This window comes from Callionymus lyra, chromosome 17 (assembly GCF_982586985.1).
Source record: "Callionymus lyra chromosome 17, fCalLyr1.hap1.1, whole genome shotgun sequence".
Taxonomy (NCBI): domain Eukaryota; kingdom Metazoa; phylum Chordata; class Actinopteri; order Syngnathiformes; family Callionymidae; genus Callionymus; species Callionymus lyra.
In genome coordinates this window covers 18970154-19042242 of record NC_141834.1, presented here as the reverse complement: position 1 = coordinate 19042242, position 72089 = coordinate 18970154, and the positions used below count along the sequence as shown (strand labels likewise).

The 72089-nt window shown below is 35.4% G+C and overlaps 3 protein-coding genes across 4 annotated transcripts in view; all 3 read left to right on the top strand.

Moving 5' to 3' along the window:
* Positions 1-14407, top strand: part of limd1a (LIM domains containing 1a) — a 23760-nt gene extending 9353 nt beyond the window's left edge. The window contains exons 2-8 of the mRNA XM_087812551.1: positions 338-439; positions 8503-8570; positions 9198-9260; positions 11076-11206; positions 12565-12616; positions 13527-13595; positions 13656-14407. Of these exons, the coding sequence (XP_087668677.1) occupies positions 338-439; positions 8503-8570; positions 9198-9260; positions 11076-11206; positions 12565-12616; positions 13527-13595; positions 13656-13763 (593 nt within the window). The 3' untranslated portion in view covers positions 13764-14407. The remainder of the gene's footprint in view (positions 1-337; positions 440-8502; positions 8571-9197; positions 9261-11075; positions 11207-12564; positions 12617-13526; positions 13596-13655) is intronic.
* A 2361-nt stretch (positions 14408-16768) lies between these two features.
* Positions 16769-38638, top strand: deptor (DEP domain containing MTOR-interacting protein). 2 transcript variants are annotated; one of them, XM_087813213.1, is made up of 10 exons: positions 16769-17011; positions 17081-17170; positions 20600-20778; positions 22269-22392; positions 28644-28822; positions 30240-30422; positions 31724-31861; positions 33430-33500; positions 33836-33940; positions 37824-38638. In XM_087813213.1, exons 1-10 carry the CDS (start codon positions 16998-17000, stop codon positions 37950-37952), a joined length of 1212 nt encoding a protein of 403 aa, XP_087669339.1. In that variant the 5' UTR covers positions 16769-16997; the 3' UTR covers positions 37953-38638. The 2 variants fall into 2 exon arrangements, with proteins under 2 accessions (XP_087669339.1, XP_087669338.1); XM_087813212.1 differs by having other exon boundaries at positions 17078-17170.
* A 17449-nt stretch (positions 38639-56087) lies between these two features.
* The window catches only part of col14a1a (collagen, type XIV, alpha 1a), a 151207-nt gene continuing 135205 nt past the window's right edge, over positions 56088-72089 (top strand). The window contains exons 1-2 of the mRNA XM_087812431.1: positions 56088-56161; positions 60289-60383. Coding sequence (XP_087668557.1) covers positions 60311-60383 — 73 coding nt within the window. The 5' untranslated portion in view covers positions 56088-56161; positions 60289-60310. The remainder of the gene's footprint in view (positions 56162-60288; positions 60384-72089) is intronic.

Genomic DNA, 72089 nt, shown 5'->3' with positions numbered 1-72089 from the left:
ATATGAACATATATAAACATGTTATAGTAAAATAGAGTCACCGGTGCTTCTACGTCGTCACATGATCATATGCTTGTCGCCTGATTGGCTGAAAGTTTGATCAAGTAGCTCTATTGCTATTGTCTGGTGACAACATTATACCAACATTTTATATTGAATTTAAAAGGGCTTCGAATAAAATAATTATTTTAAATATTGTAATTATAATATTAAACTCGAATGTAAAAAAACAACCTTGAAGTCCTCTAGAAATGATTGAATTTTATTTTTCAAAGAAATGTATTAAATTCTCAAATAAACATTTATAAATGTTGCTAATTCTCTTCCTCTGGTCCAGGCATGTGCGTGAAGTGCAACAAAGCCGTGTTCGGAGCCAGTCAAGCCTGTCAAGCCATGGGAAGCTTGTACCACGACAGCTGCTTCACCTGCAGCGCCTGCAGTAAGTTTCACTGTGTTGTGATCAATGTTACTACATATTTATTACACAGTAAATTACTTTAGTATTTTTATAAATACATAAAGACTTTTTTTTTAAAGCATTTCTATTATTTATTTCATAATTAAAAGCTTTAAAATATTTGTATAAATAAATACATAAATACTTTTTTTTTTAAACATTTTTTATTATTTATTTCATAATTAAAAACTTTGAAATATTTGTATAAATAAATACATGAATAATTACTTCTTCTTTTTTTTCAAACACTTTTATAACTTTTTTCACAATAAAATAACTTAAATATTTGTATGAATAATACATGAATAATTACTTCTTTTTTTTATTAAACATGTTTATAATTTATTTCACGATAAATAACTTAAATATTTGTTTAAATAAATACATAAAGAATTACTTTATTTATTTATTTTTTAAAACGTTTATAATTTATTTTACAATAAATAACTTTAAAATATTTGTATGAATAAATACATAAAGAATTACTTTATTTATTTTTTTAAACACGTCTATAATTTATTTTACAATAAATGACCTAAATATTTGTATAAATAAATACATAAAGAATAATTTCCTTTTTTAAACGTTTATCACTTATTTCCCAATAAATGACTTTAAAGTATTTATATAAATAAATAGATAAAGAATTACTTACTTAAAAAAAAAACAGGTCTATAATTAATTTTTTACAATAGATACGTTTTTAATATTTATATAAATAAATACATAAAGAATATAGATATCTTTTTTAAACACATTTATAATGTATTTCATAATAAAGAACTATACAAAAAAATAATCAGTCAATCAAATAAAACATTATTTATTAAAGTTAAGCCATATTTTATTTTCATATTGTTATTGAGAACAATTAAATGTAAATCGTTGAGGTTTCATCTGATAATGTTGAACTAAAAGAATATACAGCATATGTATTTTTTATACTCATTCTTTCTAGTTATTTATTTTTATTTGTATAAAATAGTACTTTTACAAAGTAGAGGCGTAACCCCTGCAACAAAAAAATTATATAAATATAATTTTTTTAATGGAAAGAAAATGACATAATAACAGAAATGATATATAATTACGTAAAGAAAGGTTTGTAGGATAAAGAGAAAAAAACGTTTCTTCTCTCATATCATTGGTTTTAAGTAGTTTTTTTAATGATGGGATTTGAGCCCAAATGCCAGCGAAGCTGTTTTATGAATGAAGTCATAACTTCCTGTTCAGTTTTCCTGCAGCTAAACACTCAATTACTTGAAGATTACTGTCCTTTATTTCTGGTGTTTGGTTTCTGGGCGTGTCGTTCACTGATGCTCACACGACCAGAGCGTTTGAGGAGCCGCTGTAGTTACAAAGAAGTCATTGTATAGAAGAATCTGTTCATACAATAATATCACGACACAGGATCAAAGACATGATATATCGTGTTACTGTAGTGACAAGTTTATATGTGTAGTATTGTCCAGTACTTGACTCTGGTGTTGTGATACTGTAGTAACAATGATATATGTGTAGTATTGCCCAGTACTTGACTCTGGTGTTATGATACTGTAGTAACAATGATATATGTGTAGTATTGCCCAGTACTTGACTCTGGTGTTGTGATAGTGTAGTAACAAGTATATATGTGTAGTATTGTCCAGTACTTGACTCTGGTGTTATGATACTGTAGTAACAAGTATATATGTGTAGTATTGTCCAGTACTTGACTCTGGTGTTGTGATAGTGTAGTAACAAGTATATATGTGTAGTATTGTCCAGTACTTGACTCTGGTGTTGTGATACTGTAGTATCAATGATATATGTGTAGTATTGCCCAGTACTTGACTCTGGTGTTGTGATAGTGTAGTAACAATGATATATGTGTAGTATTGTCCATTACTTGACTCTGGTGTTATGATACTGTAGTAACAAGGATATATGTGTAGTATTGCCCAGTACTTGACTCTGGTGTTGTGATACTGTAGTAACAAGTATATATGTGTAGTATTGTCCAGTACTTGACTCTGGTGTTGTGATAGTGTAGTAACAAGGATATATGTGTAGTATTGTCCAGTACTTGACTCTGGTGTTGTGATATTGTAGTAACAAGTATATATGTGTAGTATTGTCCAGTACTTGACTCTGGTGTTGTGATACTTTAGTAACAAGTATATATGTGTAGTATTGTCCAGTTCTTGACTCTGGTGTTGTGATAGTGTAGTAACAAGGATATATGTGTAGTATTGTCCAGTACTTGACTCTGGTGTTGTTATAGTGTAGTAACAAGTATATATGTGTAGTATTGTTCAGTACTTGACTCTGGTGTTGTGATACTTTAGTAACAAGTATATATGTGTAGTATTGTCCAGTTCTTGACTCTGGTGTTGTGATAGTGTAGTAACAAGTATATATGTGTAGTATTGTCCAGTACTTGACTCTGGTGTTGTAGTATTTACAGACCACATGACTCTTGACGAAGTCGTAACTGCTTTCATTTGTTTTCAAACCAAAATATGTCCAAACATCAACTTTAAAAGCTGCTGGAGTCACTGTATCCTCTCGTCCTCAGTCATTGCCGGGACCTCGCGCGGTTTTCCTTTAGGAGCGGAAGTTTAATTGCAACACAAAAATGAACAAGCATTGCGACTATTTGCATGCTCTTTGGAAATGTAATATCTAATCATTTTACGAAGTCGTAACTGCTTTCAATTGTTTTCAAACCAAAATATGTCCAATCATCAGCTTTAAAAGCTGCTGGAATCACTGTATCCTCTCGTCCTCAGTCATCCCAGGGGCCAAATCTTGTTATGTGGACTGCAACAGTTTTTCTGTACTAGTCTAAAACTTCCAAACACTAGATTATAGAAGTCTGAATTGTATGGTATTTGGTGGTACTATACTTATCATGATACAGGAGGCAACGATACGCTATATCGTGATACTGTGGAATCAAGTACATGTTTTTAGTAGGGTAGTCACTATACCAACATTTTCATCTCGATAATGATACTTGAGAATATAATAGTGGAAAAAAGAATGTTGTGCGAATAGAAACAGTTTTGAAAAATGAGTATTATATCCTTTTTGGAGTTTCTATAGTTTTGACACCCCTAACTTGTAGTAGTGTCTGAGTGTGAGTACATGACTCTGGTTTAAATATCAAAATATGTCCAAACACTGTCACTGTATCCTCTTGTCCTCAGTCATTTCATTGTTCCTTTGGTCCAAAAATGAACAAATGCTGTGAACATTTGCAATTAAATTTTTTTTATACACAGTATATTGAAATAAATACTACACAAGAAATATGATTAAAGTAAAGTATAATTTCAAATTAAGAAGAAAAAAATCAGTTCACTGCTGTTGAATATCAATTTGTTCTCATGGAAACAATATTGCAATATTTTCTGGATATTTTCTTCCTCTGATCTTCGGTGCAGATCAAAGCCGTCGAGGATTGTTGGCGTTTACTCGCCACATACTTGTCATGTCCATGTGAAGGTCCTGGGATCGTTCCTGTTGAGCGACCTCAGGAGAAGCATCTGATCCGGACAGGAATGCATGCTGGGAGGAGGGGGGGGGGCGGCTGGACGGTGGTACAGCTGGTGGACAGGACGGCTATTGATGCTCCGTCACACACTATACACACTATATCCCACACTATACACACTATATACGTCAAACACACATGACACGCTCGGATGGTGCCGTGACCTCAAGTCACGTCACGGGTTTGAATCTCACTTTGTTTTGAGAGAAAATGGTGACGAACCTTAACTAAAGTGATTGAAATAATTAAATATGTTAGTCTTTAACTAGTGCTGAGGGTCTTTAACACTCATTCAACTAACAAATAACAACAATATTCACAAAATACCACTGTTAAAACACATAATCAATCTACTTTAAAAAACACCAAAATATGTCTTATGGTAAAATATCGAATTTAAAGGGAAAATTAATAAACCCAGATATTTTAATTATTGAATTGTTCTCTTTTAATTTAATTCAATAATTTATATATTGGAAGGTTACATTTGGTTTTATTCAATAATTGCATTTTTTGAAAATGAATATTTTTCAATTTTGAATTTAATTATTTCATGGCTCTTTACATTTCAATTTATTTTTTAATTTAAATGTTTTAAAAAAGTTGAAAGTTGTAATATTTTTTTTATTGTAATGTTTTTGTATTATATAATTTTTTGGAATAATTGATTTCAATCACGTTTATTTGTTTTTGCTTTTTAATAATTTAATAATAATGATAATAAAAAAAAACTTTTCAAAATGATTGTCTATTTTTTATAAGCATAGAGTTTGACCTTTTTTCCAATAATTCATTAATTTTTCAAAATTAAATATTTTTCACTTTATTATTCAAGTACCACAAGAGACGACAGTTCAATCTAGTAGCTCAGTACTTTGGTACTGTCTGCTGGCAGTATTACACCAACATTTTTACATCGAATTTAAACAAATATGAATGAAAAAATTAAGAGAAAACGTCAGAATAAAAACATCAAACTCTACGTGTAAAAAAAAAAGGAAAAAATTTGGATTTTCCAATTAAATTACAAAAAAACATCAAACTTTTTATAAAGAAATTCTTAATTTAAGGTATTTAAAAAAAAACTTGTGCAGGTGAAGAGCAGTTAATTATTTATTATCGGAGCAAATGTTGAACTAACAAGTCGAACCATGTGCTGGTTCTACTCCAGTGGTTCTGGTTCTGCTGCAGACGTGTTGTTGGTCACATGAGTGTAAAGACTTGATGTGACAAACCTTGGAAGGATTAACGATAATTGAATTGTTCGTGTCAGAGACAGATTGTCAATAAAGAGTCAGAGCTTATGTTTATTATTGTCCATTATCTCGGCGTGCGGCGGAAACGAAAAAAGGGAAATTCCGTCCATCGTGGCGGAGTCAGGAAAACCACTTCCTGGTGTGTTTGTTCAAGAGTGAATATGAAAGGATCAGCACCGGCTACAGATGTGGATCGGCTCAGATTCTTCAGATTCCTGGACTCTAAAGCATCTAAATGAGAATCTATTCTAAAAAGAGAACCTCTGACCCGCACGAGTCGACCCGCGTTCCAGATGCAGCTGCAGCTTTTTGCTTCAATTTTTTGCCGTCAAAACATCAGATGCGTCCGAAGGTTCTGAAGAAACCACAGCCGGGCTGCGATTGGTTCCGAGCGCGGAGGTATGCTGGACATCTGGCGGCTGGATCTCAGGGCCTCGGCCCAATGTTCCAGGTGCGGCTCGGAAATGTGTTCTCGCCCCCAGACACTGGAGTCGGGAGGATTTTACAAAGTATAAAAATATCTGTAGCAGGAGCAGGAAATCACTGCGGCTCCGGTTACGTGATGAGGTGAACCGGGCCTTAATGGATCCTGGTCTGGAGCCTGGCGGGAGCTCAGACCCTATTTTTGTACAAGAAGAATTCCTCAAAGGCTTGGATTTCAAATGTGTTTTTGAGGTGTATTTTTAAAGAAGTAATATTTGTAGAGCGCTTTTTTAGACCAGGGTCACAAAGCACTCAAACAATTAGAAAGTAAGAACCAGAAGTTGATCCTGAAAGAAACATCAGCCAGTGAAGAGTTTTAAGGATGAGAGAAATGTGAGTTTAAAGATAAGAAAATTAAAAGATGGATGGATGGATAGATGGAAAGATGGATGGATGAATGGATGATATATAGAAAGATATACGGATAGATGGATAGATGGATGGATGGATGAATGGATGATATATAGAAAGATATACGGATAGATGGATAGATAGATGGATAGATGGATAGATGGATAGATGGATAGATGGATGGATGGATGGATGGATAGATGGATGGATGGATAGATGGATGGATGGACGGATGGACGGATGGACGGATGGACGGATGGACGGATGGACGGATGGACGGATGGATGGATGGATGGATGATATATAGAAAAATAGATGGATAGAAAGATAGATGGATAGATGGATGGATGGATGAATGGATTGATAATAATAATAATAATAATCTCTATTTATATAGCGCCTTTCTAGACCAGGGTCACAAAGCGCTTTGACAGCCATTCACACATACTGATGGGAGTAGGCTGCACCACACGGCGCCAAATCTGCCCTCAGGAGCAATCAGGGTGAAGTGTCTTGCTCAGGGACACAACGACACAAGCTTGTCTGGAGCTGGGATTGAACCTGCAACCTTTTGGACTGCAGGCAACCACTCTACCATCTGAGCTATGTCGCCCCAATGGATGGATGGATGGATGGATGGATGGATGGATGGATGGATGATAAATGGATAAATGGATGGATGGAAAGATGGATGGATGATGGATAGATGGACAAATGGATGGATGGATGGATGGATGGATGGATGGATGGATGGATGGATGGATGGATGGATGGAAAGATAGATGATATATAGAAAAATAGATGGATAGAAAGATAGATGGATATATGGATAGATGGATGGATGGATGAATGGATTGATGGATGGATGGATGGATGGATGGATGGATGGATGGATGGATGGATGGATGGATGGATGGAAAGATAGATGGATGGATAGATTTTTATACATGTTTACAAAGAAGCATCGGCATCAATCAATAAAATCCCATAATGCACTACAACAGTTGTCGTGGCTAAAATATGATATAAATACATTTGAATCTTACATTCTGGGGTGAGAAACATGATTTTTTAACTCACTGTTAAATCAAACACTTGTCACTGGTTCAGCACGAGCAGGAGACGAGTGTATATTTCAAGAGTCCGTCATGAAGCGTCAACACAAGTTTCTCCGGTGAAGCTGCTCCTTCTACGAGCACCAGAGTAAACGAGGGATGAAGCTCGGAAGATAAAGACGACTACTGTTCTCTCTCTCCACCCACGACCCCCCCACGACCCCCCACTCCACCTCCCTCGCTGAGAAAATGCGAGGAATGTTCCCTCTTCCTGTGGGACCTGAGCGAGGATGGCTACCGACAGCCGAGGATTCTGGGGGAAGAACCGCGTCTGTGTTGTCGTGGATTCATGGAAGCTTGCGGTCAGAAGAAGAACGAGGAGGTGTGAAGGGACGGGTCATTCTGGACGAGTCCAAACACTAGCTTTTTTACTCATGGTTAATCCAGATGTTGCTTCTTTGAATCAATTCAGGGTCTCATGCTGGGGTTGTTGGTAGAGATGTGAGAAAATATCCATGGATGACTGAGGACGAGAGGATACAGTGACTCCAGCAGCTTTTAAAGCTGATGTTTGGACATATTTTGGTTTAAAAACAAATGAAAGCAGTTACGACTTTGTCAAGAGTCATGTAGTCTGTAAATACTACAACACCAGAGTCAAGTACTGGACAATACTACACATATATACTTGTTACTACACTATCACAACACCAGAGTCAAGTACTGGACAATACTACACATATATACTTGTTATTACACTATCACAACACCAGAGTCAAGTACTGGACAATACTACACATATATACTTGTTACTACACTATCACAACACCAGAGTCAAGTACTGGACAATACTACACATATATACTTGTTACTACAGTATCACTATATATTGTATCGTTGTGTATATTGTATAATGATATTTACACCAAAGTCATAGGTCAAGTCAAGTCAAGGATATAATGCAAATTTTTCAAAAATGTCATTGTTGCAGTATTAACATTTTTTTTTTCATTATACATAGTTAACGTGTGGTTCTGTTAACTATTAACTTCTGTTTTTTTTTTCTTGTTTATTAAATTATTTATTTTACATTTATGGGGTTTTATCCTTGTGGTATAAAAATGTATATGGAGTATGGAATATTTATCTGAAGAACTAGTATCGAGTTGAAAATTTCAGTATCGTGACGACCGTGATACAAACATATCCTTGTTACTACAGTGTAACGATATATTGTGTTGTCAAGTACTGGACTCTTGACAACACACACCTCTAGTTGTAAAGAATTACGTTGTATTCCCAAAGTGTGTGTCTACGAAAATTTCACTCTTAACACGAAGTTTCACAATTTGTGTCCTGAAGGTCGGAAGCTCAGAGGAAAAGCTTTCTACTACGTCGGAGGGAAGGTGTTCTGTGAAGAAGACTTCCTGGTGAGTCTTCCATTTCATTTCTTAAAGCAGGAATATCTCTAGCTCCACCGGTGTCAGGGAAGTGTAACTGCAATGTCGTGAAACCTCTTTTGCGCCATTGCCAGATCGACTGCGATATTATCTCTTTATATCTGTTTTATTTGTATATTCAAATACTTTTTTAAGCACGTTAAATACAACGATCAATTACAAATTAAAATGGTGACAGCGTTTCTTAGACGCGTTTGAGCAAAGCATTCAGGGAACAGTGTTAGAAATCCTTCAAAAGATCCATGGATCCAGATGGTGGTTCCTCATCAATTCAGATAAACTTTTACAATCAACTAGAATTTTTTTTTAATAGTTTTTTTGTGGTAGATTCCAGTGCAAAGTGTAGACGACGAACATGTGGTAGAGAAAGTTGAAGATGTGAAGGTCAGGAGGTCACATTTCGGGCCAATAACATTTAAGGGAGTTGACCTTGTGACCTTTTGACCAGGTTTACAGCATTTAATCCAAAGTTTTCATCAAAACACCCGAGAATTTCATAAAGATTCAAGACTTTTTTAGAAACTCCAGCAGGAACAAGATTGTCAGTGTGACATCATCAAGTGATAAACATCATGACCTTCTCTCTGTATCCTCTAGTACTCAGGTTTCCAGCAGTCTGCAGATAAATGCAACGCGTGTGGACACTTGATCATGGACATGGTGAGTTTATGTTGGTTTCCTCACAGGAAGTTGTGTTTTGGTGACACAACGTTTTTACCGTTTGTTTGAAACTTTAATGTGAACATTTTAAACGTTGGATGTTTATTTATTTTTAACGCTCATAGTATCTCAATATTGAAAGATTCAATTTGACGACTGGATTGAATTCAAGTTTGAAAATTTGTGTTTTATTTAAACTAACAGTTTATATAGTTTTTAGTAATTTATATTTTTAATTCCAATAAATCTAAAAATAAATTCAACATTTTTATCATTTTGTTTGAAATTCAATACGTAAATATTTTTTATAATAATGCCACTGTTTTTTTATTGAATTTAAAAGGCTAAAAATTCATTCAAAATATAGAATTTACCAAACGATTGGAATTACAATATCAAACTCTATGTTTAACAAAAATTCAATTTACCTTAATTAAGTAATTGATTCAATCAAGACAAATTCAACATTTCAATGTAGACACTTTTAAAATTAAATTAATTAAAAAAAAAGGAATTCTTTAAAAAATGTACAATATCAAATCAGATTTAAATTCACTTTTTATTACTATAAGTAATTTCAGTTTATTTTCTAATTTATTTAAAGGTTTTGCTACCAAGAGTGTGTTTTTTAAAGAATCTTTTGATACGATACGTATCACGATACAGGGTCAACGATACAATATAAAGTGACCCTGTAGTAACAAGTATATATGTGTAGTATTGTCCAGTACTTGACTCTGGTGTTGTGATAGTGTAGTAACAAGTATATATGTGTAGTATTGTCCAGTACTTGACTCTGCTGTTGTGATAGTGTAGTAACAAGTATATATGTGTATTATTGTCAAGTACTTGACTCTGGTTTGTGATACTGTAGTAACAAGTATATATGTGTAGTATTGTCAAGTACTTGACTCTGGTGTTGTGATAGTTTAGTAACAAGTATATATGTGTAGTATTGTCCAGTACTTGACTCTGCTGTTGTGATACTGTAGTAACAAGTATATATGTGTATTATTGTCAAGTACTTGACTCTGGTTTGTGATACTGTAGTAACAAGTATATATGTGTAGTATTGTCAAGTACTTGACTCTGGTGTTGTGATAGTGTAGTAACAAGTATATATGCGTAGTATTGTCCAGTACTTGACTCTGCTGTTGTGATACTGTAGTAACAAGTATATATGTGTATTATTGTCAAGTACTTGACTCTGGTTTGTGATACTGTAGTAACAAGTATATATGTGTAGTATTGTCCAGTACTTGACTCTGGTGTTGTGATAGTGTAGTAACAAGTATATATGTGTAGTATTGTCCAGTACTTGACTCTGGTGTTGTGATAGTGTAGTAACAAGTATATATGTGTAGTATTGTCCAGTACTTGACTCTACCTTTGTGATAGTGTAGTAACAAGTATATATGTGTAGTAAAGTCGAGTACTTGACTCTGGTGTTGTAGTATTTACAGACCACATGACTCTTGACAAAGTCGTAACTGATTTCATTTGTTTTTAAACCAAAATATGTCCAAACATCAGCTTTAAAAGCTGCTGGAGTCACTGTATCCTCTCGTCCTCAGTCATTGTCAGAATCCCTAGGCAAGAATGTGTCTATACGTATTACGATACGAGGACAACTGTGAAGCATTGTAGGAACAAGGATATATTTGTAGTATTCACTGTTGTAGTCACTGTATCCTCTCGTCCTCAGTCACCGCCTGGATCTAGCTGGATTTGAAATATAAATCATGAAAGAAATATAAATATCATGCTTCTGCTCTGGTTCTTGACGTGGTTCTTGTTCCTCCTCCACACCTCCAGATCCTGCAGGCTCTCGGGAAGTCCTACCACCCCGGCTGCTTCCGCTGCGTCGTCTGCAACGAGAGTCTGGACGGCGTTCCCTTCACCGTGGACACCGAGAACAAGATCTACTGCGTCAAAGACTATCACAGGCCAGTCGCACACGCATGTGTTTCTGCACACGTGCAGACACTTGAGATGAAGGGAGGTCAGAAGTGAAGGGAGGTCAGAGGTCGACGCCCTCACGGAGGAGTGAGGAGTGAATATGATCCAGTGAACACACATTGAGGACATTTTTATCATCGCTGCCCCTACTGGTGACTTTTATATCACACCCCGAGTCAATCAAACTCATCTTTGTTCTTTTATTAGTCAATTAAAAATATACTTTTTGAATAAAAAATAGTTATTTTAATAAAAAATATCCAGATGTTGATATAATCCTAAATATATTTTTAATTTAAAAACGGTAACTTCAAATGAAAATTGTTTTAATTAAAGAAAAGTTGATTCAATAAAAAATAATATTAATTTAAAAAAGTTATTAAAATGGAAAATATTTTCAATTAAAAATTTGTTTGAAAAATTGAAACGTCTTCAATTCAAGACAAAATCTATCCAAAAGTTTATATAATCGAAATGTATTTTCTTCTAAAAAGGGTTTGATGGTTGATGATAAAAACAACTTTTTTTAAATGGAAAAATGCTTTTTTTAACCAAAGAAAACTTAAATAAAAAATATATTTTCTATTAAAAACTTGCTTCAATTAGACAAAAAGTTCATAAAATACAAAAAATATGTTTTAATCAAAAAGGTTTCTTCAAGAAAAAAACAAACCATACAAAGATTTATACAATTAAAAGTTTTTTATAAAGTAAAAGTTGCTTCAATCAAATAGAAAATCGATGCAATCAAATAAAAACTAAAATAAATAAAAAAAGAAACATTTTCTATATAAAAAAAATCATTAAAATCGTTTATGTTTAATTAAAGAAAAGACACTTCTATAAAAACGCTATTTTAAGAAAAATATATATATATTTTTAATTTTCAAGCAACTTTTCTTTTGATACATTTATTCAACTTTTTTCTGATTTAAGTTATTGTTAGTTATTGAATAATAAAGAATCAAATCCACATCAAACGTCGACACCAGGAGCTCGTGATCGTTTCACTCTCGTCTCAAACATGTCGACAAGACTTTAGTGCAGCAGCTGAACTCACAGCAACAACATCTCAGCGTCTGCAGACGTTCATACAGACCAGGTGTCCACCATGTGTGTGTGTGTGTGTGTGTGTGTGTGTGTGTGTGTGTGTGTTTTGACATAATGGAGCTCAGTTTGAGAGTATTTATCTAAGGCTGGTTTCAAATGAGGGAGAAATCAAAGAGTGTCAAATGTCTAAATGTGAGTCACCGCGTGTGGAATGTGTGTTTAGTGCTGATGCTACACTCTGATTGTGAGACCACGGTGTGTGTTTGTGTGTATTCATGGTTGTGTATCTTTACAGGGTTTTGGCCCCAAAGTGTGCAGCGTGTAGTCAACCCATCCTGCCCTCGGAGGTGAGACACATTTGTACTTTAAATTAAAACTATTAATGCTGTTTAATTTCAAATGAAAACATTTATAATAAATTACATCATAAAGAAATTACTTGATTGCATTATTTAAAATATTACTAAATTAAAATACTTAGACATTACTTGGTTAAATTGTTAATAAATTATTAAATTATATTATTAAGGAACTACTTAAATAAATTGTTTAAAAAAAAGATAGAAATAAATAATAGAAAGTTTTTTTAATCAGTCTTTTTTATTACCAAAATATGACTTAATAAATAAATTGTTAGAGAATCAATTGAATAAAAGCTAAATTAAATTATTTAAAAATATTTCTAATAACTTTTTCAGACATTATTTAATTAGATTTTATAAAAGAATAATAAATTCAAATATTGCGAAATGACTGGAATAAATTGTTTTAAACCTGCTAAATCAAATAATTATTTAATTACTTATAGATGACTGAAATAAATCCTTTATTTGTTTGAAAGAAATCGTTATAAAATTGCCCAAATACAACTTAATTAAATGGTTAAATAATGAATTGTTAATTAAAGAAATTCTACATTAATAAGACAATTAGTTAATTAATTTATAAGACATTATTTATTTATGTTGTTTAAAATATAACTCAATTAAAAATTTGAAAAAAATGATCTATATACATTGTTTTAGATTGAGATTAATTGAATTGAATTAAGTAACTTAATTGATGAAACAAATGATTAAATTAAATTATAATAATCATTATTTTTTATGAAAAAAAAACAAATATATAATATATACTTAAATACTGAATTAAATTCTTAAGAAAATCACTTTGAGATTTGTGAAAAATGTAAAGTGAATTATAAATAAAACATATTATTATTATTATAATCATATATGTATTGATATATATTTGCAGGGCTCTGACGAGACCGTGCGTGTCGTGTCGATGGACAAAGACTATCACGTGGACTGTTATCACTGCGAGGTGAGTCCAACATAAAGCTGTTCCTCCGTCAGAAACCATCAACTCCTGGTGTTTCCTCAGGACTGTCAGATGGAGCTGAACGACGAGGAGGGTCACCGGTGTTACCCCCTCAAGGGGCGCCTGCTCTGCCACTCCTGCCACCTCAAGCACCTCGAGCCCAGCTTCTAACCAGGGCGCCCCCTGCTGGAGCTCCGGTGGAAGACATGAAACAATTCTTGTTGTAAAGGATTGATGGACGTGATGCTCATGAAGAAAAGATGGATGAACGAGTGCAGACCAGCTTCTCCTCCTGCTGCAGATTAATTCTTAAATTATCATTTCACTTCTTTTTTTAAGTTTCTAGAAACGCGTCACTCGGAGGTTACACGTATTTTTCCGTCTTGATATTTATAAAAAGAAGAATATGTCACTTATAGTCCGACCTCACGTGATACAGTAATTTATTTTTTCACCTGCTTGTCTGGGATTCGACTGCGTTTCCCTATTTATTTGAAACGATCATCATGAGGTGAATCTTCATCACGACGTGCCTTCGAACGAGAAGCTTCTTCATTTACTCCGACCAACACGACTGTGGCACTTATTGTATCCGCCTGAGAGTTTTATATTTCTTAGCTTTGACTTTACTTTCTCTCATTTATGTCTTCTTCTTCTTTACTTCTCAAGTTACGCTGCCACGAGAGTGTTCCTGTCCCGAGTGTAATAATTTAACTTTCTTCTCCTTTAATAAAAAGAAAAGATTCAATTTCATTATTTGTATCAACATTAAAATCTTCAGTCATGACCTAAAATTCCTATATTATCTACCTTTAATAATGCTAATGCTAATGCTAATGCTAATGCTAGTTTGAGTCTGAGTAGAACGAGAGACATTATTACCTTTTTTTCTCATTCATTAGAAAAATAAATTCCCTTTTGTAGAAATACTTCCTTTTAATGGTCTCCTTACTTTTTAAGTATTTAAGTGGGTAAGTAATAGTTATTTGTAAAGATCTTTCTAGACCAGGGTCATGAAGTGCTTTAACAATCAAAAACAATACACAGTTAAAATATATACTTTAAAAGATCAATAAGACAAACACAGGAGTCTCAGAAAATCACAAATAAAAGTGTCTTCAGATGTTTCTTGAAGGAGTCAGTAGATCATCAAACACAGATGTTTCTTGAAGGAGTCAGTAGATCATCAAACACAGATGTTTCTTGAAGGAGTCAGTAGATCATCAAACACAGATGTTTCTTGAAGGAGTCAGTAGATCATCAAACACAGATGTTTCTTGAAGGAGTCAGTAGATCATCAAACACTGATGTTTCTTGAAGGAGTCAGTAGATCATCAAACACAGATGTTTCTTGAAGGAGTCAGTAGATCATCAAACACAGATGTTTCTTGAAGGAGTCAGTAGATCATCAAACACAGATGTTTCTTGAAGGAGTCAGTAGATCATCAAACACAGATGTTTCTTGAAGGAGTCAGTAGATCATCAAACACTGATGTTTCTTGAAGGAGTCAGTAGATCATCAAACACAGATATGGTTCCAAAGCTTAGGAGCAACAGTCTGGAAGGATTTCTCTCCTCTGGTCCTGAAGTTCAGGAACCATCAGTAGATTCTGATCCACAGACCTCAGAGCCCGAGCTGGGGTGTAAGTCTGGATCAGATCACTGATGGAAGGTCTGACCATGAATATATCTGAAAGTAAGAACCAGAATTTTAAAGTTGATCCTGAAAGAAACTGGCAGCCAGTGAAGAGTTTTAAGGATCACAGAAATGTGAGTTCTTCTACTAGAGCTGCTCAGAATTCTTGCTGCAGAGTTTTGTATGAACTGCAGGCGAGACACATCCTTCTTGTTTAGACATGAAAATAAATTGTTACAATAGTCTAAACGACACAAACACATGGATTATAAACTCCAGATCGTGTTGTGTCATAATTTTCCTGAGTTTAGAGATTTTTCTCAGTTGAAATGACAACAATCTAAACTGGTTTCCTTTCAAACATAATAACTTACATTCTTTTTTTTTAAATTAAATATTAAGAACAAACATTTTTCATTCATTTAAGTTATTTTTAGGAGTTTATAAAAAATCATTAAACATTCTTTACATTATATTAGGACATCCAGAACACACATTAAAAACAATAACGAAAACAACAATAATACAAATAAAAATAATAATGATGATGATAAAACAATAACGAAGGAGAAAAAAACACAATTATTAACGAAATAATAATGATAAACATATGAACAGCATTGGTACAAGACACTAAATACGTGTTTAAACACACTACAATAGTTCAGAAATGTTTATGTTTAAAACACAAATTATAAACGTTTAATATTTTTTATTAAATATGTGACAAATATTTACTTCAAATTGATTTATGTAGAAACCGTTTAATCTATTTGAAAAAAGAAAGATATATATTTATATACATTTTCTTCTTTTTTTTCTGGCGCGAAGCCGCAGTTACGTATGACGTAATTCTTCTGCAATACCATAAACCACCAGCAGAGGTCCGCATCCGACACCGTACCCAACATTACGGCGCGTCTATGATTTTAAAACATCGAGTGAAATATTCGCGACATGTTTCTTATCGTTAACTGCAAGATCTCAAGTTGAATCTCGCGATAAAACGCTTCGACACGAGATGTTTAATTGTTATATTTACTTTCCTCACAGCAGCCAATCAGCGGCCAGCGTACTTCATGTGCTCGGCTGGAGGTGTTGGATTTGTTCACGGTCACGTCCGAGCTGCGGCGACATTTATTTATATATTTGTTTTGACGATTGTAAATATTAGTATTCAAGTGTTATAAAGGTTTCTAATAAATGTTTCGATTCATATTTAACGAATTGTAAATCATACTTGCCCTATTTATCTTCGTGTATTATGTTTTTATATTTATTTTTTATTATAATATATTTTAAATATTTCGTTAAATGCATGTTTTAATATAACTTGAATTATTAATAAAAAAGATCGAAAGAAATAAAAGCAGGTTGTCGCTGCAGAACGTAAATAATAAAGACATCATCAGCGATGGTTGTATAACTTTTTCCAATTCCCACCACCGGGACGACTCGGTGATCAAATCGCGCCCGCTCGCCTCGGCCCTCTAAACCCCGCCCATGCAGTTGACTCCCCTGTGACGTCACGCGAGTCCTCCCAATGCGGAGGCAGAGTCGAGGGGTGCTGGCTGCGCCGTGGAGGAAAACGTGCGCGCACCGACACGGACACACACACTCGCTCCCGGTCCGTGAACGCAGCACAACAGACGCTTCATGCTCGCGGATCTTCTGGAGGAAATAAAGAGCGACTTCAGCATTTGTCCCTCGCGGGACCATGTAGTAGTTTCGTCCGCGGCGCCGTCACTCAAGAGTCAAACTCCGCATCCATGGGAGTCAAAGGGTGAGTTTGTTGCTTCACGTCCTCCATGTTCGTCACTGACGGGTCTTTATACTGACGGGTCTCCAGCAGAGACATGGACGGGATCGGGAACACCATGAAGAAGAAGGCGGCGGAGCTGGAGCGCCTGGCGGAGGTTCTGGTCACTGGCGAGCAGCTGAGGTACAACTCTTCCTTCCTTCCTCCTACCTTCCTCCCTGCTTCCTCCTTCCTTCCTCCCCCCCTCATCCCTCCATCCTTCCTACTTCCTTCCTTCCTCCCTGCTTCCTCCCTCCTTCCTCACTGCTTCCTCCCTCATGCCTCCTTGCTTCCTCCCTTCCTTCCTCCTTCCTTCCTCCTTGCTTCCTCACTGCTTCCTCCCTCATGCCTCCTTCATCCCTCCTTCATTCTTCCTTCATTCTTCCTACTGACCACACATCAGATCCATCATTTATTTACGGGGCATCACTGCAGATCCAGGTCATGTACCTGATCCCAGATCAGAGTAACTTGTCCCAGAACTTCAACCTCTGCTGCTATTATTATTATTATTATTAAAACATATTATAATAGAAATAAACACATTTTTTGTTGATGATTTATTCTTTAAAAAAAGGGGAAAATAAATGAAGAAACTGTTTATTTATTAGTTAGTTTATTTATTTTTGTATATTATTCTATTTTTTTTTATTTCTTATATAATCCTGTGGGTCGTAAATACTAAAACATGAATTCGTTTTTTAATAAAGTCAGATCGAATAATTGTAATAAATAATAAATATAATAATAATACTAATATATATATATGCATTTTTAAACAGTTGGAAATGTATATACAAAATAATTTATAATTATTAAATGTATACAGCAATTAAATTAGTACACTACATATACAGTAAATACGGTATATAATAATATAGTATTTATGTTTATATAGTGATGTACATATATTGCTATCTGCTTAGAATATGCATATATATTTTACTATACCACGTTATATTGTTTAATATTATATGTATTTTGTACATACTATACATATTTATATGTCTATACAAAAAAAAGAACAAGAACAAATTTTCATAAAAAGAAAGTACAAGACGACACAATCTAAGTCTAAAGATAAAGAACATGGATCAAGACAAATAACTAAGACAAAGGATACAAAGATTAACATGGACTAGAATGTCATCATACTTTATATAGTACACACACACACACACACACATATATATATATATATATATATATATATATATATATATATATTAGTATACAGTAGATATATATGTTATTTTTTTCTACAAGTAATTATATTTGATTTATTTATAAAGATACCTGTTTAATATATGCATTTATATGATACTATATCATGTTATATTGTTATTTATTTGTATATATTTAAGTACTTGTATATTTAAATATGTAGGTGAAGCACCAGAGTTTTGCTGCTGCTGCTCACACTGGCTTCAACCAGCTGAGCCTGATTTACACTCGCGCTCCGGGAACTCACCAGTGAACGACTGCTACACACCGTCTACACACTCTTGTGTGTGTGTGTGTGAGTGTGTGTTCCGGTGTCCCTGGCACAGCTGAGCGTTCCAGCTGGAACTGTGGTCGTCTCTGAACGTTTGTGTACCGAACTCTCCATGTGTGCGAGAGACGACTCCACGTGTTGTCGTCACTGACCTCGCGCCGGTTGTGTACTTGTTCAACTTTAACCTTTGACCTTGTGTGGCGTTGATGTTGACATTCGTGTTGAAATGGAGTCAAAAACCATGAAAATTACGATGCTCGAGAAAACCCTTGTGTTGTCTCATTGTCAAGGTGACCCGAAGGCTGGAAAACAAATGTGTTTGTGGTATCCCTTGTGTTGTCGGGTCACCTTGACAATCAGCTAACACAAGGGTTAAAGCTATTTCATTATTATTTCGATTTATTTAACAACTTAACAATGGAAGTAAATTGTGACATCAAAAGAAAAATCATTGAATTTAATTTGAATTTTTGAATAATTTAATACAATCATTTATTTGTAAAAAGGTTGAATTTTTTATTTTAGAATTATCTTATACAATATTGTTTTTACTAAAAAAATTGATATTAATTAAATTCAATAATTTTTAATTTTTTTAAATAATTGTATTAAAAAGATATTATTAAAAATATTTAATTTTCTTAACATAAAGTGAAATATTATTTTATTCAAATAATTAAATTATATTTTTTAAGCCTTTTAAATTCAATATAAAGTTAGTATAAAAGTGTCACCAGACAGTACAAAAGAAAACCGAGCTACTTGATTGCGCGCTGCTACGTCATCACATGATTATCTGCGTGTCGCGTGATTGGCTGAAAGTTTCACTAGTTAATAGCAGCACATTAAATAAAATAAAAACTAAAATAAAACTTGTGATATTGTTACCAGATATTTAATTACTTGTTAGTGATTACTTATTATTACTTTTATATTATTTAAAACTTTTTTTTTTCCTTTTGTATCTTTAAACTGCCAAAAAAAGGTTATTAACATTATCAACCTTTTTAATTATAAAATATTTGTCCTTATTTGAGGCTACGCAGAATAAATGTTACTTCTACAGGATCCTGGTGTTTATTCACGCCTGGAGGTTTTGTTTACAAACAAACATGGTGTGATTTAAGGCCTGATAAGATAACAGATCAGCGTGAGAAGCTGATTCTTCTGCTGACACTTGTGTTTCTGCTGCTCGACACTCAAGACAAACCCAAACAAAAGCTTTGCTGGTTCCGTCCTCTGTGTCGGACCCGTGTCGGGCCCGTCAAAGCTGATCCAGACTGAACAGAACAGACCCGTTCAGGCCCGTGTCCCCACACTGGGTTCAGAACGAGGTCAACTGTGATGATGGGTCTCCAGAACCTTTGGCTCGTCTTAAAGTGACAGTACAGACTTCAGTAGATCTTTCTGAAGCTTTTAATAAATCACATTCAACATACATAATGTATATTATAAATCGTTTCTTTTTTTTTAATGATTAATTACTAGTTCAACTATTTAAGTCTTACTAAAGTTTGTATCTTATTTTTTCTGACTTTTTTCAGGTTCCTTTTATGTCATATTTTTATTTATTTCAAAAATAATGTGGAATAAGTAAATAAATAAGAAAGTAATTTATATTTGATCATTTAACTTCTTAAAAATGTTTTTCTTGCTTTCTTTAAGTTCCTTTCATTTAATGTTATGTTATGTTAAGTTATATATAACAAAAATAGTTTTATCTTATTTAAAATGTGATAATTACTCTTTTTTATTCAGCAAAAAAAAGAACTCTCCTGCTACTTATTTATTTTATCTTTGAGTTTCTTTAATGTCATATTTTTAAATATCAATGTTTATAATAATATATAACAACAAAGTTTTTCCTTGTATAAAATGAACTTGATCTTTTGTATTGGATTTTTTTCTCCAGTTACTTTCTCTTTTTACTGGCATTTCTTCTGTCTTGACTTCTCCTCACGATAAAAAACAATATATGAATATAATATCAAACATATAATATCAAATATATTTGTTATATATGTGTTGATACAGTCCGGTGTGTTTGTCTCTCATCTGCGCTCTGATTGGCTGCTCAGGCTGCGGCTGCACGAGGCGAAGGTCATCAAGGATCGCCGGCATCACCTCCGCACGTACCCCAACTGCTTCGTGGGTAAAGAGCTGATCGACTGGTTGATGGAACACAAGGAGGCCACGGACCGAGACACGGCCGTCAAGATCATGCAGAAGCTTCTGGAGCAGAGCATCATCCATCACGGTGAGTCAGCTCGGATCCTCATTCTTTAGTATCATGTTTATTCATGTATCATGTTTTTATTATTATTAATATTACTACTCTGAATGTCTCATTTCTTATCCATTATTATTATTATCATTTTTATTGTTATTGTTATTATAATTATTATTATTATTACTCTGAATGTCTCATTTCTTATCCATTATTATTATTATCATTTTTATTGTTGTTATTATTATTATTATTATTACTATTATTATTATTATTATTATTATTATTACTCTGAATGTCTCATTTCTTATCCATTATTATTATTATTATTATTGTTGTTATTAGTATTATTATTATTATTATTACTCTGAATGTCTCATATCTTACCTATTATTATTATTATTATTATTATTATTACTCTGAATGTCTCATTTCTTATCCATTATTATTATTATCATTATTATTATTATTATTGTTATTATTAGTATTATTATTATTATTATTACTCTGAATGTCTCATATCTTACCTATTATTATTATTATTATTACTCTGAATGTCTCATTTCTTATCCATTATTATTATTTTCATTATTATTATTATTATTATTATTGTTATTATTAGTATTATTATTAGTATTATTATTATTACTCTGAATGTCTCATATCTTATCCATTGTTGTTATTATTATTATTATCGTTATTATTATTATTACTCTGAATGTCTCATTTCTTATCCATTATTATTATTTTCATTATTATTATTATTATTATTGTTATTATTAGTATTATTATTAGTATTATTATTATTACTCTGAATGTCTCATATCTTATCCATTGTTGTTATTATTATTATTATCGTTATTATTATTATTACTCTGAATGTCTCATTTCTTATCCATTATTATTATTATTGTTATTTTTATTATTATTATTTTTATTACTCTGAATGTCTCATTTCTTATCCATTATTATTGTTATTATTAGTATTATTATTAGTAGTATTATTAGTATTATTACTCTGAATGTCGAATTTCTTATCCATTATTATTATTATCATTATTATTATTATTACTCTGAATGTCTCATATCTTGTCCATTGTTATTATTGTTATTATTATTATTACTCTGAATGTCTCATTTCTTATCCATTATTATTATTATAATTATTATTATTATTATTATTGTTATGATAGTTATCGATATTGTTATTATTGTTATTGTTATTGTTATTGTTATTATTATTATTACTAAGAAAAAGTATTTTATTTTATAAATATTAAAACATGTAATGCAATTATCCAAAAACCTTTCACAATTAATACAAATAAATAATTAAATGCTTAAAAAAACAACAACATTTCAATAAAATAAAAGTTTCAACATAACTCTTATTTTGACGATCCATCCAGACAGGAAGTCGATGCATAAATCTGTTAGCTGTGATGCTACATAACAAAAATGCTACTTCCCGGCAGTATCTTCCACAAATGTAAACGTTTCCTGCTCGACTGTGTTTCTAGTGTGTGACGAACATCGGGAATTCAAAGACTTGAAGTTGTTTTACCGCTTCCGGAAGGACGACGGAACGTTCCCTCTGGACAGCGAAGCCAAGGTCTTCATGCGAGGCCAGAGGCTCTACGAGAAGTGAGTCAACAACAACACGTGTTTACTTTCCCGAGAGAACGTTTGCTGCTCGGATCTCAAGAGTCTTGTTGAAGATAACATGTTGTTCTTCCTCCTCCGAGTCTATCGAGTCTTTATTCTACGTTAAAACATGGAGTTTTGTCACATGATCAACTTCTAAAACTATTGAAACTGTTGCAAATATATATATATATATTTATATTTCTGCCATGAAGTTAAATCTAAATATTCTACCTATTTATGTATTTTTGAACTTTTCGCCTGAAGAAGACAAACGTGTTCAACTGTGTCTTATAAATAATTACCTCTGCCAAGGAGACCATGTGATCGTTTGTGTGTCTTTGTGTTTGCGTAATGACTCAAAAACAGATAATTTCAGTTGCTAAGCTAAGCTAACGAGAGAAACAAAGGAAGAGTTGGTGATGAAGACGAGTCGTGGATCTGATTCAATCTCAGGTCCTTTGATGCTAATTTGAATAGATTTTCATGACAAAAGACCATAAAAACTCAGAGATTGTTGTATTTCTAAATGTTTTTTCACAGGCCGAAGCAAAATGTCTACTATCTCGTGAGTTTTTCCTTCATTTTTTTTTACTTATTGCAAGTCTTTCTGTACTTGTCAATATCCATAATCTCTGTTTCTCTTTTCAACTCTGGCATCGTTATTGGTCGCCATAGCAACGTGGACATGAATCTAATTTGATTTTGAGACGACTGTCTGGCGAACTCAGCGGCAGGAAGTGATCACAACACCCACCTTACTTATGGTGCCAACAAAACACCCAACTCCCATGATGCCTATAAAGTGACGACTTGTTAGTCGCCACAGTACTAGGTTGCCACAATGTTGTCACGTCAAAAGTCGTCGACAGCTGTGATTGGTTGGCTGGGCGGCAAAGCATTTCGCGAGCCGTTCAGGTCACCGTTACTGAGAGTGTCGTTGAGAGGAATGACGCCTCAGATGCAGCGTTACAACTGAACGTGTAGAGAGTTTTCCTGATCGTAAACGTGTGATAAACAGTATTTCAAATGCTAAAAAAAGTAGTTGAAGGTTTGAGCTGTGTGTGTGAGAATGTATGAAGTCGTCGACGCTCAGGTGTGTGTGTTGTTAATGATTCACGACACCTCGACACGCCCTGAGGGCTTCATGACTGAGCACTTCACCGTCAACTGTGTCAACAAATACACTAGTGACTCACTTTGTCACACTTTTAAAAACTCAACACTCGTCCGTCCATCACCTGTCAATCAAAGAATTCTGCACTCATTTGAGTCTTCTTTATGAAGAATAAAAATCCTTCTGACGCACTCTCGGTGTGTATTTTTGTAGCTCGTGTGACACACACACATGCATGCTGACACACTGGTGTAAACATCATATTTCTGGACACACACACACACACACACACACACACACACACAGAGAGAACGCTTGCATAAGAGAGTGGGAGAAGAAAGAGAAGACATCTGTCATGGTTTATATAATCACCCTGAACATCCAGCTGGTGCTCGTCGACCAGAAGAAATAATACTTTCGTCATCGCAACAGTCTTTTCACCGTCGTTTAGTTATAATATACTGAACGTTTATCATCCGGCTTCCTGTCTCGTCGTCATGGCAACGGATCCTTCTTCGCATTATTATATAAATGACACTTTAACAGCTATACATCGGTATATTTAGAACAATATTTTTACATTTTTATTTTGCTATATTTACACTGAATAAATCCTATATATTTATCAAATGATGTGTTTAATTGCATTTTAATAATTATAATCTCTATAAATTCTATTACAAGTTATTATTATAATTTCTTGATGTTAATATTTGACATAATCTTGTCATTTTCATTATGTTTTCTTGTTGCATTTTCACTAAAATATCTCACATTTAGTTTATTATAATTCTACATAAAATGATACATTATAATTAATATTTTCTCACAATGTATGTATTTTTTTCTTTTTTTTTTATATTCTATAATATAATTGGCATTGATACATACTTTTTTGTTGAGTTTTTTTGTAAGTATCCACCTTATCAGCCTCACATTTCTTTCTATATTATTCAAAAGAGAAGTTTGCTTTATTTACTTTTATGTCAACCTGGATGTTATGACTGACTTTAAACATGATTTTTCTTTGATAAAAATCGACATCTCTGTTGCTAGTTTGATCCAGAAAGTGTTAAACTACACATGGACTGTAACGTTAATTCAAAGAAGTGTTTTCTTATTTGGCTTGTGTTGTATTAACTGTATTTGTTATTAAGATTGGAAGCTCTTCTGAATGACTCTCTTGCGAGTCAGAGTTTCCTGTTTTCTCTCAGTGTTTTCTGAGAGTTCCAGGGTTAAATCCACTGGCATTAAGGGCGTGGTCGGTTCTATTCTAGGGCGGGTCGGCCTCAATTTATGCTGAGCCTGACGCACGCGACATAATACATGTTGATATATTTGTATTTTATGAACCACAATAAAGTAATATCCACCGAAGGAGGGTCAACAATAAAAAACAACAACACAACGACTCCTTTAACAAGTCCTTGACATATCGAAGAGACTAATATAATAACTTTATTCTGGATACATCTCAGCAAAAATAGTCTAAGTCGTTTGACTTTTAACGGTTTCTGACGAATGAGTTTGTGTTATAAAAATGAAACGTCTCATTAACAAGTTCCGTCATGTTCAAACTGTGATAATCTCCACAAACAATCAGATAATCCCTCAGTTTGAGTGTTTGTTTAAGGTTTTCAATGACGAGCAACTGAACTCCATTCATAGTTCCTGAACAAATATCTTTCTTTTAAACATTTTTATTCATTACTTAACCATTTCAAGTCTTAGTTTGAGAACGGTTTGTGCTGAAAATGGACATTTGTGTTGAATTTAAAACATCACCGTCTAAAGTCGTATTTACTGTTGACACGTTTAAACTTGTATCTTACTTGGAAAAGAGATTTTAAGTAGAAATTCTTCATGTTTTTGAATTGTATCTTTGTTGTTGATTCACTTCAGAGAAGTTGCTAAGCTAAACTAAGATAAGCTAAGCTAAACTAATGAGAGAAACAAAAGAAAGGGTTGGTGATTAACTGAGTCAATCTCAGGTCCTTTGATGCTAATTTGAAGAAATTTTCATGACAAAAGACCATCAAAAATCCGTTTCTCCTCTCGTTCCAACTCACTTTAATGGAAGCTTTGGTGAGAGAACGTTGTTAACGTTGAACTGTCTTGTTAGCATGTGAAACTGTGACTCGTCAAACATAGTTTCCTTCGACAAATGCTCCGTGAACTGGTTGCCGGTTGGATCTGTTCTTACAACACTGCGGCTGCTTTGATGGATGAAATAATTCCACAGTAAATATTTGCTCAGAACACTTTGTCTTTTTCCACCGTCGACAAACGGAACACGTGTTCCTGTTGACCTTATACACGCGACGAGGATTCGGCCTCGATGCTGCTTGTGCCTGGCCTTTCCAGGGTGTCCCTAACCTTTCGCCCTGAATGCCATGACCTCTGCCAAGGAGGTCGGGCAGTCGCTGAGTCCATCTTTTAACAAAATAAATATAATAATAATAATAATAATCTATCTATCTATCTTCTGTAGTTCCATCTGGATCCGGTAAAATTTTGAAGGTTTCTTCATTCACTTGTTTGGCTTCTCAACGTAATACAACATGTGTTAAATGTGATTTTAATAATGATACATTTCTACATTTTCTTTCATAGTTAAAAATTTACATTTAGACTTGATTATATAATTTATTGTTAAATATAATTTCCACATGTTATTTGTGTGTGTTTTTTTGTTATTTGTATTGCATATTTATTTATTTCAATTATAATAATAGTAATTACTATAAAAATGTTAATGAATAGTTGTTAACATGTATTTTATTTTCAACACACATGTACTGTAGTTAGTTATTACAACATTATCGGGGAATTTTCATCCTTTTTTACTTAACTTTTTTGTGAGTATCAGCTTCACTTTCACCTCCAAAGTTTAAAGCACGTAGAGAGAAATCATTTTTGGCTGCAAAGTTACACCTTATTTTAATATTTATTTATTTTACTGTTTAACTTGAAGATCATGCAGGACTTTTAGAACATTTTCTCTGATAAAATCCACATGACGGTCACATTTTTGCTGAACTTTCGAGGAAAACATTCAACTTTGATTTAATCATCTTATTATATAATCTATTTATCGTGATCACTTAAGTACTTTATGCTTAAAGAATAAATCCACGTTGATAAACCTTTAAAAAAGTGTGTCTGGCTACAGTTTTTGTCTGAACTTGCTTCATGAAACTGTGAAGAGCCGGTTACTCTGTCATCAGCCGGAGCCATTTACATGTAAATGATTTAATCCTGTGTCAATACTGCGAGTGTGTTGAAAGAAGAACAAACACTTTTGCATGTGTATACCTGCCATGAGTATACTTGAGTAGAAACCATCCCAGTCACATACTCTATGAGTGACTTAATGTCACCTTTCTATTGAAGTTAAAGGCACACATTCACACTTTAAACTCTTTAATTGTTGTGTGTATTTTGTTGTATATGTTTATTTTACAAGTAAGTAAGTAAGAACCAGAATTTTAAAGTTGATCCTGAAAGAAACTGGAAGCCAGTGAAGAGTTTTAAGGATCGGAGAAATGTGAGTTCTTCTACTAGAGCGGGTTAGAATTCTGGCTGCAGAGTTCTGAATCAAGTATCTACTGTTAATAACACATACAATATCTAGTATTAATGCGTACTCACTGACTATCCCTGCTGTGATTAATGTGATCAGATATGTGTAGTAGTGAAAAAATAACACGTTTGAATTAAATTTATTATAGGGTTGGTTTATTTAAAACATAATAGTGTTAATAAATTTAACATATTTTTCAGACACTTCTGAAGGTTTTGTTAAGAGTATTTTAGTTTATTTATTACACACGAGTTATCATCACTGCTGTCGATCTAACTATACGCTTAATAAAGTTTTATTTTAATTTGGATATCAATGAAATATGGTGTGAAATACATGGAATGATGTGTGAAGTAAACATTTTAGCAGCTTCACATATTAGAGAAATTCTATTTATTTGTTTATTTTTATTAAAAACAAACATTTTACATCAACACAGTGATGGACAGTGGTTGTGGGCGTGGCCAGAGCAGTTCACCTCGTTACCTGTGACAACAATTGACCCTGAAGTGTTGTTTTCGGGGCGTAACTTGAATTAATCCAATCATTGGCGTCATTTAGACGAAAAAACGACTGTTTTCAAGTCGTTACCTGGACATGAGTCGAGGTTTGTCTGCGGAAGGACAAGAAAGGATAAGAAAACGTTGGTAAGAAGTTTCTGCTCGTTGAAAAAAAAAATCGCGATTTATTTAACTTTAATTCCGAGTTAGTTTCGTCTCTTCTGTTACCTCCATCTTGTCGAGGATGCTTTTATTAATTTAAAATCAAGTGAGTTATATAAATATATTTTATAAGTTGCGACGTTATTTCACGTGGCGTCTACGTACGATTAGCTAATAAAGTGCGTAAAGTTACGCAAATGGCGGAAGTCGGTGCGCAAACAATAACAATCGCTGTAAACCATTTTTAAATTGTTTTGCTCGAGATTTATCCTTTTGAGTCTCATCGAATCTTGTTATTAGTTGAATTATTTGCAAGCAGGATAGCAAGAGTAGCGTTTTTTAAAAAGAAGCATAAATAACGTTTGAACAACGAATTATAGAAAACATTAAAACCCTCTTTATTCATTACATTTATTTGAGCAACGTGTATTTTAAAAAACCTACATTTTAATGAGTGTATTACATCAAAAAAAGGAATACTTTATTGTGCCTACCAACCCTATTGGCTGCTTACTAGCCTAGCATGTTGCTAACGATATCGACGTTGTTTACATTTTTTTTATATCAAGTAATTAAAAAAAAGAGATATTTAATGTGTCAATATATCAATTATGAATCAAAAATACTGTACATCAAAAATTATGAAGTGTAGTAAAAGATGCTTTAAGGGATATTAAGATGGTTAAATGTGCAACAATGACAAACTAATGTTCAACTTCCTAAGAGACTGTTAAAGTAAGTTTGTCATTAACTTTGAGGTTTAGTGACGCATCCAAATGTATTGAATCAATAATCCATGTTTGTTCCATTTAAGAAGACACTTGGTTGCCATGGTTCCTACTTTATTTTCCTCCACATCTGACCGATCGCTCCATCTTCTGCCCTCCAGACTCATGAACTCTGAGAACAGCCTGCTGCAGACCCGGGACACGGACGGCGAGAGCTTCGAGCGGACGCTGGTGGCCTCGGAGTTCGTGGACTGGCTCATCCAAGAGGGCGAGATGGCGACCCGAGAGGAGGCGGAGCAGCTCGGTCGCCGACTCCTCGAGCACGGCATCGTGCAACACGGTGAGGAAAAGGGTCACGAATCCATCAGGGAGCAGACACACACTCAACGAAAAAAGATTCCACTTCCTGCTATATTTATCTTCTGGACTAGGCTTGACTTACTTAGATTTGTGGGACAGAGCTCCACATTGTTGCGTCACGTGTTCCGCCCAAGATTTCGAGGACACATCTGTGCACGACTTGCCGCTTCAACAATGGACACAGAATCAGCTTCTGTTTTCACATGACATGAATTTTGACTCCGAGGCCTGTTGTTCACACCCGAGTGTGATTCAATTATCCTGCCGCTGGAGTCACATGCACACATTTATAAAAATATAAATGGAATGCAGAAGATTGAGTTAAAAAAAAAAGATGCTAGCAAGATAAGAAGGGAGGAAACGGATCACGCGTGGACAGAAATATCTTCATCGTCGCTCGAGTAAAGGAGCTGGAATGTTGTCGTTTACTACAATGATAAATGGTGTCGTGTGTAACCGAAGAAACTACAGCGTCAAGTTGTTAAAAATGCGACTTTATAACACGTATATAATACAACATATAAATGATGATAATAATTTCTTAAATGACGGTTTAAAGGATCCAAAATTCCCCAAAGAATAGAAAAGACGACAGACTATTGAGGACTATTATAGGTGAAAGGATTAATTTACAAATTATTAAAACCAGACGCCTGACACACACTTTATCCACAGCAGGCATCATTTTAATAAAGACATTTCATTCACAGACTAGTCTTACACTTGTAACAGATAAATAAAGCAAACTAAAATAACATATTTTTTTGAGCTGAAGACGCCATAGGAGGTTATGTCTGCAACGAGGTCTTCAGACGACGAGGGCTTATTTTTTGTTGTTGAGTTGAATGTTGAATATTATGGCAAATATCCTAGTTATTGCTAGATTTAAATTGCACTTTTAGTCGCCTAAAGTCACTCACAGGGTCTGTATCACATGTATTAGATTCAGGCTCGCTGGGAAAACTAAGATTTAAGAAGTAGATTAATGTTGATATGTTGACATACAAAGATGCCATGTTTGAGAAGAGATAAGTAACAGGGACAATAGATGTCAACATCCATAAAGATAGTTCATATAAGAGTAAAACTGATGTTGAAGAAAGTATGAAAAGACAATTTAACTTCTCGTTTATAATGTAAAATATGTTGGACTGTGATTTGGAGTTGAACCCATGTGGTCCAGGTAGATTCAAGTCACTGTCGTGGAAAGTGTGATGGTGTTTGCTCAGCGACAATGTTCTCAGCTCAACGGTCAGTTTGTTTAGTGCCGGGTGCCGAGTATCCGGTCAATTAGGTTCGTGTGGTCAATTAAACACAGAACACAACGTCCCTCATTAAATAAGTTCATGAATTAAATGTGTTTTTTTTTTTATTGTTATTTTTGGTTCTTCTTTCAGTGACTAATTCGCACCACTTCGTCGACGGGCCGAACCTCTATCAGTTCAGGATGAACTTCAGAAGACGGCGGCGGTTGATGGAGGTCCTGCACGAGCGTAACCCGAGCATCCCCGAGAGCCAGGACAGCCCGTTCTGCCTCCGCAAGCAGCACTCGGACGGCGGCAACACCAGCTTCCTGTCGGGTGAGTCCACGCTGTTTGCTCCGGCGCTCGTTGAGTCGCTCGATCACGAGCGGCCTCGGTGTCCAGGTCATTGTTTGGTCTGTAAAGAGAAGAGTGACCTTTGATAGCGACCAGTTTAATATTTATTCAGCCTCTTTCTGGTCGGATCGACCCATGTCTTCTTCAGGGAGACTTTTAGATACATTTTAATCTGTCCTTTTACACGACTCTTAAAACATTTTACGACTAAACTAAATAAATAATGGATTTAATTGAACTGATTTTTCCTGATCTGAACACATTTTAACGTGTGTAATTAATTAAATTAAGATTGAATCAAAAGGAAAAAAAAATACTTAGTAATAGACAAAGTAGAAGTTGAATAAGTAGTAGTATTAGTAGTCAAAGTATCAGTAGAAAAAGTATCAGTAGAATTAGTAGTAAAAGTATCAGTAGAATAACAAGTAAAATAATCATTAGAGTTAGTAGTAAAAGTATCAGTAGAATTAGTAGTAAAAGTATCAGTAGAATTAGTAGTAAAAGTATCAGTAGAATAAGTAGTTAAAGTATCAGTAGAATAACAAGTAAAATAATCATTAGAGTTAGTAGTAAAAGTATCAGTAGAATTAGTAGTAAAAGTATCAGTAGAATTAGTAGTAAAAGTATCAGTAGAATAAGTAGTAAAAGTATCAGTAGAATAACAAGTAAAAGTATCAGTAGAATTAGTAGTAAAAGTATCAGTAGAATAACAAGTAAAAGTATCAGTAGAATTAGTAGTAAAAGTATCAGTAGAATAAGTAGTAAAAGTAAAAGTAAAATTAGTAGTAAAAGTATCAGAGGAATAAGTATTAGTAGTAATAAGTCGACAAAAGTAAAATAAAAACAGGATCTCAATGCCTTCAGCATTCACACAATCATATCACTATGCTCGTATTAAAGTCATAACAAAAACACATTGAGGAGAAAGTTTTACATTTTGTAATACTCTATGATGAACCAATATACGTTTTGATGTTTATATCTGTATAACTTCACTCACTAATGATTTAATTTTGAGTCCGAGTTTTTTAAATATTGTTTACTTGTTATTACTTATCTGAATGATTTGAATGTGTTTTTAATTGAATAAATTAACCGCTTTAAAATATGAAAAATATGTTAATTTGAATTGTCGAATTAAAATGTATTAGATGCTGTTTTTTAAATCAATATATTTATTTTAATGTTTTATTTACGTATTTCCATGGTTTTAATTTCGATGTCTGTAAAATTGACATTAAAAAGATTTAAAGGTAAAGTGTGGATATTGTGTCTCCTGACAGTGAGTCCCACCAAGGAGATCAAAGTCGTCGCCGGGGTTCGTCGCAGCAGCATGAGCAGCAGTTGTGGCAGCAGTGGGTACTACAGCAGCAGCCCCACGCTCAGCAGCAGCCCCCCTGTTCTCTGCAACCCCAAGTCTGGTGAATGACGAGTTATATTTTTGATCTAAACTTCGTTTTCTTACTTTAATGGAGCCGCTTCTGTCAACACCATCAACAGGAAAACATACTCACAATAATAGGAAGTGAAACTTGACAATACATGTCTTGAATTATATTATTATTATTATGGTTCCTCGCACACGGTTCAGGACCAGAGGAGAGAAATCTTTTCAGGCTGTTGCTCCTAAGCTTTGGAACAATCTTCTCTCTCTTTGCGCTTGATGATCTACTGACTCCTTTAAGAAACATCTTAAGACGTTTCTATTTGTTCAGGCTTTTCCTTGATTTTCTGGAACTCCTGTGTTGTTCTCAGTATTATCTTGATCTTTAAAGTATGTACTTTTTTGAGTATTGTTTTGATTGTTAAAGCGCTTTGTGACCCTGGTCTGGAAAAGCGCTATATAAATAAATATTACTTACTTACTTACTTGAATTGCACAACTTGAATTCAAAATATCACAGAATATCAAAGGGATTAAAGTGATTCTACTTTTCTTAGATTTTAATCTCGGCTCTGTATCGACTTCCACTGAAACGTTGATTAACAACTAGAAAATGTGCATCTCCAGAAGAAAATTCAGTGTAGATGCTGAATCAGCAGAACCTGTAAACTGAAATGCTTGTATTTTTACTAGTATTTCAAAGTAAAAACTGGAAATACTGGAAACTGTTGAAACGATGGCATGAAGAAAAAAAGGAGAAGTTGAAATGGAAGTACAGTAGTAGTAGTAGGAGAAGTAGTAGTAGAAATAGTAGAAGAAGTAAAAGTAAGAGTAGAAGTTGAAAAAGTAGTAGAATTAGTAGTAAAAGTAGAAGTAGAATAAGAAGTTGTAATATAATAATTGAAAGTAGAAGTAGAATAAGAAGTTGTAATATAATAATTGAAAGTAGAAGTTTAATAAGTAGTAGAATTAGTAGTAGAAGTATAATAGGTAGTAAAAGCAGAAGTATAAGAAATAGTAGAAGTAGTAATAGAAGATGAAAAAGTAGAACTTGAATAAGTAGTTGAATAAATAGTAAAAGTAGAAGTAGTAGAAATCGTGGAAGTAGCAATAATATAAGTATAAGTATTAAAAGTAGTGGTGGAAGTATTAGTAAGTAGACAAAAGCAAAATAAAAACACGCAAAGAGAAAAACAGGATCTCAATGCCTTCAGCATTCACACGATTATATCACTAAATTACTCATAACACAATGTTTATGTCGTGTAAAAGTAATAAAAACCAACATTTAGAAGGAAGTTTTAAGTTTTGTTATACTCTGATGATCCAATATAAGTTTTGATGTTTATATCTGTATAACTTTACTCACTAATGTTATTGATCATTTCTCACTGTGTATCCAGGTATCAGAACTAACTGTTGGTCTGATATATTTGTATCTAGAACACGGTTGAACTTTCATCACACAAGAGGCAAAATTAACTGATCAGTTAGTGGTTAAAATAATTAATAAACCTGTTTGAAAATCAATGATTATCATGTGGTGTTGACGGTGCAGAACAAACTGGAATGAAATGAATATCATAAATGTTCATGTGTCCACAGTTCTGAAGAGACACGTGACGGTGGAGGAGCTGCTCACGACTGGAGGTCCGTTCAAGAAGAAGACCTTCACTGTGAGTCCTTCAAACACACAGAACTAATGCTTCGAGGGAAACACCTTTGACTTATTCATCAGATGAACTTCCAAAGTTCATTTAAATCACTCGTTCTCATTTATAGATGAGTATCTTTTAGTACAAACACAGGGTTAAATCTGGCCCGTCGAGTCATTTTATGTGGCCCGCCCGATTGTTGTCCTAAAATCAAAGTGGATTAAAGTTTGTGTTGCTTCAGAAACTGAAGATAAGGAACAGAAACATATTTATATCAACAATCATCTGCAGATTTGAATCAGAATTTGGGTGAAAAACTTGAAGAAATCCTTCTTAAACGAGTCTCTGTGTCGCAGGTGGTCGGTGATGCTGTCGGCTGGGGCTTCGTGGTCCGGGGGACCAGCCCCTGCCACGTCCAGGCCGTGGACCCGGGTGGACCTGCAGCTGCCGCCGGCATGAAGGTAAGACCCCCTTTCCCCCCCCAGGCTGGTGGTCCCGAGCAGGGCTGTCAATCTTGTTGAGACTCCATTTCTTCTCCACGTCAGACGGTTCATATTATCGTTCATATCAGGTTATCAGTGATAACTCTTGACGATAAGGTCAAGAAGGAACAGACTGTTCAAGGACAAACGTGACAAGAGTTGACCTTCTGAGTTGACCCTCGACCTTTGTAGCCCGAGCCCCCCTGGTGTGCGTGAAGTAAGAGTTTGTGAGGCCAAGAGAGCGGCGGCGGCGGGAGCTGGCATGAAGGAATGCGAGCGGCAGCAAAGAATCCTGGGAATGCGGGGTCGCGGTCGCGTCAACCACGATCTGGAACGAGGGAAGACTAAATAAAAAAAAGAGGGCGAGCTGCTCCTTCGCTGCAGGAAACATAAAGTTGTTGGTGTTTGGATATTTTTTACGAGGTCGCTCTGGAACCTGTGAGGCGAGGAGGCGGAATGCGTCGGATCAGGGAGAGAAGGAAGTCGTTCTTCTGCTTTTGTGTGGTCGTCATGGCGATGGGTCGGCCATAGAGTCCTTACGCTCGTAAAAAATGCGTCGGTGTGAGATTATCATTGTGACCCACATGTGGAGGGTTGTTCCACTTTCTGGGTGAAAGTTGAACGAGGCGCTCGGTTACCGAGGACTAGTTTGCTCAGGATTAATTTTAGAACAGGTTTATTTCTGTCAGTATTATTCCTGGGGCGTAATTATGCACGTGACTGTTATTCTGACACACGAGCTCAGACTTGAAACATGAAATAACCAAAATAAAAGAAGAATAATTCAAATAATGGAGATCAATATAAAAAGTAAATGTTAAAATAAATTAAATAATCGTAGCAGAAAAGGGTTTCAATAATTAAAAAGAGACTATTTCTTTATTAAGTTGAAAAAATATCTGTATTTTCTTTGCTATATAACAGTTTTTATGAGGGAATAGAGGAAGTGAAACAAATTGAGTTTATGTGGCTTTTTGATTTGTTTATTATCCAACATTATAGTTTTATGACCATAGATAGGCTGTCATTGAGTTAATGTTTAATCACAGTTTGTTTGTAAATTAAAAGTAGAGAAAACGTTTAAATACAATTAGTTTTATATTAAAACTACCAATTGAAAAAAAAGCTTTTCAAATGTTGAATTAGTTCTTTTGCTTTTTTATCTATTTTTCATGATAAAATAAAATAATAAAGAGAAAAACACAAAATGTATTTAATTTTAGAACAAGAAACTAAATACATTTTTAACTTGAATTACTTTCATCCAAAGATTTTTCATTGTAATGTTGCCGAAGAATATGTCAAGTTTCAGGCAGATTATCAGAATGTAGATCAATATTTAGTTTCAGAACAAACGACGGTGATGTTCATGTATTATTTTATTTATTTAACATGAACACACATCTGTATTTTCTTTGTTACCTAACATTTCTATCAGGGAACAGAGAAGTGAAACAGATTAAATCGCTGAAGCTCTTTGCTCTGATTAATTTCCATTATGGTTTCATTTTTATGATCAGTCATTGTGTAATTGTTGCTTTTATTCTAAGAGCAGGAAACACTAAAACTCAAGTGGAATTAGTTTCATAAAAAATATTTTATTGTAATCAGGATAAGTCTTACATATCCGGCAGAATGTAGATTAATATGAATGTTTAAACAAAACACTGTTAATGTATTGTTTTCTAAGTAAGTAAGTAATTTGTATTTATAGAGCGCTTTTCCAGACCAGGGTCACTAAGCGCTTAAACAATCAAAACAATATTCAATAAAGTATATACTTTAAAGGTCAAGACAACACCGAGACGGGAATGGAGAAGTGAAACAGATGAAGTCTATGTTCTGCATTTGTGTCTTTAGTTTCAATAATAATAATAATAAATATTACATGATGAATTTTCAGTGTTTTGTGCATTTAAAAGGAGAAAAACACAGAATTGCTTTTACTTTTAAAACAAGAACGGGATCATGTACAACTACTTAATTCAAATTGTGGACAATGAATATCTCTAAATTTCAATCAGGATAAACATGTTGAGAAACATTTACTTTTAGAACAAATTAAGTTGCTCATAATATCCTCTTTTCATGCATCGCTGAGTGCCGTTTCCCTCCAGTAGGGGCGCTGTTATCGTCGCCCCTCTGCCGCCCAACAAAACGCCGTCAGACTGAGGTTTTCGATCGCATCACTGTTGCTTTCAAATGTTCCTGCAGCTCCTCGTAAAGCCATCAGCGACGTCCGGGCCATAATGGATCAGAGTGCTTACATAACTGCTGCATCTCTGACTCTCATGCTGCTTTATGGGACGTGTGTGTGTTTATATGTGTGTATTTGTGTGTGTTTTACTCTCCGCTCTAAGCCAAACATCTCTGAGAGCTTTTCTAATGAACTCCTTCCCTGCAGTGCAGTCGGTCCGAGCACCTGAGCAGTGTTTCCACACGTGCACTATCTCAGTGTCCAGTGTTGATTCTTCTCCCGCTCGAGAGTTTAACCCTCACGTTGTGCAAAGTCATTCAGCCCGAGCTGGACCCGGGCCAACATTAACAAGCGAGAGAAGCGAGGCGTCGGTGGAGGGAGAGCCAAGATTTACCGGGTCGTTGCTGAGATTCTTTAACTGAACGTTCAGTTCGGAAATGTGTCGTCGTGACTCGTCACCGCATGAGATCTCGTTTCTCGCCCAGAAACATCCACATTTATCCATGTAATGTGAACCAGGAAACTCAGGAGGTTCCTCTGGAGAATATTAACTAGAGTATGACTCACTTTAGATTTGTTTTTGTAGATCATCATCTGAGAGGATTGGATCTTACATAGAAAGTATTCTTAAACTAACATATCTTTTAATTTAATGTTCAGTTTCTTATCTAATTCCAATAGAGTACAATTTTGTATTTTAATTTTCGAATTATAAAATATTTTAGATTTATTTATATATCAATTTATTTGCATCTACTTTATTAAACATACATATTTTAATTAAAAAAGTAAAATAACTGTTCAATTAACTACTTCTGAGAATATTTAAGATTGAGAAAACATAATCTCTACTGATTTTTTTAACTAATGAAAAATACATTTTATAGTTTAAATATTTTGAAATGTAAACATGTTTATATTGTCCTACTTTTCTTTTTTTTAATCTAATATAATCTAGTAAATGATTAAAACATTTTTTTTTATTTCAAATATTTATATTATTATATAAGGATGTCATTGAATGTGATATATATTAGAAACAATTATACATTTAAAACATTTTAAACAAGTATTTTCTATTAATTGCATACTTCCTGTTAAATCATTCAATATATTTTTGTATTTTTCTGTATTTTTTTATTCCATAAAAACAACAATTTAAAGCAGTAAATGTCAATAATCAAATAATATCAAAAAGTGTTCTTTTATTCCGACAAATATGAAATTAATTGGTCATTTTTACCATTAAAAAAAACAATTTAAAGAAAATATTGAAGTGAAATAAAGTTTTTTAATGAAAGGTACTTTTGTGTTTCTATATTAAAATGAAAAATAAATTATCATTAATCTTCACAACATAAATATAAAATAAAAAATAATATTAAATATAAAAGCTCCTCTAAACGTATCATTATTATTAAAGTTAATCCTCCACACGTGGGTGTGAACCTGAAGAGTTTTATCATGAGTTCGAAGCCACTTGAGGTCTTCAGACACTCAGGCCTGGTTTTATCAGCAGCTGCTAAGTTGGAGTCGAGATAAGAGCGGCGAGGAGTCGGCGTGACCACCGGCTGAGTGACGCGTGTTCTCGCCGATGTCATCCTTCTCATCTCCATTACTGGTGTTTAAAAATAAACTCCTAAAATCTCGTGTTTCTCCGCGCAGGTGTGTCAGTTCGTGGTGTCCGTCAACGGACTGAACGTCCTCAACCAGGACTACCGGGCCCTCAGCAACCTGATCCTCACGGGGCCCCGGACCATCGTCATGGAGGTGATGGAGGATCACAGCAAGTGAAGAAGGTTTTTAACGACACCAGGATGGAGAAGACTTGAATCGTCCGCCGCCAGAGTGGAAATAATAGATTTTTTTTTTCCGATTGGGTTTTAAACCGTTTTGTACATTTTCCGTGGATTTTACGAAGCACACACTCTGGACTCTCCGTGGAGAACAAGATGATCGTCCAGGAACTGTGACACGGGAGGACACTTTGTTCTCTGGAGATGTTCTGGAGAAATATCCCGTTGCCACATTTACTGACCTCTGACCCAGTTAATCATCCGGTCCTGCACTGCCCCCTGCTGGGGAGAAATGCTCACAGACTTTTTTTTGTGGGGGGGATTTATTTTTGTTTACTACTTGAAACTACCTTCATTACCATCTTTGCCATGTAAAGATGACGTCAGACTTAAACCTGTATATTGACATTCACCGGGAATTTGTTCATTATAAATGGGTACGATGTTAATAATAACTGGAATTAATGAGGGTGATCTCTTGATTATTTCTGTGGAATATGCTTTTTATTAGTAATTAATTTCATTGTACTGTGTCACTAATTGCAAAGTTGTTTTGGAAAAAAAAAGAAAAATCGACAGGTCGGGAAATTAATTTTGATTACTTTTACTCCCTTGTTTTTGAAACTTTGTTTGACTTAGTGTTTGTGATTTCTTTAGAGTATTAAGAAAAATAAAAGCCTGTCTCATAAACGTGTTTTTTATTACTTAAATAAGAGCATAAATACTGTGTAATAAGGTAATTTATTATATTTTAATAAATATATGTTCATATATATATCATTGATATGTTCATATCAATATTATATTATTATTGAATTGGCGCTGTTTAATAAAATGACAACATACTAGCATTTAATATTTTTAAACGATTTTGGAAAAATCCTGATTAGAAGCTTAATCGTAGTATCTTTTTAAATATTTAAAAGTATTTACTCAGAATTTTGGCTCAATGTGTATGATGAGATTTTGATATTTTAACTGGTTTTACTTCATAATTGTTTTTATTCATTAAATAATTAGAATAATTATATTTGTAAAATGTTTTCTTAATATTTCCCTCCGCTAATACATCTCATTAAATAATTATTTTACGCGCACTTACGACATACGTAACTTCCGGTGGCTCATAATCAAGTTCAGGTGAGAAGTGAGGTAAGTGCGCATGCGCAATTAGTCAGCTAGATTACGCTATGCTAACAGAGTAGCGTTAGCCAAACCTGCAGTGTAACTACATTAAAGTGAATAACTTTATTAACGAGGCTTTTTTTTAATATACTTTAGTTACTGAGTCAAGTTTCACATGTTTCTTCTTTGAATGTAAGTTATTTTACGATGTTTAAATCAGTGTCAATACGCGTTTTATTTGAAACTTTTCTTTTAAATGAAACATTCCTTCTTGTTATTACAAACAATATTATTGTAACATTTTAACTGAAGTAGAACTACTACTACTATTAATACTACTACTTGAATTGTATATTAGTTATTTAAAAATATATATATAACGTCAACCGAAAATGTATGAAGAAGCTTCAAATTTAGTCCAGTGTGGTGCGTTCAGGGACATCCATGGAAAGTCAATGACTTGTTCTGATGTTGCAACATTATCCCAATTTACGCCTTAACATTACACTTCTTGATAAATTTGAAACCTAACCTGTTTGAAAACACACTGGTTACAAAGTGAAATAATTATTTTTTTTCCGGCTAAAATTGAAAGATAACATTTTTAGACTTTAAACTCGCTCCAAATTGTCTCTTTTTTCACAGATAACTGACCATAATTCTATTTCATCCAAGACAAAGCAGACACGGTGAGTTTAAATGATCTCTTACTCGCTCTATTACGTTTTATTATCTAAACATTTCCATTCACTTCACATTAACGTGATCCATACACGTACTGATGCACCGTACGATGATCGCCAGCAGATGGCGCTGCTAGACATGTATTGGTCAAATCGCGATTGTTCAATAAAGAAATTGATCTGATAAACAGTTTAGATTTACGAATTTAAATAATTCTATAAAGATTAAATCCTCACAATATGTTCCATTCATACATGTAACATCTGTATTGTTAATTAATATTTAAGTTAGGACTAGTTGATGTTTATACATAATTAATTGACAACTTCTTTTTAAAAGCATTGAAGTCAATATTTGTCACATCATTGATTGGTTTAATTTTAAATTTCACATGTTGAAACTTATATATTTTTCTAATTAAAAGGTTTTCTTTTTCTTTAAGCATTTAATATTTATTTCATTACATCCTATCTATATTGAAGTGTTGAAATTTGCTTTTTATAATGAGTGAACTTAAAAAAAAACGATTTTTCTTTTTCTAAATCATTGTTTTACGAAGAGTTTGATATTCTAATTCCAATAATTCTAGAAAACATTTTCCAAGTTACTTTTGTTTTTTAAATGAGTATACCTTTAACTTCCATAAAACAATGTTGCTATAATAGCACTTCTAGATAATAACAATATAGTATCAAGCTTTTTGATTGAAACCTTCAGCCAACTGTAGTCTAATCTTTATACCAACATTTTTATATTTCATTTAAAATTCTTAGAAATAAAAAATATTGAATTTAGAAAATGTATATAGGAAATATTGGAATAAGAATAATAAATGATGTCTAATAACAAAACAAATAAAAAATACAAGAAAAACCCTTATTTTGAAATTACAATTCTTTGAATAAAATGCTTGAAAAACAAATATTCAAGTGTTCATTGAGTTCAATTAGCTAAAATAATATTTTACTGTTTAAATACAACAACATTTCAATAAAGAAAATCTAAGTCAACATCGATTTTCTGATGTAACTGATAAACTTCCATAATTAGTGTTTAAATGACTAACTCATTGAAGCTCTGACATTTAATCCTGTACAATTGTGTTTAAATGATAAGAGAGTTGGAGGAGAAGGAAGTGAGTGTAGGTTTGTTAAAGAGATGTGTGGACCTTCAGGTGGATCATGGCTCTGATCAAAATCCTACTTTGTGAACGCTGTTGTTATGAACAGTGTTGTGAAAGCCATCATGCAATGTTGACATAGATTCTGATGCAAGGCTGGAGGACAATGATGTTGAGATGATGAGGAGACTGTTGATTCTAAACACTTTGAATGAAGTCAGATTCATGGAGGACAATGATGGAGAGATGATGAGGAGACAGTTGATTCTAAACACTGAATGAAGTCAGATTGATGGAGGACAATGATGTTGAGATGATGAGGAGACTGTTGATTCTAAACACTGAATGAAGTCAGATTCATGGAGGACAATGATGGAGAGATGATGAGGAGACTGTTGATTCTAAACACTTTGAATGAAGTCAGATTCATGGAGGACAATGATGGAGAGATGATGAGGAGACAGTTGATTCTAAACACTGAATGAAGTCAGATTCATGGAGGACAATGATGTTGAGATGATGAGGAGACTGTTGATTCTAAACACTGAATGAAGTCAGATTCATGGAGGACAATGATGTTGAGATGATGAGGAGACTGTTGATTCTAAACACTTTGAATGAAGTCAGATTCATGGAGGAAAATGATGGAGAGATGATGAGGAGACGGTTGATTCTAAACACTTTGAATGAAGTCAGATTCATGGAGGACAATGATGGAGAGATGATGAGGAGACGGTTGATTCTAAACACTTTGAATGAAGTCAGATTCATGGAGGACAATGATGGAGAGATGATGAGGAGACTGTTGATTCTAAACACTCTGAATGAAGTCAGATTCATGGAGGACAATGATGGAGAGATGATGAGGAGACGGTTGATTCTAAACACTTTGAATGAAGTCAGATTCATGGAGGACAATGATGGAGAGATGATGAGGAGACGGTTGATTCTAAACACTTTGAATGAAGTCAGATTCATGGAGGACAATGATGGAGAGATGATGAGGAGACGGTTGATTCTAAACACTTTGAATGAAGTCAGATTCATGGAGGACAATGATGAAGAGATGATGAGGACACTGTTGATTCTAAACACTTTGAATGAAGTCAGATTCATGGAGGACAATGATGGAGAGATGATGAGGAGACTGTTGATTCTAAACACTTTGAATGAAGTCAGATTCATGGAGGACAATGATGGAGAGATGATGAGGAGACTGTTGATTCTAAACACTTTGAATAAAGTCAGATTCATGGAGGACAATGATGGAGAGATGATGAGGAGACTGTTGATTCTAAACACTTTGAAGTCAGATTCATGGAGGACAATGATGGAGAGATGATGAGGAGACTGCTGATTCTAAACACTGAATGAAGTCAGATTCATGGAGGACAATGATGGAGAGATGATGAGGAGACTGCTGATTCTAAACACTGAATGAAGTCAGATTCATGGAGGACAATGATGGAGAGATGATGAGGAGACTGCTGATTCTAAACACTGAATGAAGTCAGATTCATGGAGGACAATGATGGAGAGATGATGATGAGACTGTTGATCTAAACACTTTGAATGAAGTCAGATTCATGGAGGACAATGATGGAGAGATGATGAGGAGACTGTTGATTCTAAACACTGAATGAAGTCAGATTCATGGAGGACAATGATGGAGAGATGATGAGGAGACTGTTGATTCTAAACACTTTGAATGAAGTCAGATTCATGGAGGACAATGATGGAGAGATGATGAGGAGACTGTTGATTCTAAACACTTTGAAGTCAGATTCATGGAGGACAATGATGGAGAGATGATGAGGAGACAGTTGATTCTAAACACTTTGAATGAAGTCAGATTCATGGAGGACAATGATGGAGAGATGATGAGGAGACTGTTGATTCTAAACACTTTGAATGAAGTCAGATTCATGGAGGACAATGATGGAGAGATGATGAGGAGACTGTTGATTCTAAACACTGAATGAAGTCAGATTCATGGAGGACAATGATGGAGAGATGATGAGGAGACTGTTGATTCTAAACACTTTGAATTAAGTCAGATTCATGGAGGAAGGTGATGGAGAGATGATGAGGAGACTGTTGATTCTAAACACTTTGAATGAAGTCAGATTCATGGAGGACAATGATGGAGAGATGATGAGGAGACTGTTGATTCTAAACACTTTGAATGAAGTCAGATTCATGGAGGACAATGATTGAGAGATGATGAGGAGACTGTTGATTCTAAACACTTTGAATGAAGTCAGATTCATGGAGGACAATGATGGAGAGATGATGAGGAGACTGTTGATTCTAAACACTTTGAATGAAGTCAGATTCATGGAGGACAATGATGGAGAGATGATGAGGAGACTGTTGATTCTAAACACTGAATGAAGTCAGATTCATGGAGGACAATGATGGAGAGATGATGAGGAGACTGTTGATTCTAAACACTGAATGAAGTCAGATTCATGGAGGACAATGATGGAGAGATGATGAGGAGACTGTTGATCTAAACACTTTGAATGAAGTCAGATTCATGGAGGAAGGTGATGGAGAGATGATGAGGAGACTGTTGATTCTAAACACTGAATGAAGTCAGATTCATGGAGGAAGATGATGGAGAGATGATGAGGAGACTGTTGATCTAAACACTTTGAATGAAGTCAGATTCATGGAGGAAGATGATGGAGAGATGATGAGGAGACTGTTGATCTAAACACTTTGAATGAAGTCAGATTCATGGAGGACAATGATGGAGAGATGATGAGGAGACTGTTGATTCTAAACACTGAATGAAGTCAGATTCATGGAGGACAATGATGGAGAGATGATGAGGAGACTGTTGATCTAAACACTTTGAATGAAGTCAGATTCATGGAGGAAGGTGATGGAGAGATGATGAGGAGACTGTTGATTCTAAACACTTTGAATGAAGTCAGATTCATGGAGGACAATGATGGAGAGATGATGAGGAGACTGTTGATTCTAAACACTGAATGAAGTCAGATTCATGGAGGAAGATGATGGAGAGATGATGAGGAGACTGTTGATCTAAACACTTTGAATGAAGTCAGATTCATGGAGGAAGATGATGGAGAGATGATGAGGAGACTGTTGATCTAAACACTTTGAATGAAGTCAGATTCATGGAGGACAATGATGGAGAGATGATGAGGAGACTGTTGATCTAAACACTTTGAATGAAGTCAGATTCATGGAGGAAGGTGATGGAGAGATGATGAGGAGACTGTTGATTCTAAACACTTTGAATGAAGTCAGATTCATGGAGGACAATGATGGAGAGATGATGAGGAGACTGTTGATCTAAACACTTTGAATGAAGTCAGATTCATGGAGGAAGGTGATGGAGAGATGATGAGGAGACTGTTGATCTAAACACTTTGAGTGAAGTCAGATTCATGGAGGACAATGATGGAGAGATGATGAGGAGACTGTTGATTCTAAACACTTTGAATGAAGTCAGATTCATGGAGGACAATGATGGAGAGATGATGAGGAGACTGTTGATCTAAACACTTTGAATGAAGTCAGATTCATGGAGGACAATGATGGAGAGATGATGAGGAGACTGTTGATTCTAAACACTGAATGAAGTCAGATTCATGGAGGACAATGATGGAGAGATGATGAGGAGACTGTTGATTCTAAACACTGAATGAAGTCAGATTCATGGAGGACAATGATGGAGAGACGATGAGGAGACTGTTGATTCTAAACACTGAATGAAATCAGATTCATGGAGGAAGATGATGGAGAGATGATGAGGAGACTGTTGATTCTAAACACTTTGAATGAAGTCAGATTCATGGAGGACAATGATGGAGAGATGATGAGGACACTGTTGATTCTAAACACTGAATGAAGTCAGATTCATGGAGGACACTGATGGAGAGATGATGAGGAGACTGTTGGTTCTAAACACTTTGAAGTCAGATTCATGGAGGACAATGATGGAGAGATGATGAGGAGACTGTTGATACTAAACACTTTGAATGAAGTCAGATTCATGGAGGACAATGATGGAGAGATGATGAGGAGACTGTTGGTTCTAAACACTTTGAATGAAGTCAGATTCATGGAGGACAATGATGGAGAGATGATGAGGAGACTGTTGGTTCTAAACACTTTGAATGAAGTCAGATTCATGGAGGACAATGATGGAGAGATGATGAGGAGACTGTTGATACTAAACACTTTGAATGAAGTCAGATTCATGGAGGACAATGATGGAGAGATGATGAGGAGACTGTTGATTCTAAACACTTTGAAGTCAGATTCATGGAGCACAATGATGGAGAGATGATGAGGAGACTGTTGATTCTAAACACTGAATGAAGTCAGATTCATGGAGGACAATGATGGAGAGATGATGAGGAGAATGTTGATTCTAAACACTTTGAATGAAGTCAGATTCATGGAGGACAATGATGGTGAGATGATGATGAGACTGTTGATTCTAAACACTCTGAATGAAGTCAGATTCATGGAGGACAATGATGGAGAGATGATGAGGAGACTGTTGATTCTAAACACTGAATGAAGTCAGATTCATGGAGGACAATGATGGAGAGATGATGAGGAGACTGTTGATTCTAAACACTGAATGAAGTCAGATTCATGGAGGACAATGATGGAGAGATGATGAGGAGACTGTTGATTCTAAACACTTTGAATGAAGTCAGATTCATGGAGGACAATGATGGAGAGATGATGAGGACACTGTTGATTCTAAACACTTTGAAGTCAGATTCATGGAGGACAATGATGGAGAGATGATGAGGAGACTGTTGATTCTAAACACTTTGAATGAAGTCAGATTCATGGAGGAAGGTGATGGAGAGATGATGAGGAGACTGTTGATTCTAAACACTTTGAATGAAGTCAGATTCATGGAGGACAATGATGGAGAGATGATGAGGAGACTGTTGATTCTAAACACTTTGAATGAAGTCAGATTCATGGAGGACAATGATGGAGAGATGATGAGGAGACGGTTGATTCTAAACACTTTGAATGAAGTCAGATTCATGGAGGACAATGATGGAGAGATGATGAGGAGACTGTTGATTCTAAACACCGAATGAAGTCAGATTCATGGAGGACAATGATGGAGAGATGATGAGGAGACGGTTGATTCTAAACACTTTGAATGAAGTCAGATTCATGGAGGACAATGATGGAGAGATGATGAGGAGACTGTTGATTCTAAACACTGAATGAAGTCAGATTCATGGAGGACAATGATGGAGAGATGATGAGGAGACTGTTGGTTCTAAACTCTGAATGAATTCAGATTCATGGAGGACAATGATGGAGAGATGATGAGGAGACTGTTGATTCTAAACTCTGAATGAAGTCAGAATCATGGAGGACAATGATGGAGAGATGATGAGGAGACTGTTGATTCTAAACTCTGAATGAAGTCAGAATCATGGAGGACAATGATGGAGAGATGATGAGGAGACTGTTGATTCTAAACACTGAATGAAGTCAGAATCATGGAGGACACGTTCGTGCTTCCTTGTAAACCATGAGTTTATTCATGGACGCCAGGCAGCCTTCGTCATGACCTTGTCCTGCTCATTCCTCTGATGTTCAATTAACGATATTCTCCGTCTAATAAAAATTCACAGGCGGATGTTTGAAATTAACATTTAACCCTTGTGTTGTCTCTGGGTCACAAGGGATACCACACACATATTTGTTTCCATGTCATTGGGTCACCTTGACCCTGAGATAACACAAGGGATACAACAAACATATTTGTTTTCATGCCATTGGGTCACCTTGACCCTGAGATAACACAAGGGATACCACAAACAAATTTGTTTCCATGTCATTGGGTCACCTTGACCCTGAGATAACACAAGGGATACAACAAACATATTTGTTTTCATGCCATTGGGTCACCTTGACCCTGAGATAACACAAGGGATACCACAAACAAATTTGTTTTCCGACCTTTGGGTAACTTTGACCCAGAGACTACATAAGGGATACTGCAAACGCATTTGTTTTCGGGCCTTCGGGTCACCTTGACCCTGAGACAACACAAGGGATAAAATGTTGTTTTTTTTCTTTCTTTTTTTTTTAAACAAGGTAAAGTTCTTCTCTGATCTCATGTACTTTGGCTTCTGGCTCAGCTCTTTCTTCTCCACAACAGATGAGACACTTTCTTCTGAAGAGTTTCATCTCAACCGCAGATATTTCGTGGCTCTTCAATAAAGAGCGTTAAGTTGAGCAACAATCCTCTGCTTCGTTCTCACTCGTGTCGTCCATGTTTCCTCCGTCGGATCCTGCAGGAGTTAAACCCACTCGTCTCCGAGGAGCTGGAGAGGAAGTGGCATAAATTATCCCCCCGCCATGAAACGTGGAACGATCCCCTGTAGGTTTAATTAAAGATGAAAATATATTTATGGAGCAAAACCATAGTTTTGTGTTGCAGGTAAGTATTGTTTTGTCGTCTTAGTGCGGCTGAGATTCTTTGAATTCTCCACTGAGGCTCCACTGCTGGTGCCTGAGCTGCACCTACTGACTCTCTAGACCTGGTTTTAACAAAACCTTTGTGCTGTTTTTGATGTGATGATAAAAAATATATTTTCAATTAAAACAACTTTAAGCTTTAATTTTAAAAGAAAGTTGTTTCAATTAAAAATGATTGAAATCTGGAAAAGATACAATACGTTGTGTGATTTTTTTATTTATTTAAACTTTTAGTTAATTAAAAGTAAAACAGTTTAGAATTTCTTTTTTTTACTTTTATAAAAAATAAAAAAAACTTGTTTTAACTTTTTTTACTTAAATAAAAAAGTCCCAAACTTTTTTTTTGTTGAGTTTTTTGAGTTTTATTTTTTCAAATTAAAGTGAAAACAAGTTTTGGTATCTTTTATTTTTTTACTAAAGGGAAAATATTTTTGAAGTTTTTATTAAATTGAAGGGAAAACAAACTTTGAATTTATTCATTTATTTATTAAAGCGAAAAAATAGTTGATGATGTTTTTTTAATTGAAGTGAAAACAAGTTTTGATATTGTTTTCTTACTAGAGTAAAAATAGTTTAAGTTTTTTATTGAACTGAAAACAAGTTTTGAATTTATTTTATTTTTTTAATTAAAGTGAAACAAAGTTGTAAAGGTTTTTTTTAAATTGAAGTACAAACCACCTTTTATTTAATAGAAAACATATTTTGAATTTGTTTTTTTATTAAAGCCAGGGAAATATTTAAGTGTTTTTTTAATTCAAGTGAAAAAAAAATCGAATTAAAAATAGTTAGAAGTGTTTTTTACAATATATTCTGTGATTGAAGCAAATAGTTAGTCTTTGCTCTTCATGATCTACTGACTCCTTCAAGAAACATCTGTGTTTGATGATCTACTGACTCCTTCAAGAAACATCTGTGTTTGATGATCTACTGACTCCTTCAACAAACATCTGTGTTTGATGATCTACTGACTCCTTCAAGAAACATCTGTGTTTGATGATCTACTGACTCCTTCAAGAAACATCTGTGTTTGATGATCTACTGACTCCTTCAAGAAACATCTGTGTTTGATGATCTACTGACTCCTTCAAGAAACATCTGTGTTTGATGATCTACTGACTCCTTCAAGAAACATCTGTGTTTGATGATCTACTGACTCCTTCAACAAACATCTGTGTTTGATGATCTACTGACTCCTTCAAGAAACATCTGTGTTTGATGATCTACTGACTCCTTCAAGAAACATCTGTGTTTGATGATCTACTGACTCCTTCAAGAAACATCTGTGTTTGATGATCTACTGACTCCTTCAAGAAACATCTGTGTTTGATGATCTACTGACTCCTTCAAGAAACATCTGTGTTTGATGATCTACTGACTCCTTCAAGAAACATCTGTGTTTGATGATCTACTGACTCCTTCAAGAAACATCTGTGTTTGATGATCTACTGACTCCTTCAAGAAACATCTGTGTTTGATGATCTACTGACTCCTTCAAGAAACATCTGTGTTTGATGATCTACTGACTCCTTCAAGAAACATCTGTGTTTGATGATCTACTGACTCCTTCAAGAAACATCTGTGTTTGATGATCTACTGACTCCTTCAAGAAACATCTGTGTTTGATGATCTACTGACTCCTTCAAGAACCATCTGTGTTTGATGATCTACTGACTCCTTCAAGAAACATCTGTGTTTGATGATCTACTGACTCCTTCAAGAAACATCTGTGTTTGATGATCTACTGACTCCTTCAAGAAACATCTGTGTTTGATGATCTACTGACTCCTTCAAGAAACATCTGTGTTTGATGATCTACTGACTCCTTCAAGAAACATCTGTGTTTGATGATCTACTGACTCCTTCAAGAAACATCTGAAGACGTTTTTATTTGTTCAGGCTTTTCCTTGATTTTCTGGAACTCCTGTTGTGTTCTCAGTTTTATCTTGACCTTTAAAGTATATACTTTATTGAATATTGTTTTGATTGTTTAAGCGCTTTGTGACCCTGGTCTGGAAAAGCGCTATACAAATAAAAATTACTTACTTACTTACTTAGTGGTTGAAGATTTCAAATAACAAAGAATCTTCATAACAATAAAGGTTTCAAACTATAAAGAAACATGGAGTCATCGTCTGATACAGTCTTTGTAACATAATCTTCTCCAGAGTGAGATCAAGTCCTCAAACCTGCGTTTAGATCCATCTGGTCCGTGGAGACTTGGATCTGGTGCTGATTGGCGTTTGAATGCCTGGAGCCGTGATTACAGACTCGCTGTCTTTTTGTGCCTCAGGTCTCAGGACGTGTCTCAGCAGGAGCTCAGGATGGACAGTAATGACAACGCCAGGGGCCGACAACACCCCCCCCCCGACCCCCCACACCTAGAGATCCTTCATCTGGTGAGGAAACACCTAAACTTATCATGTCCATGACACCAGTCGACCAAGCTTTGATTTGTGGAGCAGTTGCCGCTGAATTGTGTGTTTTACTTTATATTTATGACCCTTTTCTTGTCTGAAGGTTGATTAAAAAAATTGCTCAAATCCCCCCAAAAAGAAGTTAGTTAAAAAGTTGCTTCAATAGAAATAATATTCCAAAAATAGATTAAATGGACAAAGATTTCAAAGCAGACGAGGGTTTCAAGATGTGACGTTCAGGATCTTTTGAAGAAGCACAAAGAAACGTAGACGCAGTGGTCGGCCGAGGAAACTTAGTGCAGCAGATGAAAGACATATATTTCCAATAAAAAAATAACTTTTCTGTTCAACTTTTCTCGTCGCAATCAAGAAAACGACTTAAAGACTTTAATTGAAACTCCTTTTTTGTGGTTTAATACTCTTACAAGTAAGAGATTACATCAATTAAAATGTCAATAAATAAAGAGAAAATAAGTGTTTGAATTGAAATTATGTTTTATATTTTAGAAGTAAAAAAAAAAAAAAGAAATTGTTTTTATATACATTTTAAATTATTGGATTATTTATTAGAATATTAACTTGTATGTGTAATAAAACCATTTAGATAATATTTAACTTTTTAAATTAGATATATAAAAAAAAAAATCAACCCGATGTGTAAAATATATAATTCAGTTATTAAGTAAAATTCACCCGTTCAACAATTCAAATGTTAAATCAACCATGAACTATTAGATGGCACTGATATGCTTCCATTTTTTATTTTTATTTCACCTTCATTTATTTTAAATCCCTTGCCGTCTGTATGAAACTAACAATAACTATTGAGGCCTTGAGTTGATCTGTAATGATGTAACGAGTGATACAAGGAGTCAAATCTGTAGTAAATTCTGTAGTAAATTCTGTCGTCAGTTCTGTCGTCGGTTCTGTCGTCGGTTCTGTCGTCAATTCTTTCGTCAGTTCTTTCGTCAGTACTGTCGTCAGTACTGTCGTCAATTCTTTCGTCAGTTCTGTCGTCAGTACTGTCGTCAGTACTCTCGTCAGTACTCTCGTCAGTACTGTCGTCAGTACTGTCGTCAGTACTGTCGTCAGTACTGTCGTCAGTACTGTCATCAGTACTGTCGTCAATTCTTTAGTCAGTACTGTCGTCAGTACTGTCGTCAGTACTGTCATCAGTACTGTCGTCAATTCTTTAGTCAGTACTGTCGTCAATTCTTTAGTCAGTACTGTCGTCAGTACTGTCGTCAGTTCTGTCGTCAGTTCTGTCGTCAGTTCTTTCGTCAGTACTGTCGTCAGTACTGTCGTCAGTACTGTCGTCAATTCTTTCGTCAGTACTGTCGTCAGTACTGTCGTCAATTCTTTCGTCAATTCTTTCGTCAGTACTGTCGTCAGTACTGTCGTCAATTCTTTCGTCAATTCTTTCGTAAGTTCTGTCGTCAGTACTGTCGTCAATTCTTTCGTCAGTACTGTCGTCAGTACTGTCGTCAGTACTGTCGTCAATTCTTTCGTCAGTTCTGTCGTCAGTTCTTTCGTCAATTCTTTCGTCAGTTCTGTCGTCAGTACTGTCGTCAGTACTGTCGTCAGTACTGTCGTCAGTTCTTTCGTCAGTACTGTCGTCAGTTCTGTCGTCAGTTCTGTCGTCAGTACCGTCGTCAGTTCCGTCGTCAGTTCCGTCGTCAGTTCCGTTGTCAGTTCCGTCGTCAGTTCCGTCGCCAGTTCCGCCGTCAATCGCGTCGTCAATTTCGTCGTCAAATCTTCAAAAGAGTTTGACGGACGGATTCTTCACAGCTTCATGTAAATAACTGGTATCACTTAATGAAAAGGTTGTCGGGACATAAAGTCGGCGACTCTCTGGGAACACCGGGCCTGATACCAGATGACAAACTACACCTAATGACCACGACCAGCCGGGCTAATAACTGGGCTGCGGTCACTTAAGTCGACCGCTGCCCTCACATTAACCTCTTGCTTGTTATTAAAAGAGGAATGGTGTGTGTGTGTGTGTGTGTGTGTGTGTGTCCACCTGGAGGTGTGTGTCAGTTTGTGTCAACTCTATTTGAACTGGTCCAGATCTCTTAAGACAAACAAGCTAAGACTGACACTCTGACCTGGTCTTTGTGTGGACAGGTTCAGCCCTCGGGTCACATCGTGTTCATATATATTTGCTTTATCTTTTAGCAACTTTTCGAACATATTATTGATGGAGGTGTCATCAGATTATTAATGGTTGAATTTAATATATTTAAATTAGTTTTTTAAGCTTTGAATTGTTATTATTTAACATGTGAATTAAGTTATTTATATATTGAAAGGTTGGATCTGTTTTTATTGAAATGGTTTTAATATTCTATTTCCAATAATTAGAGGGGTTTACACATATAATTCCTAATTCACATTCAATTGAGAATATTTATTTATGTATATTTTTATATTTTGTACATATTGCTGATACCTATTCAAATTTATGTTACAAATTCTGTAGTCGTCCACAAACACGAAAAATTCCATGTATGTACATCAATATGTACATCGGATTAAAGCTGCTGTTGCTCTTGAATACTCTTATAAATTGAATTAATTTTTAATTTATTAATTTATCTTTTATCTTCTAATTTTATTTTTTATAAATGAATAAAATATTTCAAATATCTTTTAAATGAATGTTTTTTTTGCACTTTTAGTTTTCAATTTTAATTCTAATAATTTAAAAATACATTTTCTAATTTCAATATTTTTTTATTCATAGCCTTTAACATTATACTGAATAAATATATATTTTTTAGAACATTTATTTTTGTAATTGTAAATATTTATATAGAAAATATACAACACTTTTTATTCAATGATTAATGATCCATAAAAACTCAATAAAATCAAATATAATATTTCAACATACACTTTATAAAATTCAATTGTTTCCCCAAAATGATTAAATTCTATAATTTCCATTAGAAAAAAAAGACGTAAAAGTCAAATGTTAAATTTCAACCATTTAATATTCTGAAGACACTGATATACTTCCATGGATCAATTCACACTGTCGAAGCTCCAACACGTCTCAGATGATGATAAATGATTTGGCTCAGCAAACAGGAAGTGAGAGAGCTTACATTCGTCAGACCCACAATGAAGGGTTTGCTCTGATTGATTCAAAGAGGAAGAGGTTTGTGGACATCTTTATTACAACCCAGCGCTGCAGCTGTAAACAAAAGCAGATTCATGGCAGCGTTTTAGAGATGAAGCCATTTTCCTGGAGGGATTTAAAGACACCATCATGGATTTATAGCAGCTAATCTAACCTCGCACACCTTCTCTCCGCGGAACACACCGAAACATCACTTTTAGTTGTTTTTTTTCCCTTCCACAAGTTTTCCTCTGCATCTGTTTTGCAACTGTCATCCAAGCAGCACCAGTCGGTCGTTTGAAGCTCGGAGACAGTCGGGCCATATGGTGCCGCGAGTAAACCTGCTGATCAACCCGACCATGTGACTGATGCATTTATTCAGCGACAGCCTCTTGAGACCCAGAGTAGCGAGGAATGAAAGAGCAGAGTGGGAATAGTGTGAGCGTGTTGCATAGAAGGAGTAAGTTGCAGGATTGTTTCTTATGCTGATGAATAGCTTTGGGTTTCTGTCGGATCAGGAGAATCAAATATGGTATTTGGCAGAACAACTTCCTCACAACAAAGTTGCTTGTTTGTTTGTTCTCCCACAGCTTTAGTGGGTTCAAGACAGTATTGATGAACTAAAACATTGCAAGGTTTTTTTTCACGATACCACATCCATATCAGCAGTTTTTTAATTTTTACAATCAACATGCAAATATTGACTACGTTTGTTCATTTTTGTGTTGCGATGAAACCTCCGGCCTCTAGATGGCAGCAGTCGTAACGTTCACCGCAACTAAAGGAACAATAATATCTGGTGAAATCCCAGAGATGACTGAGGACGAGAGGATACGGTGGACTCCAGCAGCTTTTAAAGCTGATGTTTGGACATATTTGGTTTTTAAATCAAAAGAAAGCTGTTACGACTGAGGACGAGAGGATACAGTGACTCCAGCAGCTTTTAAAGCTGATGTTTGGACATATTTGTTTTTTAAATCAGAAGAAAGCTGTTACGACTGAGGACGAGAGGATACAGTGACTCCAGAAGCTTTTGAAGCTGATGTTTGGACATATTTGGTTTTTAAAACAAATGAAAGCAAATACGACTGAGGACGAGAGGATACAGTGGACTGCAACAGATTTTAAAGCTGATGTTTGGACATATTTGGTTTTTAAATCAAATGAAAGCAGTAACGACTGAGGACAAGAGGATACAGTGACTCCAGAAGCTTCTAAAGCTGATGTCTGGACATATGTTGGTTTGAAAACTAATGAAAACATTGGTTGATTGTATACACTAACTAAACAGTGTCAAGGACCATTTCGGTCTTACTGCTGACGTCACATCCTGAAAACGCAAACTCCTAAATTTTTCTTATTAGTGAACAAAAATTAAACAGACGGATTTAATGTAACATTTATTTTAACAAAAAGACTATCTTTGTCAATCGGCTAATTTTCCGTGCTGTCACTTCCTGGTGTGACGAAGCACATGACTTTCACGTCAGTCAATAATGATGTCTGTACATGTCAGTTTCTTTAGACACGACCAAAACGTAGTCGAAGAAATTTCTAGATCAACTTCTGCTGTTCATGGTTTTTGTGGCGAAGGAGAAAAAGAGTGGATGTCAAAGATCTCAGTGGAGGGAAGAGAGTCCACTTGATGACAGTGTTTACTCCATCTGGACAGTTGTTTGGCCGAGGTGTGTGTGTTGGCTAATGGACACACCTGGAGTGCTTCAAATGGTTGTTTCTACTCATTGAGCCAGTAGTGCTATTCCCGGGAACCCCCTTCGTTCTAATGCCTGTGCTGTCCCCCACACTCCCCCACACTCCCACACACTCCCCCACACTCTCACAGACCCCCACAGAGTGAGTTTAACACCAAGTAGTTTGGCTGATATTGGGAATGATAAGAACGAGGGGTGTATTAGCAAGAATCTGGCGGCAGGATGCATATGATGATTCAGGGACAACGAAACCATATATAGTGATAGTGTAGTAACAAGTATAAATGTGTAGTATTGTCGTTACTAGACTATCACAACACCAGAGTCAAGTACTCAAGTATATATTTGTAGTATTGTCGAGTACTTGACTCTGGTGTTGTAGTATTTACAGACCACATGACTCTTGACGAAGTCGTAACTGCTTTCCTTTTTTTTTCAATCCAAAAATATGTTCAAAAGCTGCTGGTGTCCACTGTATCCTCTCGTCCTCAGTCATCGCCCGGATTTTATTGTTCCTTTTTAGCTGCAAAGTCCCTAATGACTTCTGGTGGCCGGAGGTTTTATTGCAGCACAAAAATGTAATATTTTCATGTTAATTGTTCAATTAAATTGTTTTATTTGATCACAAATAACTGTTAAAAATAAAATAGGATTAGAAGGGGGAAAAATGTATGTATAAAAATCTATATTTATATTTATTAAATATGACTTGTACACAAAACAATTAAAATAAATAAATAATTATTGAATGAAAAGTGATATTGAAGGGAATGGATTTTTGCTAATCAGAACTTTAAATTGGAATAAATACATACATTTTTTCCCCCCCAACTTTTAATTTATGTTTCCTAAAGTAAGTCCAAGATTACGTTGTTTTTCTTTTCGGCCCCCTGATTATTTTGGCCCCTGGTCCTCGCCGACATATTGCACGCTCCTGCTCCACGTACACATGACTTCTTTCATCTTTACTTCAAATAAACATCAACGTCAGCAACAAAAGACTGAAGTTCACAGAGAAAAAACTACATTTCTATTGTTTTCCAAATTAAAAGCGTCTTTTCTTCTCAAACGCGGCGTCAGACTCGCACGGAAACGCGCACGTTTCTGTCCACCTGCTCGACGCGCACCATCCGAGATGGAAAGTGTTTAAAAAAGAAAAGATCGATCTCTGGTTTGAACGTGTTTCGATCAAGACTGTGATCGAGGTCTGGACCGGCGGGGTTTTGAGGGGGTCTCGCGCACGAGCCGCACTTCATCCTCCCCTCTCTCTCTCTCTCTCCCTCTCTCTTTCTCCCTCTCTCCCTCTCCCTCTCTCTCTCTCTCTCTCTTCTGCGAGGGTCTGGACAGAGGAGTAGCTGGAGGGAGGGATAAGAGAATAAGGAGGAGAGAAACAGCCTCTCCGGACCGACCGAGCTGCACCCGGAGTAGAGAAGGAGAGAACGGAGGAGAGCAGCAGCTTTTACTGGGAGGATTGTGGATAAAAAAAAATATAGAACGGTGGAATTTATTTATTTTTAAAAGGTAGGTCCGCGCCTCCCTCGTGCACGTATGTTTATCTAGAAATAAAATACATTTTTTATTGATAAAGACGCGAGGAAAAGTCCAACGCGCAGGTGAAAATAAACGCAACGTCACGTAATTACGGTAACCGCTTGACTTGACCCAGGTCGAAATTTATTATTAAAAATAAATAAATAAAATGTGTAGTATGGATGAGGTTACCGATCTTGGGGATAGAGCAGTCCTCGTGAATAGTTTTGAAATGTCTTGTGTCACTTAATTGATGTAGTATTGTCTTAATGATCTGTTTAAAAGTGACACGAATTATGTCTTTAAATGAAGGAAGAAAGTTAACTATAATTAAAAGCCATCGACTTACTTTGGTTTGATTCTGTCCCTTATTGTATTCTGATTAAAAAAGAAGAAATAAACTTTATTTTCCAACTGGGACAGGAAACATCTCAGTTTTTCTACCAAAAAGTCTTTAGATTTAAAATATTGAAGTGGACTGAGTGAGTTCTCGTGTGAGGATAGGGTTGAGATAAAATCACAGTCTTCACACGTTACCATGTGTACTTTTGGCTCATTCTGTGACACCAGTAAATATTCAATGGCATCAGTGAATTGTGAATATAATAAGATTTTAGTCAACCATGGAATTATCGCATAAAACACAATATTTTCCACAAGAATGTCCTTTAATTTTAAATTTTAAATGTTATGCTCAATACTATTCTATGCATTTCAAGATAAAGTTGAAAAAAAGTAAAGATTTATGGCAGTACTGGAGTTTTACACACCACCCCCTAACACTTACACTCTAGCTATTGGAAAGACACTGTTTCTTTAACTGACATCACAGCCTGTGGATTACCTCCAGAGCCAAAGCAAGAGCCAAGGTCTCAAACTAATGAGTATATTTCCTTTACTTGTCTGCTTAGCTAGCCAATAGCGTTGCTAGCAACTATCATTCTGAAATGGAGTTTACCATTCTGTTATAGTTTATTTATTTTAATCTTTATACTTGTTTTGAAAATGTCCATTAAATTACAAACCTAACGTTTCTGATGTGAAGTTGAATACTTGGTTATTTTAAGGAAAACATGTTGGGGTAACAAATGAATTTATTATTTATGAAAATATAAAATGAAGTATTGATGGAAGTTCATCCCTGAGGTGGGGGAGTTTGTGTTGTATATAAAGTCATAAATTAGGGCTCGTCGTAGACGATTGTGAAAAGTTCTGTCTCGAATGAGACGTTTCTTACATAATGGCGTTGAGTTATATAAATACTCGTAAATCAAAACTGACTCCTGGAGTATTTTTGAGGCTGCCATCTACATTTCTCTGGAACTTTATCCTTGTCTGGGAATCAAAATAGCTGCTGGATGATGCAGCACCACAGGCTTCCCTTGACATCAGACAATAATTCAGTCTTGAAACAACTTTGTGACAAGTGCTGTTTTATTCATACCTCTGGCTGCCAGAGCGTCTCCCTCGGAGTAAAGTCGGCAGGACTGTCAGTCCAACCTGTGTTTGTAATAATGAGCGGCACAATGGAGGAGTGGATGAACTGAGAAAATAAATGAGGGTTCAACATATGAGATCGGCTGTTTTCTCTTTTTATTTGGATGCAGATTTCTTGAGATTGTTTTTCTCCACGTCGTCCTTCCAGTTGTTCAAAACAACCTTGTTAGTTTCATGATGTTTATCCCTGACCCAGAGTTCATGTTTTTTTCATGAATGAAACCAAAAGAATTTCTGCCACCTCTGGTGGAGCGTCTCGCATCATGCTTGGAAGTAGAGTTGTGTGTTGTCAAGAATATGTTGATACGGCAATATATTGTGATACTCTAGGAACAAGGATTTACTTGTAGTATTGTCAAGTACTTGACTATGGTGTTGCAGAATTTATAGACCACATGACTCTTGACGAAGTCGTAACTGCTTTCATTTGTTTTAAAACCAAAATATGTCCAAACTACAGCTTCAAAAGCTGCTGGAGGCGACTGTATCCTCTCGTCCTCAGTCATCAGCAGTATCACACAGGATTTTTATTGTTCCTTAAGCTCTGGTGAATGTAACAACTGTTGCCATCTAGAGGCCGGAGTTGTAATTGCAACACAAATAGGAACAAACATTGTCATTGTATTTACAAATGATCTTATTTTATACACTCTTGATCGAAATATAAACATAAAAGAACTATGATAAAATAAAAATTAAAATGAGCCAAAAAAATGTATCATTAAACGGTATCGTAACATTTTGCGATATTCAAGTTTTTCGATTTTTCTCACACCTCACTAAGAAGGTGAAGATTTTAAACTCCGTGAACGTCTCCAGTCAAACTTCAGACGACGATAAGCTTTCACTGACTCACCAATAAAAAAAAGAAGCTTATCTTATCTTTCACATCAATTCCAGCCTTTGCTTTGTTAAAATGCATTAAACATGGTCATAATTCCATCCACGGCTGGAGATTGACTTGATCCAGTTTGGTTGAAGCTTCTTGGATCAAGGAAATGAACACCATAGAGACCGAACTTCCTTTTTCCAACATCTAATATCTATCCTCAATACTGTAGATATCAGACCGTTAATATTGGATCCTTATGACTGCGTTAATGCCAAACTATTGACGTCAAAATAGAACAAAGTTAGAGTAACTGTATCGTGTTCTTTTTACAATAATGTAACATTTATCAATATTTAATTTATAATTATTCAATCATTATTTAATTCATTTTAATAGTCTTTTTTACATTTTAAATTCAATGTAATGTAATGTTTATCTGGAGACGGTGTTAGTATGCGCTGACACTATTAAAACTGTTAGCTGTTATTTGATCGTATTTTATTTCATATTATTTTATTATAGTGAAGCATAAATACATTATTTTTGTTAATGTAGGCCAACAAACAGCCGTTCACAGCAGGAGACCGTCAATATGAGTCTGGTTATGCTTGAGGTTTCTGCCTGTTAAAAGGAAGGTTTCACTCACTACTATGACCTGATTATGGGTTTCTCTTTTCTCTTTCATGGTTTTATTTAAACTCTAGTGTTTTTGAGATAATACTTTTACTTGTTGATAACCTTTTTTTACATAATTCAATTTTTTTCTGTATTTTACTTTATACTTAACTCCAGCCGTTTTAATTGTTCCCATAATAATCTTATACATTAAATTTAAAGTGTCATATCATAACAATTATCTAAAGACACTTTACTGTTTAAATAGCATTTTATAAAATAAATAAAAACGGTGGCCTCAAAGGACTTATTTTTAACAACCTTTTTTAAAACCTTGAGCAGAACCATCTTTCACATGGATAATTAAAAAAAAAATGAGATAAAAGCTTAAATTAAAATCAAATAACCACCAGTAGTTTATTTTTACAAGGCCACTGCATACTTACACTCGTTGATAACCTTATTTACGACATTAATTTTACTTTATAATTAACTTGACTATATTGTATAAGTGTTCTCATCATATAATTTAATAAAAATTACATTCGATTTCTATTAAAAGTGTCTATCATAATAATATTCTCTAAGAAAAACGGGTCATAGCGGATCACAACAAGTGTCTGTGGCGACAAAACATTCTTTAACAGGCAGAAACCTTGAGCAGGACCAGACTTTGAACGGCTGTTTGTTGGCCTTGATTAAAGAAAAAGTGTTTATTTTTCAGTGTTCCCATTATATTAGAAAATAAAACTATTCTCAAGCATCTTCGAAAAGGTTATCATCCACTTGTAGTCTTTTCCAAGATATTGATGACGAACGACAAAGTTTTTGTCAATGAGAAATACTTAGCGTCCAAACAGGACTCGGGCCAACAGAGATCTTCTGGTCTCCTCTTCAACAAAGTGCTCCTCTGTCTCTCCCTCTGTGTAGGCGAGTTACGCGACGGCTGCTCTGTGGTCGGTCTAGACAGACGGACTACTGCCGTCTAATTGTTTCAAAGTGGACCACGGCCAGAAGTAACGGATCCCAGATCAGTGCCTCGTGGCTATACGACAGGCCAAGGTGGGCCGTCGTGACCCGCGAGGCCAGGGAGCAGCTGTGTGGCATTCTCAGTGTCTGAAAATCCTCCTTTTATTCCCCTTTTTCTCACGGTCTGTGATTCCTCTCTGTGCAGGTCTGGAGCGCCTGGTGTGAGGATGTTGTCCTGGGGGCATTTACTGGTGCTGCTGGTCATCGTCGCCGACCTCCCCTGCAAGGCTCAGAATCAAGGTAAGAAAACTCACTTGACTTCTCCTCTCTTCGGCGTTTGATGTGCCGCGACTCCTGGTTTACACCTCTGATCGTACCACCTGCACGCCGGCGTGTCATTTCGCCCGACAGCAAGTGTCGTCGCTTCTCTGGGGTTTGTTTAAAAAACGTGTTGTAATGGAGCACATCAAGCCGCTGTGATTACGTGCTCCACAGTGTGCTGCACAATAGATAACGCTCCGATGAGCTTCGTAATCAACCTCGTTTCAACTCGTCTCGTGGCGCTGGCTGTCGTCAAATAGTGTCGAATAATGATTCTGTTGACTTCAAACTTTCAATGTTGACTTTTTATATATAGATTGAAAAGTTCTGGGAGTATATCAGTGCCATCATACTAAATGATTGAATTGACTTCAAATGTTGAACTTTGTATTTTATTTTATTTTATGTAATTTAAGTAAATAATTTATATTTTGTAAGATAATAATATTCAATCTTAAAATGTTGTCTTATTTAAATTTATTTTGCACGATATATAGAAATATCGATATCATGATATTGGCACGTGTGATATGCATATCAAAAAAATGTTCAACCATTTATAATTTTTTATTGTATAAATCAAACATTTCTTAAATGCACACTTTGTCCAATCAGTGTCACGTCTGTAAAGTTGTCAATTTGTACTTCTATGTCTCGTCGTTTACGTCTCCGTCTGTCTGTGAACTGTGCGGCGCAGCTTGCTAGTCTTGGTTGCTATGGCGACGTGTCGCAGTATATACACGGAAGTAAGACTAACTTATGATCTACTCAAACACTAGTGATCCAGTCACTCGTCTCTTTCAACCTCCTTTGTTAAAGCAACATATTGTAAGAACTTTTCATCTCGTCTCAGTTGTTTTCTTAATAAGATCGTGAACTTCCAAACAAGTGTAAACCTTCTTAGCCGTATGCTAATGAGCTAAGTTGTTAGCATCAGGTCATTTATAAAGTGTTTTGTGTGTTTGTACAAGGAGGTGGATTTATTATTGATTTGGTGATATCGCGACGCGCCGGCGGCTCCTCTCTGATGTCGCTCAGTTTCACTGATGCAAGTCCCCGAGACTGAGCGTTATAAGTCATATTTTTCTCCGATCATGTCGGCACCAAAGCGCGAGAATAAAGAAAAAGAGAAATATCGAAGAGTACCGAGCTAGTTAAACAGACAATTGGATTTGAAAGGCCAAAAATTAAAAAATGTTGAATTCATAAAATATAGAGTTTGATATTATTTTCCAGTTAATACAAATATGGGTAAAGAAATGTATTTTATTTTAAAGTTTTCTATTAAGAAAAAATGGACTCAACATTTCAGTTTAAAAAAGATTAAAATAAATGATTAATTGAAAACTAATTCGACCTGAAATGCTTCAACATTTGGAAATCAATACTTCATACATACTTCCATAAGCATAAGTCAGTCCCTGCATGTCAAGATCAAAAATATTCATGTTGTGCCGGAAAGATAATCTAAAAACCAGTCAGTCATTTTGCTGCCTTCTAAAACATGAGCTCTAACTCAACGTGGCAGATGGCTTCCATGCCTCCGGATGCCAGAACTATTGGCAAAAGAAGAGAGCAAGAGTGAATCCAGAGAGATGAAGCAATAGGATGTTCTATTTTATGCATCTTGACTTACAAGCTTATCTATTGGGATCTCAACCCATTGTTTCCAGCTCAAACCCTCCATGGATGCCTATTATTGGAAGGAACCTTGTTGTCATCCAGCCTGCTTTGTTGTTTTGTTATGATTATAATCATTTTATTTACTTCATATTTCAAGTGTCAAACTCTGGTCGGCCAAGTTATTTTGTGTTGCCCGCCAAAATGGTTTGCTCCAAATCAAAGTAGATTAATGTTGATATGTTGCCCTTTTAAATGTTCGTGTTTATCGTCAAGATAAGAAACAGAGATTATTGAAGTCAATAATCGTAAAGAGAATTCCACAAAGAGTTAAACTGATGTTGTAGGAAATTAGTTGGATTCCAGAATGAAAATACAATCAGACTTCCTGTTTAAAATAAATACTATTCAACGTTGACTGTGAAAAGATTTTGGCCCCTTGTGTGTTTGAGTTGCAACACTCCTGGTCTGGATTGTTGACTCTGGTGTTGCAGAATTTACAGACCATGGGACTCTTGACGAAGTTGTAACTGCTTTCATTTGTTTTGAAACCAAAATATGTCCAAAAATCAGCTTTAAAAGCTTTTGGAGTCCACTGTATCCTCTCGTCCTCAGTCATCTTGGGGATCTTTGTAGTACTGACCAAGTACTTGACTCTGGTGTTGTAGTATTTACGGACCACATGACTCTTGACAAAGTCGTAACTGTTTTCATTTGTTTTCAAACTAAAATATATCCAAACATCAGCTTTAAAAGCTTCTGGAGTCACTGTATCCTCTCGTCCTCAGTCATCTTGGGGATCTTTGTAGTACTGACTAAGTAGTTGACTCTGGTGTTGCAGTATTTACAGACCACATGACATGTCTTAACTGCTTTCATTTGTTTCTAAAAACAAAATGTCCAGAAGATGCTGGAGTCACTGTATCCTCTCGTTCTCAGACACAGAGATGTCGTGGGACTTAATTGTTGGATGCGGAGGAAGTAATGACTTCCGCCATCTAGCGGCTGAAAGTTTAATTGCAAAAAAATAAAATGAACAAACGCCTTGAATATTTGTTAGTTGTAAATAAAAAATAAAAAATATTATTTTATTTAATAATATATCTCAACTTGGTTATGAACCAAACAATTATGCTAAAAATAGAATGTGATTTAATAACCAAAAAAAGTGTAGTAGGAAACAAATCCATACAGTGCTCTTGTGATATATCAGTGTATTGATTTTTTTTTTTTTCCGCCCACCCCTAATTATAAGACCACAAAAGTTTGTCCAACTAAAACTTTCTGTTCTCCTTCTCTGCTAATCCATCATTTCCTTTGTTTGGTTGGTCGTCCATTTAATCCAGGAGCGACTCCAGGCGAGCATAAATTAAAGCGTTAATTAGGCCACGATCCCGGTGAGAACCCGTAGAACGGCGTTGAATCCTGGACGCAGCAGGAGCGTGTCCGGCACAATCCCTTCATTACCGAGTGTGAGAGAAGCGTTTAATTTCGCCCTCGCTGTCCATGTGTGAGCGGCAACATCTGCTTAAAGGGGATTTGAGCGTGAGGATTAGTGGGTCCTCCTGCCCCTGCAGGATGTTTGTATATACAACACAAACGTCTGGATATCTTCAGGAACACCCACAACTGTGGAGTGAGGCCGGAACACTGACTCACTCCAGGAGAGGTTTTCAACTACACTCTAGTTAATTAGAGAGATTGATGCGTGGATTAATGGAACCTGACATCAAAGATCATGGTGCGGTTCATTCTGAAGAACATAGTGGCACTGTAGGTCTGATCTCCGCCCACCTGATCCATCTTTTGGTTTCTCTTTGACAACGTTACAATAATTGTTGCTCTTGCCTCCAAATGGTTCAAAATTGTCTTTTGAGCCTCAATAGCAGGAAGAGGTGAAAGAAAATACCAGTACAATTTTCTTCTATAAATATTCAACCGGTATTGATGATAAATGTTTTTTGAGTCTTTTAGTATCTTTGTTCATTTTTGTGTTGCAATTAAATCTCCGACCTCTAGATGGCAGCAGTTGTTAGGCTCACCGCAGCTAAATGAACAATAATATCTGGCAAAGTTCCAGCTATGACTGAGGACGAGAGGATACCGTGGACTACTGCATCCTTTAAGGCTGATGTTTGAAGAGTCATGTGGTCTGTAAATTCTGCAACACCAAACAATACTACACATATAAACTTGCTACTACAGTATCACTATATATCGTATCATTGACCCTGTATCGTGATATGTATCAATCTCACTTGATTTTTTTGCTAATACACACTCCTATTTAGTAGAATGTTTTACCATCATATTTAAGAAAATGTTACACTTTAAAACACTATAAGACTTGAATCCCACAGTTCCATTTTTATCTCTTTTTTTTCAACAAATATCCAACTTATACATATGTAACATCAACACCCTACAGACCGACTGTTCGAAAGTTTATCCCAAATCTGTCAGTCAAAAAAAAAACAACCTGTCAGCAATTTCCATTGGGTTGCGTCAAACAACCTACAATGGAGAAACAATTCTCTCTTAAGTCTCCTTTTATGTTGCATCTCATCATAAAATGATCATCTTACTTGGACATGCTGCTTTTCAGTAGAAAACCTTCTTATTTAATAGTTTCTAAAATAACTAGACCTGTAATATCCTTATAGAGAGAGAAACAACAACAACTTGTATACATCTAAACTTAGAGGCAAAATCCTTCACAAATCCAAACTTTTGGCTGTTACTCTTTATGCTTTTCAATACGAAATCATTTTTTTTATTGTTATTCATTTCTGTTTAGCTGTAAACCCATCTTTGTTGCCTCATATTTTAGATGGCCATGAGATCTTAGCTTTTTTTAGCAGCACAATCTTCCAGGAAAGGACTGTTTGGTCTTTTTCCTGTGAGAATCAAGTCCATTTCATGCTTGCTAGCTACGAGCTACTTGCTAACCAATGCAAACAACCAGAACTCCACAGGTGGTGTGTTTAGGGACAATTGGAAAAATGGTAATACGGAGGTCAATGCAGTTTGTGTGTTGTATGTTCAGGGCAAACGTTTTTCGTCTCATACGTTATATTAAATTCCATTTTATCTTCCTGAAAACCTTCTGAGGCCCCCCAGTGAGTAAAAATAATGTTTATTTTAGTAATTGTTTGCATTACAATACCCACCATGAGGGATTCTGCCAAACAAAGAGTTGTTTGTTTAAATTAACTGTGGGTGACATTAACTGTATTGTTACTTTGTTATATTTAATTACCAAGGATTTCCTGAGACTTCCATGCAGAGGAACAAAAGTTCCATGTGATGTTTATTTTAATGTTGAAATCCCTGTCAAAGTCAAGAGTCTCAAGTATTGACAAGAAAAGTGTTATATAAAGAGAGTTTTGTTTCTCTCTTCCAGAGCTAAAGCTGCTGCTATAATGCAGATGTCTGCCTTTGAGTTAGGAATCCAAGAATTGATTGCAGTTTCTCGGGAGCTGCTTTTTTTAAGCGACGACTTCAAATGAATTAGAGAGGGAAATGCAAATTCTGTTCCCGGCTCAGCCCCCAGAGGGAGCAAGCAAGAGACGATTCCCCCGTCTTTATGCTGCAGCAGTGAAGAGGCTGTTGCTTTTGAAAAAAAAAAAGCTTTCTAAAAACTTTCACAGTCCAGCAGATAAACCGTTATGACTCCTCGCTGTTGTGTCGGAAACGGATGGTAGTTCAGTAGATTAACTCTGGAGTGAGGAGTTGAGATTCCTGTCAAGATCCTGTGGTTTCAACTTGAGGATGATTAGTATGAGCGGCAGCTTGTCCAACAGTTGCATCTGTAATCACCAGGCTGTGAAGCCACCGAGGACGACTCATTAATTCACAACCAACACCAGGATCGGAGAGAAAAAATGTTATTAATAATAATAGAAACCTAATTAACTATCACAACCTGCTATCGATATCGCCCACCCCCCCCCCTCGCTTGTTGAATTTTTAATCGTCCTCCAGTTTGTCATTATGGTCATTTCATCCTTGATAATTGGCTCAAACACCAGCATATCAAGTTAGAGATGAGATTAATTTAAGGTGTAATATTCAGTCTTATATTCTGCATTGAATTGTTTTGATGAAAACAGATATGAGGGTATAAATATTGATACTCTTATATCACGATATATCTTATCTTATCTTTTCTTTTTTTTTCATTGATGTTTTCATAATTTAAATGTCAATTAAGTGTGTTAAAAATAAAATAATTTGATTTTCAATACATTTATTTACAATTAAAATGCAAGTACTCACGGCGTTTGTTCAACGTTGTGTTGCTATGAAACATTCGGCCGCGAGATGGCAACAATCATTAGGTCCTCCACAGCTAAAGGAACATAGAAATCCTGTGAGATCCCGGCCATGACTGAGGACGAGAGGATACAGTGACTCCAGAAGCTTTTAAAGCTGATGTTTGGACATATTTTGGTTTGAAAACGTTGAAAATAGTTACGACTTCGTCAAGAGTCATGTGGTCTGTAAATTCTGCAACACCAGAGTCAAGTACTTGACAATACTAACACATATATAATTGTTACTAAGGTATTGTTCCATTAAGTAACCCTAAAAAGACACACTTGTGAAGTAAAAAGCATTTCAGGTGACTGTAATTCGAAGGTCATCAAAAGAATGACAAAGGTCTGCAGAGCAGTCATCTGAGATAAAGATGGGAGTTTGAACAAACTAAAATATACTAATATATTTTCAGTTGTTTCACACTTTTTTGTAAAGTACATAATTCTACATGTATTTATTCATAGTTTTGATGCATCCGGTGATAATATTGTATGTAAATAATCATGAAAACAAAGAGCATTGAATGAGAAGGTGTGTCCAGACTTGTATTTATTTATCTACTCTTCATCTATTCTTCTTTTCTTTAAAAACCTAACATAAAATGATGCTGCTACTTTCCTAATCTACCAGTTTTGTCTTGCTCAGAATTTTCTTAAATCCTCAAATTGTTTAACTTGGTTAAAATAAGGTTTATTAAGAGCAAACTCAACTTCTCAACATCTCATTCAAGTGAGTTTTAAATTAATGACTTGAGATCAAATGTGTGGCACTTGAAGCCAAAGTTTAAGTTGCAAATCCAGCTTTTCTAGCAATTACTGGCTCCAGAGAGCGATACTGCAATCCATCCATCCAAAATTAATCCAGTTAATCTGTCCCACTGCGAGAGCGAGTCAGTAAACAACTTCAGAGAAGATGTAGGAGGCAACAGTTTAGACTGTTTAGAGTGTTTCCACTTGTTAGAAGAGTCATGAGAACGATACGTCTTCAAACCCACATCATAACTTATTAGATGATGAAATGTAACGAGGAATAAGTCAATGATGTATTCGACACCCTGTTGACACCAGACTTTGAGAAGTCAAATCAGAAATATGATTATAAATAGCTTGAAGCAAGATCCAAACTTTCATCAAATCCTCCCTCGGCCTCCAGAGTGAAACACAATGATTCACACTGAGGCACATGAAGGAAAAAAAGGGGGCGGAGCCTCACAACTGCGCCCACATTTAAAATGTTTTATGCTTCTTTGAAAAAACATCTGCGGGTCAAATGACGTTGGACATAGAATCTCAAGTCATGCCAGGCGGTCGTTAGCACTACATTTCACGGCATGAAGGTCATGGGTTTGAATCCTCATGAATGGGTCCGTTAACTGGCAACAGTCCTTAAGCACACAAGGATGAATTTATAACTCCGCATTCAAAGTAAATGTGGTCGTGTGGTTAACTGCTTCTGACCCTAAGTAGCTGGGACAGCACCAGACTCCCTATCAAACCGTGAAAGAGAAACTTCGTAGTAAAATAATGGATAAATCTCCGACATTATGGAAATACTACTTCATATATTCCCTTTGTTTTTACCTTTTAGATACGTTCAAACTGTTTACCAGAAATATTCCATATGTTGATGGAATGGAAGATGAACTAGTAAAACGGCTTTCATTAATAAAAACATCCTTAAATTAAAATGTGAGTGTTTAACAAATAGACGTGTTTTAGCTTATGTCCGTTTTCAATGCATTCTGTAGACGAGGGTCATAATGGCTAAAAAGTAGTTTCTCCATATTATTTTTTTATCCTGGGAACAATTAGGAGCGTACCAGAGGGTCTTAGAGGGTTGATTTGGTAAAAGCATTAAATAAAGTTGCATGTTAGGTCATTGCTTGCATTTGCCAGGGATGAAGGAGAAGAATAAAATATCATACATTGGTTATTTTCAACATATTTATTGCAAATTAATTCATTCATCTATGATATTATAGAAATACAACTTCATATATTGTTTTTTTTACATCACTTTTAAGTTAAGGTATAAAATGATATGTTATGTTTAGATGTAGATTGAAGATATACTAGAGTAAGACTCCAGTCATGTAAGAACCGTCCTTAAATTAAACAATAAAGTAAAAGACGATCTAAATGCGAATGTATAACTGTGACCAAATAGATGAGCCTTCATTCTTTTTCCTTATTCAACGTATTCCGGTGCCATCCTATTTCTATCAGGGGCTCCTACACTCACTACCCCAAAAAAATAGTCCGGGATAGCTTGACCCTCTTCCGTCTGGAATTCGAAATCAGGTAATAAAGGCATCATGGGGTGCACGCTCTTCCGATTGGATGACCCCTGGATGACCCTTCCATACCGCGATACAATCAGATCGCCTTATTATTCACGTGACCATGTTGTTGTGCTGGGTCAAGCTACCCCAGACTTTTTTTTTTGGGGTAGCGAGTGTAGGAGACCCTGGTAGAAATAGGATGGCACCCAGACTACAGACCAAGGCCATAATAGCTAAAGTAAGTTTCTCCACATTAAGTTTTTAAGAGGGTTGATATGGAAAAAGCAAAACAGATGAAAAACCAGGACAAGTCCCAAGAAATATCAACAATAAAGAAGTCTTTACTAGTTCATGTCATAAAAAATGACAAAAGGATTGATTTGTATCAATCATCGATGTAGGATCTCGGTCGCTTCTCTTGTCAAGACAGGAAGTAGATCTGGATGAAATGGAACAAAAACAACAAACGTGTGACTGCAAGGATTTGAAAGCATCGGGTTGAGAACGTGTGGAAAAAAAAGGGGTAGAAAGAAGGATAGAAAGTGGTTGGGGAATAAGTGTTTCTCCGCCGCTGGTGAGTATTTCTTGTCGCAACAAGAGATCCGTCACCAGAGTGGATGTGAGACGCAGACACTTCTTTCTGGTCGGAACATTAAAATAGAACGATTATTCTCTCGAGTTTTAGTCTCGATGGTCGCACTTGAGGGGGACGACTAATCTGGAGGCGCACAACACCAATTTTGGGAAAGGAAAGCAGATGATAGAAGGAACAATAAGGATTATGGAAATAAGAGGAGAGATTAGAGGATAATATCAGCACAATGTGAGGCTGGATAGGAAGAGCCTGAGAGTAGGGACAATAAAAGATTGTTGTGCGAACACAAGAATTGGAAAAAAAACGAGTGAAAGACACTAAATAGAAAACGAGTGTTGAGAAAATATACAAACCGTGAAGTGGATGCGACTTCACACCCACTAGGAAACCTTCACTTCCACTGCTGTTCATCTAAAAACGGAGCGTCAAGCTGCGTCTGGATAATTCCTTTCTGCGTCGAGGATTTAATGGATCACAAACGCAGCACACACAGATTAGATCAAATTATCCTCGTTCCGAAGCAGATTGAATTAATCTGCAGCTGCATAACCAGATGCAAATTTCTATTTAAGACTCATTTGGATTATTTTCCAGGAGCTTTTTTTTAAATTCTCCAGGCTGTTTACCGGAGCTAAACGTTGTTGCTAAGCAGTGGTCGCCGGAGTCCTGCCAAGGGACTGGCTCGAAGTACCTGGCAGGAAGTTTAGCGAGGCTCGTTGAGGCGCAGCGGGGAACTGAACCCACTGCTGTAACTCTTTTTGATGAATGCCTGCAGTTTGTGTGATGTATAGTCGACCTGCAGTTAAACCTCATCCACTGAAATGCAGCCGTTTGGCATATGTTCCAACCTTGTTGCGTGAATTCTCCTGACACTCTAAGTCTTGTTAAGGTTTGAGAAACAACCTTCCTGAAGATGTCCAGCTTTTTTACACTTCTGGAATCCGAGTTTCGGAATCGGCTATAACCTATTTTTATGTCCTCCTGAACTAGAGTGACCTTATTCTAAAAGTGCAAAAAAGAGGACATTACTTGTTGGAGTGAAGTTGAATCAAGTGTTTTTACCTGCTTCATATCAGTTAAAAAATACATTTGACTAAAAAACCTATTGAAGAACAAAGTTGTCTTTATAAACAATGTACTCATTTGTTTCATTACTAGTCTCTAAATATGAAATGTATATAATATGTAATATAATATATATACATATATACTATTTGAAATATAGGTTTTTATTTGCTTTTGTTATTTTTGTGAGTATTTATTTCGCTCCTCGAAGAGTGATTGAACTTTTGTATCAGATACTTACATACACATATATACCGTATATATATATATATATATATATATGTGTGTGTCACAGTACAGATTACAGTACGGATCTACTAGCAGGATCTGGAATCCTACTAGTACAGACTGGAATCCTAGATTGGAATCCTGCAGATCCCAATCTCTCCTAGTGGAGATTAGAATTCACTAGTAAAATCTGGAATCCTGCTAGTAGATTAGAATTCCAGTCTGTACTAGTAGGATTCCGGATCCTACTGGATTCCAATCTGTACTTCCAGAAAGTCCGTCTATAAAATGTGGCCCCCTGAGGACATTTCTATCATATACAAACTCGTCAATCAAAATTGAAAAGCACCTCAACAACCTTATGGTTCTTGGATAAGAAAATATATATTGTATTTTGTTAAACATCTAACAAATCTAACTACACTTAATTCAATGTTTACTTAAATCATAAATAACTCACCAAATGTTTGGATTGGTTGGCTGGGCGGCAAAGCATCTTGGGAGTTGTCTAGGTTGATTTCTGGTCATGGTTTTTGAAATTGTTTTTGGAGTTCTAATAAATGACGACTTCGGCAGTAAGACCTTTTCTGCTTTATATGCTACACAAAATCAAAACCCCCCCTTGACAGGCTGAATCTCAATGGTCGCCCTCCTCCTCTTTTATTACTGGTGTCTCCAACATGGTCTCAAACTAAGAGGAAACTTTTAAAGCACGGATGTTTACTGGGGTCACATTTCTACCATTAAAATTCAGTCATATGGATACTTTTTGCTTTGCCAACTATGAAATTCTGACTTTAAACTTTATAATTAGCAACCCCGTCAAGTCTTGGTTGCATGTAGAAAGTTCGCGGATGATAATATCCACACAGAGTTCACCAAAGACATTCCCGTCTTTAAGAAAAGGGTAATTAATACCAAAGACCCCGATGCTCTTTTAACAACGGCGGTTATTGCCGTCATACCGTTCCCCGCTCATCGCTCAGCCTCGATTTAAATAGGTCATCCTTGTTCTATTCCAATTTCATCGGAGTTTTTCAAGCATAATTGAGTGTTTGTTCACTGCCGGGCTCTTATTAGTCTGTCAGGAACACGTCGGCTTAAGAAGGAGTTAATCATCCTTTAATACATATATAATGTTGTGTGTTCGTGGGATTTAGAAACGTTGGTTTATGAGGTAAGACCTGGACTAACTTCTGCTCGCTGCAGGGTTTGTTTTGTCAACTCCACTAATGGGTTTCAATGTTATTAAATAAGACTCGAGAAGGAAATGATCTCCCTACACTGGGACTGTTTTTATGTTAGAAATACTTTAATTGCAGAACCAAGATGGTGAACGATGGAAGTATATCAGTGCCGTCAGAATATCAAGGGGTTTAATTTAACATTATACATTTTAAACCCTTTTTTTTAAGCATTGAATAAACAAATTCATTCAGTTATAATTCTATTAAACTGTTGAAATAGTTTTTATTAAGTTATTTAACTAACCCAAAAATATATATATATAATACATTTTAGAATGTAAAAATGTAAGTTTAAATTAATAGAATATCGAAATAATTTTTTTACAATT

Excerpts from the sequence above, each read along its gene's own strand:
- deptor (XM_087813212.1), top strand. Across the intron at positions 22,393-28,643 it reads GGCCAGAGGCTCTACGAGAA|ACTCATGAACTCTGAGAACA; the intron begins GTGAGTCAACAA and ends TCTGCCCTCCAG. Across the intron at positions 30,423-31,723 it reads CAACACCAGCTTCCTGTCGG|TGAGTCCCACCAAGGAGATC; the intron begins GTGAGTCCACGC and ends GTCTCCTGACAG.